Source organism: Curcuma longa, chromosome 4 (genome assembly GCF_044706935.1).
Source record: "Curcuma longa cultivar G26 ecotype Majalengka, Jawa Barat chromosome 4, ITB_CL_G26_1.1, whole genome shotgun sequence".
Classification (NCBI taxonomy): Eukaryota; Viridiplantae; Streptophyta; class Magnoliopsida; order Zingiberales; family Zingiberaceae; genus Curcuma; species Curcuma longa.
Window position 1 is genome coordinate 5,030,854 of NC_133864.1, and position 72,089 is coordinate 5,102,942.

Here is a 72,089-nt window from a genome sequence, read left to right on the forward strand (position 1 = left end):
ATGTAACCTCAACAAACTACACTTCCAACACATTTCAGAGAAGACGGCGCGAGCAATGGCTAAGCTAGAGGCTATTCAACAAAAAATACTAGCAGGGAGACCACACCGAACAAGTACAGCGGCCTACGAATCCAAGCAAATAGGCTAGCGGAGGCGGAACAATCCTTCTATCAACAAAAGGCCAAGTGTGGATACCTCAGGCAATCAGACAGGTGTAGTAAGTTCTTCCATGATATGGTCAAGAGAAACTGCAACAAGCGCAATGTGTTGGTAACCATCACCAAGAGGTTCGGGGAGCAAACCACGAGTATACTAGAAGTTGCGGAGGAGTTTGTCTCACATTTTGAGGGATGCTAGACATCATAGGGAGTTGTTCGCCACTAGACATAATGTTGCAGCTTGATGGACTAGCCCTTACAAAGGTGCAACAACACGGATTAGTTGCTCCTATCATTGCTCAGGACATACGGGGCGCTCTCTTCAACATCAACAGTGATCAGGCTCCAGGACTGGATGGATAGGACTCCAATTTCTTCAAGGTCGGCTGGAACATAGTGCACTCGGATCTCTATGTAGCAATGTAGGATTTTTTCGATACAGGACAACTCCTCTAGCAGTGGAACCACACTCTTAGGGGGCGTTTAGTTGAGAGTTATTGTTGATTTGGTTATATGTTCAAGATTATCAATGATAACCTTGTTTGATTTAGGTTATAATCGATTCTCAAGTAATACAACATCACCGCCATATCGGCAAATGAGTTATAACCTAAGAATGTGATTATCTTGACAACCAGGGGCGGAGCCAGGATTTTTATTGAGGGGGGCCATTTTTTAACATCACATTGTCACACTAATAAAATAAATTTTGAATTAACTAAGAAATAAGTTACATTGAACACAATCTAAGTTGCGCTCTTCACTTTTTCATAGTCTCAAATTCATCGAATTGATATCAAAACTGCGAGCAATATCCTTCTCAATATACATTATCAAAGAACTTGATAAGAAATCATCTTCCATTTTGTTCCACAACCTATTTTTCACAATTTTCATTGCAGAAAATGCACACTCTGATGTTGCAGTAGAAACTGGTAGAGTCAAAATAAGTCGAATCAATTTGTTAAGAAGATAATAACTTTCTGATTTTCCTATCTTCGATAAGACCTGATACAAAATTATGTGCATATTAGTTAGCAATGACTAACCTTCAATAAAAAAATATTATCAGTTGCTTTGAATTTTGTTTTCATAGAGGGACAATATCTCTTTCTGAATTGCAGGAGAAGTATAAGTTGTATTTTGAGGAGCATTTTCAAGAACAACAGAAGCAATATCATCATTCAAGGCAGCTGTATGCTTTATAATCTCCAAAAAGTTACCTCTATTATATGAATCAATACTCTCATCATGACCTCTGAATGCAATACCTTGAAATGCACATAATTTGACAACTTCAATTGAAACTTTAAGCCTTAATCGATTCTTCACAACTAACTCTTGAGATTGCCGATCCATATTCATGTATATATGTTGCAATGAATCCATCTTCGTTGAATCTAAGCAATCATGTGATGTTCGCTAAGGAATAAACTTGTAACACCGCAGTAGATCGACTCCAAGCTCAACACTTCACACTTGGGAGAAGAAAAAGAAAAAAAAATCCTACCAACTTAATTAACACCTCTAGATTGTGGAGCCTTACACGTGCCCCTTAAATGAAATCCAATGATTCGATGCCATTTCAGCATGAGAGAATCTTGTGCTGGAGAAGAGAAGATATAAGCTAGATCTCCGAGAGAGGAGCTGTCAGAGTTGCCTTCGCATGCCATGTTTAGAGGAAGTAAGCTTTCAAGGGCATTCATGGTTAAGCTATGCACGGATATCACTCACTTCTCTCAAGTGATTGCTTGATTACAATCGTGCAAGACCCATCTATTTATAGCTGAGGAGAGGCAAATTTATGGCATTGAAGACTCAAAAACACTGTTAATTAGTTAATGAAAAAAACAACATCCTTCCCAACTTGCACGGGATATATATATATATACACACACCGGAACGTTTTCCTGCCAACTCATCCACGTAATTTGGTGGACCACAAGCCATAATTGAGCTTAAATTTCCAAATACTTTATTCGTGGAAAAGTATGAACAATGGAATTTAAATTGCAGCGGATCCGCCAACTTAATTGTTAGTTACGCATCCCTATGATATTTTACACCTGACCGATAGATCTCGACCGTTCATTGTATTGACTCGCTGAGCTGCGAAATGGTGTGTGAATCTAGACAACAATTTTCGGATCGGCACGTGATCGAATTCGGATCAGGATTCAGGAAAATAAATTAATGGGACCCATAAATTTCTGCACGCGGCTGAAGTGGGGCAGGGGGGGGCGACCGCCCCCAGGCGCCCCCCCTGTAGCTCCGCCACTGTTGACAACCTAAAGTTTTCTATAATTTTAGAGGTTAACGATTTTTTTATGATTACTTTTCAATTTTAAAACTGAGTTAATTGAAATGTACAGTAAAACTTAATTGAAACTGAGTTTATTAATTAATTAAATTTTAATTTAAAACTTATTGATTTTAAAAAGATAATTTATTTTAAATTTTTAAAAATAAAAATAATAAATTATTTTATCAAAATAATTATTTTAATGAATTATTTTAATGAATTATTTTATTAAAATATATATACATTTATTTTAAATTTTAAAATATAAAATTAACGAATTATATTTATTAATTTAATAAATTATTTTATTAAAATAATTATTTCAATAAATTATTTTATTAAAATAAAATTAATGAATTATTTTTATTAATTTAATGAATTATTTAACTAAAATAATTATTTTATTAAATTATTTTATTAATATATAAATTTAAAAAATTAAATTAATGAATGATATTTATTAATTTAATGAATTATTTTATTAAAATAATTATTTTAATAAATAATTTTATTAAAAATATATAAAATTATTTTAAATATAAAAAATTATAAATAAATTATATTTATTTTTATATATTATCAATTTATTATCAGCATTAATAATATTATATTATTTTATTTTAAAAATAAATTGAATCAAGGGTTATATAATAATTGTTAAACGGTTATATTTTATTTCCTCCAAATATATAAGTTGAATCAAATAATATTAAGTTATATTTTATACCCCATAACCTTGGTTATGTGATAATTAGGTAATCACATAATCAAAGTTATGTATGATAACTTGAACCAAACACACCTTTATAGTGTTAGTACCAAAGTCGGATCACTCACCTAAAGATTGCGGACTATCGACTGCTGGCATGTTGCACTGTGGTTTATAATATCATCTTCAAAATCTTAGTAGGGTGGTTGTGCAAAGTGATGGACAACATACTAGATCTAGCATAGGCAGCTTATCGAGAACATTCATCTAGCGCAAGAGCTCTCGAAGAAATATGCACGAAAGAGGACCTCACAATTTTGTGTACTCAAGGTTGATCTCCAAAAGGCAGCTGACATCGTCGATTAGAGTTTTCTATTTGTCGCGCTTAGGAGGTTCGGATTTTTGAAAAAAAAAATGTTGCTTAGATAGAGGAGTGTGTAACCACGGTCACCTACTCGAATGGTTTGAGTCACTGCTACGAAGCCAGAGTTTCACTATCATCCTAGGTGCGCTGGAACCGATATCACCCACTTAGCGTATGTGGATGACTTACTCTTTGCCCGAGTGAATGAATCAACTATCAGCTTAATAGTGAACAATTTGAGGAAGTTTGGATAGCTTGTAGGGTTGCATCCTAACCTCACAAAGTCGAATATGCTGGGATTGATGACCGCACCGTGACTAGACTGCTGGACATCATCGATTTTCAGCAAGGCTCCTTTCCTTTCCGATACTTGGGTATCCCCTTGTAACGGAGAAGTTGAGGATGTGCAGTTATGGGCCTTTGACGGAGGCAATCTTGCGGAAACTTGCTTCGTGGCCTAAGCAAACCTTGTCATACGTTGACAATCTTGAATTGGTGAAGACGGTGCTTCAAGATATTGAATGCTTTTGGCTTTTCATCTTACTAATACCTTGTGTAGTAATTGATAAAATATACTCAATATACCACTCTTTTGTGTGGATTACTAAGCATCCACCCGTCTCTTGGGCCACTATGTACTTGGCAAAAGACGAAGGGGGATATGTGTTGCGTGACCTCAAATCATGGGGCTTGACATTGTTATCAAAGACCTTGTGGAACATCCATCAAAAGGACTCCCTTTGGGTGCATTGAGTTCATTATCAATACCTATAATGCACCAACATGTGGGAGTGACAAGCCAAGATATCCGATAGTCTACTCATTAAGAAACTCATCTAAATTCATCAAGTTGTCTAGTTGGGAACATACCCTGTCCAAGCTAGGGTGGGGCAGACAATGGTGACATCTAGTATTGCGATGGTGCACAGAGCAGAGACACCTAGTGCAGAGACAGCATAACCCAGGTTGGCATGGAGAGCAGACACACCCAGTGTCTTGACGGTGCGCAAAGCGGAGGCACCCAGTGTGGAGGCGGTGTGCACCAGACCGATGCGAAGAGCAAAGGCACCTAATGCCTTAATAACATACAGAGTGGAGGCACCTAGTACGGAGGTGATACGCATCAGGCTAGTGCGCAAAACAGAAGTACTCAGTGTCATGGTGGTGCACAAAGTGGAGGAACCCGATGTGGAGGCAAAACGTAGAGTGGAGGTCCCCAATGCCATAGTCAGAGACGGATCTAAACTTGGGCTATACTGGGCTGTAGCCCAGCCCTATTTCCTAGAAATTTTTTAGGGTTAATTTTTTTTTGTACGTTCCGAAGTGCAGCACAGCAGGAGCGGCGCGCAACATCAACCAGTAACCACGGCAACGCAGCATCACCACGGCGTGACGGCGACGAGGAATTCCACTGCTGCGAGTCAGGTAATTTTTTCGTTCTTCTCCTCTTCCCTTACCGCGTCGCCACGTCCGCCAGTGCGAATCGCACGGCCGTTGCTACTGCTGGTCTGCCGTCGTTCACGCGACCACTTCCGGCCTGCCGCCGCTCGCGCAGCCGCTGCCGGCCTGCTGCCGCTCGCGCTGCCTACCGGCCTGCCGCCGCTCGTGTAGCCGTTGCCGGTCTGCTGCTGCTTGCGCTGCCTGCCGGCCTGCCGCTGCTCTTGCAGCCGCTGCGTCTGCCGGCCTGCCGCTGCTCGCGCAACCACTGCCGCCTGCCGGCCTGCTGCCGCTCTGTGCTTCAGTGCTTATATTTCTTTCATTTTGCAGCAACGAAAAGGGCGATAAAGATCAGAGCCATTCCATATTTCCATATCTGATATCTGTAAAAGGTTTTGATAAATCACTTGGACTGGATCAGGTATTATTTGATTTTACATTGTAACCAGTAATTTTGTTGTATCATTTATTAATAGTAATACTCATACAGATTTTGTCATATCATTTTACTTGATTTGTGTGTAATATTCCATAGAAGTATTATATCATAGTATCTTTTACTTATGTTGAATTATCTCAATATTCTTCAATGCTTGTAATTGAAAAGAGTATTTGGTTCTCTAGTGTCCTTTTGTCTAGTTCATTTCTAATTTATGTCTATTAAAATTACTTGTTCATTTATATGACTATTGTTTTATTACTTATTTAGGGATATTACTTGAACTATTTAAAAATGGAACATCAATCTGCTACAAAGAAAGGAAAGATATCCTCTTTCTTTAAGAAGAGAGATCATCAAACCAGTGAAAACACTTCAATTTCTATCGTTCCGACAATGCAACATCAATCTAATGAAAGTCTTCCAATTTCAACCGTCCAAATTCCTACTATTTTCTCTCCTAGTAACGACCATCACTCATCTTCTACTTGTATTGAGCGAGATCCAGGAAAAAGAAAACAGATATGTGAATATCATGTCAATGTACGAGATGAGATAAGACGTTCATATCTAAAGATGGGGCCTTATCAACCAGATATGTTGGAGTATCCAGCTACAAAATTTGGAAGTCAAAATCGTCGATTTCAGAAAAAATGGTTCCAGAAATTTCATTGGTTGGAGTATTCACCTTCAGTGAATAAGGCATATTGCTTTTACTGTTTTCTTTTTTTGAATGAAGTTAATTCGTCTAATATTTCGGCATTGGTCAATGAAGGATTTGACAATTGGAAAAGGGTAAATCAAGGAAAAACATGTGCATTTCTTGCACATATTGGTTCTGCAGCCTCTTCCCCTCATACTATGTGCGAGAGAAGGGCTGAAAATTTGATGAAGCCCTCACAACATATTGATAATGTGATGCATGCTCAATCTCAAGAGGAAAAGGAGAAAAATCGTTTGCGTTTGAGGACCTCAATTGTAACTGTTCGCTGGTTAGCACTTCAAGCTTGTGCCTTTAGAGGTAATGATGAGTCTCTATCTTCATCTAATCGTGGAAATTTTCTTGAATTGATAAAGGCTTTTGCAAAAATGAATACAAAAATTGATGAAGTTGTACTTGAGAATGCTCCAAAAAATGCCCAATATACAGCTCCAGAAATTCAGAAAGAGATTTTACATATTATGGCCAATAGAGTACGAAAGATGGTTCGTGAAGAAGTTGGAGATAAATACTTTTGTATTCTTGTTGATGAAGCACGAGATATATCTAAACGAGAGCAAATGGCTATTATCCTGAGATTTGTGAATAATCATGGAATTTTGACAGAAAGATTTTTTGCCATCAAAAGTGTTAGTGATACTACTTCATTGAATTTGAAAAATGAAATATCGAATGTTCTTGTTCATCATAATCTCCAGGTGAAAAAAATTAGAGGCCAAGGATATGATGGTGCTAGTAATATGCGGGGTGCATGGAATGGACTTCAGGCATTATTTCTCAATGATTGTCCTTATGCATATTATGTCCATTGTTTTGCTCATCGATTACAATTAACATTGGTTTCTGCAGCTAAGGATGTCAGTGTTATTTGGGAATTCTTTTCTCATTTGGATAATATTATCAATATTGTCACTTCTTCTACTAAGCGCATTGCTGAGTTACATGCTGCACAAAGAAATGAAATTGAGTATATGTTGGCAATTGGAGAATGTGATTCTGGAAGTGGGGCCAATCAGATTGGTAATTTGCAACGAGCAGGAACTACTCGTTGGAGTTCTCACTATGACTCAGTAAAAAGCTTGATAGGTAAATACGCTGCAACTTGTAAAGTTTTTGAAGTTCTTAGTGATCATTCTCCAAATGGAAGAGCTAAGGCTGAAGTTCGTGGGATTTACAGAAATATGGCAAGTTTTGAATTTGTGTTCATTTTGCACTTAATGCATAAAATTCTGAGAACAACAGATACTCTTTGTCAGATTCTTCAAAGAAAATCTCAAGATATTTTGACTGCTATTACATTTGTCTCTACTACCAAAACTATCCTCCAAGATCTTAGAGAATGTGGATGGGAAGAATTTCTTAATGAAGTGAAAGTTTTTTGTTCAAGAAATGAAATTGATGTGCCCGACCTTAATTGTCCATATAAGATCGGTCGTTGCCGTCAGCAAATTACAGTTGAGCATCATTACCACTTTGATGTTTTTAATGCAGCAATAGATTTTATCTTGACTGAGTTAAATACTCGGTTCAATGAGTCATCAGTGGAACTTCTTTCTCTTAGTACAGCTTTAGATCCGAAAAATTTATTTGAATCATTTAACAGTGATGATATTTGCAAGCTTGCAATAAAATTTTATCCTGAAGATTTCACAGAGCAAGACATTGTTACTTTGGAGTATGAATTGGTTCATTATAAACTTGACGTGATGAAGAATTTGAAGGTTTCTACACTTGTTGAGTTGTGTCAGCAATTGACTGAGAGTGGGCGATCAAAGGTTTATGTTATGTTGACCAGATTGATTCATCTTGTATTGACGTTACCTGTTTCTACCGCCACTACTGAGCGAGCCTTTTCAGCAATGAAGCATGTGAAGACGTCACTTCGCAATAAAATGGAGGATGATTTTCTTGAAGATTGTTTGATACTTTATATTGAACGAGATTTAACTAAGGATATAGATGTAGATTCTATTATAGATGAATTTTATGTTTCAAAATCTCGTAGGGCACAACTTTATTGAATGGTATAATGTAAATGACTTTTCATTATATTAAGTCAAGCCCCCCCTAACTCTAATTTCTGGATCCGTCCCTGGCCATAGTCTACCCGGTGCGATGGCGGTGTGCACTAGGCTGATGTGTAGAGCGGAGGCACCCAGTGTTACAGTGGTGCGTAGAGCGAAAACACCCAGTGTGGAGAATCAGTATATGTATGCATCAGTATATTTAAACTAACAAAATGTATTCAAACGAATAAAAGAAATTGAAAAAATTTTCAAAACCAAAAGTAAAATAAGCATGTGATATATTTTCTTCCAGCAATTTGTAGTAAAAAGCAAGTGTATTTAGCCTAACCTACTTAACCCAATTAATCTAATTAACACTTGTTAATTACAACCAAACCTAACATTAACCCTAACTCTTTAGTTGATCAGTCCCAAAATACAACCTATCACAACATAAGTATAACAACACGTACACCCTACAAATAGATCATGCTTAATCCCACACCAACAGAGCATTATCAATTCAACAGTAAACCATACTCACCTCCAATTGTAGTAGATGCCCTAGATTTCAAGTTTCTGTTCAACTCCTTGCAGCCAAAACTCGAAAGATTTATCCGACCACAACGACAACAGTGCAAAGGAAAAGGACCGATCAAAGGAAATTTAACATCATCCAAAAACCCAAAACCCAAGACTCAATCAAAACCTAAATCAACTACCTTACCGATTGCCTCTTCTTCCTCAGTTTTCTTGCTCGTAATCAATCGGGGTCTCCCTCACGCGCACAACCAGCAAAGCTACTGCGCGATGCCCTGTAGAAGCAGGGAGGAGTGTCGGAGAGCAGAGAGAGCAGAGCAGCGGCGTCGGCTGAGCGAGGGAGGCGGCGTCCGGCGCTGATCTTCTCCACGCTGTGACGACAACGGCGCGATGGAAGGCGCGACAGCGTCTGGTCGCGAAAGGCAGGTGAGGACGACGACAGCGTCGCGGACGAGCGCAGCAAGGGCAGAGGTCTAATGCACATGTCCTCTCGGCGGCAGCAACGGCGGCAAACGGAAAGGGAGAGAGGGGGCGGCGCGGAGATTCCTGCCGAAGAGGAAGAGACGTCGTTTGTTGCTGGCGAAGGAGGAGGAGGAAGAGACGAGGGTTCTCGGCGCGGAGAGGAAGAGGGGAAAAATGTAGGAAACCACGCCGTCGTCGTCATCGGAGGGAGCGAAGATTTGGCGAAGGAGGGAAAGGGTTTCGGCGAAATCTGCGAGGGTTAGGGATTTTGGGGCTTCGGGAGCGGGAGGAGGTGAGAAATAGCAGGAAACACACGTGGCAATCCACGTGGCATGGTACACGTGGACTGCCACGTGTGTCATGCTAGGATTCATGCTACCGTTTCATGCTCTCTATCATTTCTGTTATAAATAATAGTTATGTTGTGCGACTGCCCATTCTTGTACGTCGTCTAAATTTTTTAACTTTTTTATTGATTTTTTAAATTTATAATTTAATTATTTAAAAATTTATTTTTAATATTTAAGAATTGGATTATAATATTAAGTATAAAAAATTTTAAAATAAAAAAATTTAAATGCTCGTGAGGTAGAATAAGAGGCCGATTATAATTAAAATTGATACGGTTCAATTCTATCCAATAATATAATTCAACCTAAACTATAATTAACATAAATAAAATTGAAATCCTTGTTCCTTATTATTGGATATTGGGATCTTAAAAAAAACCAATATAGTTTAGTGAAAAAAATAGTAGTGACATCAATTGATGAAAATCGAAATCTATATTTCGAGTAGATAGATCTATACTATTAATTTATTCTAAACCGATTAAGGATGAATGAGAAATTAATTATTTAAAGGCAGTCCAAATAACATTAATTGCTAATTAATGTTATATAAGAAAATGGATGGAGAATAGTCCCAAAAATTATTGATGGGTTTCCTTTCCTTATTAATGATATTGTATTAATGGAGTTAATACAAAAGCCCATGTGCTCTCTTCTCATGGGCGAGCAGGTGCTTGCACCTGTGAGTATGTGGCCCAACCGCCACTTGCATGTGCACTATGGGCGTTTTGTTGGCGCACTTTGTACTTGATCTGAAGAGTTGCACGCAATGAGCGTTGGACTCGTGCAGAGTCACGATCAAATCCAATGGATCATTGGATCCAGATTCGACGCCCCATGATAAATGGCTGATTTGAAGGGTCGCAACATGCTCGAAATTTCATCGAATTCATCAATTCTACTCATTCTTTGAGCATTAATCTCATCTTGTGCATTCAGTTTCCAAAAATCCTACGAGAAGGTTAACTGGTCTTGAAATTTAAAGTGCTACTATTCCGAGACATCGTCGTTGTATGTATCTTCGGAATGAATTGCTACTATCCGTAAGCACTTATAGCCGAATAATATCATTTACGGAGATAGTGTTGAACACTAACCTCGACGATTCATATCAGTTTGCATATTCTCTGGAAGCTACTATGAGTTTCACCGACAAACACTTATCACTGACTTCGACTAGCAAAATAAATTAGAGTAGGTTAGGAACTTGCTGAATTTAAATTTTACCAAAATATATATACTTTTAGAGGAGCAAGATCTTTTTTTAAAAAATTATAATAATTTGTTTCAAAATAAATTTTTAAATAAAATATCAATACTAAATTAATATTTTTTTAATTTTTATATACAAATGTAAGAATTACCTACAATAAGTTATATAGTTGTCCTTTGGATGTTGGAACAGAGGCACCTTTGTGGACTATTTTAAAAATAGATTGTGCACTTTTTGAGAACAGATCAAGGATACACAAGAGCATCTATTTTTCAAATGTCCATCTATTGAAGAGTTGTGGACGAGGATCAAAGGATGACTTTGTATGCATTAGGAGATTGCCCACCTATAGGCAGATGCTCTAAGTCTTCAAACATCATTGTCGAGGGATTAGGTCTTGACTAAAACTAGTCACCTAGCCATGAAATCTATGATACACCATGTGTGGATGACTAAGAATTGTAGTATTTTTGAAGAGGAATGGTGTGTGATTCCACAAGTCGATGCCATTAAGTAATAAATTATCGTCCTCTAGGACTATGATTTTGAGTACTAATTTACATGCATAGTAGGCTATATAAATGTGGATGTATGCCCACGTGGGGCATATGGGTGAGTACATGGGAGATCATGGGTTATTCCATGATCCCACTACTTACACCATGATCTCCACTCTTGATTCCTCCCCTCCCCTTATAAATACTTGTGAGAAGTATTGTAGAGGCATTGCATTGAGAATGCAGTGAAAAGAGGCTAGAGGGTTGCGACGTTGTGCAACCGCGGTGATAATTCGAGTTCTTGTGACTATCACTCCAATTGCGAGTTGTTGGAGTTCGCGTTCCATAATTTCCGGAATCAAACGACAAGAGATATACTTCTTTTAAAATTCTGCAAATACATATATGTTCGTTTGATTTCAACAATAAACGAACAGAATGAGAGAATTTGTTGTGAAAAGGAACAAAGAAAAACTAAGGAAGTTGAATAAAAGATGATAAAAAAAGAATCTTGAGACAATTTTAGGGTTTTAATTTTATCACGATGAATCATTAACAATTTGGTTGTGATTCTTTCTCTTACCTCAATGATAGATTTGCTCGAAGTGAGTTGTTCTAAGGTAATCGATGTGTCTATGGGAAGAAGAAAAGAACGAAAACAACTGATGTGTTTGTCCAAACATGACCCCTACGTTCGTAGTAGTCGTATTAGAGAGATCGCTTTCTCAAAGAGGTTTCTAGCTATCACGATGCTCCACGATCCCCTAGACTGTTATCCCTTACTTCATGAGGCTAAATCAGGTTAATCCTTTATGCTCTATAATATCACATGTAAACCTCAAGAGAGTTTAAATTACTTTTGCACTTAAACATTTAAGTTCAATATATAGACTTGAGATCAGAGTTCATTGTTAAGTTCTTTCCCTAATCTTTATCAAATACAACATATCTTAAATGTTAGATACGAGATCAAGGTTTGCCCCCGGTCATTCTTAGAGGAAACACTATCTTAAACTTTAATCATTCAAACAATACGTAAATACATTAAGAATACTAGATTGAATCAAGAATCTATGTCATAGATAAAAGAGAGAAATCATAATTATGAATTTAACATCGGATTACTCCCTAATCGTAAGATAAAACTACTTAGAAATATCAGTCATCGACATCATTGCTTCTTATCTTCAATACAACCTCCTCCTCGATCCTCTATCACAGGATTGGAAAACCCCCCAAAGCATCATATTCCTCTAAACCATCGTCCCTTGTCTCTTTTTATAGTTTTGGAACCTTTGACATATTCTTTAAAATCAAGGGGAGGCTAACAAATTTCTTAAAATCAAGGGGATACTAACAAATTATCCAAAATGAAAGGGAGACTAATACATTTTCCTAAAAATAAGGGAGAAGCCAATGTGAAATGCCACAGCTGTGGTAGACACCATGTCAGGGTTATGGTACACGCTGGAGTATCCTCATTGAATCCACATCATGGGACACACTTGTGACAAGTGACACGACTAGCTCATGTTGCATGTTGGACCTTCGATATGTTGCTCTGATGCTTGTTTTGCCTCTAAGATGGTACACAATCATGGCATGGGCCATGAGTAGGTGGTATATCATGTTACATCGTGTTATCCTTGAGTTTTTCATTTCTAATTATGCTCCAAATCAAATTCATCATTTCTTATCAATAATAAATAAATAAATAGTAATCATCCGAATTAAAAAGATGAAAAGAATATTAAACTTAGGAATTCATACAAATATGCTCATGTAATATAATAAATACATGGAAAATATAATTAAAAATATATATATGAATCACAGACATCAAGGGATAACTAAATATTTTGAGAGAATTTTCAAGAATGTGTAAGTTCGTATATCAATCTATTTGATGTTATATCAAATATAGTTAGATCAAGAAGACTAGCACTATACATTTAATTTCAATACATGATATATTCATTTTACTTATCTTTTTTTTGTTAATACATGTATCTAATTCTTACGATCCAATTAATTTTGAAGGTGGATGGTCTGATCCCATAGACTAATCACTAGGTAAATTTGAGAAGTGCAGTGAACCTTGACGTGGTGGCTGAACATCATGAATAATTCGAGCACCACGGTGTTTGATATGCCCTACTAGGGAATCAAACCATCATTGCATGATTATCCCGCTCAGTCAATATTTATCATCACATCATGCCTATTTTGATACATGATATATTTATTTTTCTTATTATACAAATAAATAGAAGTGTTGGGTTATGCCCGATAAGATAATTAAAAGGAGGAGAGAATAATTTAATATATCAATAAGGTAAAAATAAAATCAAAACACCTTTTAAAATAAAATAACTAATTTAAGATATTTTAGTTGAAATTCGGCCTCCTTCGAAGAATTGTTGAAATATATATAACATCCGTCGATAGATAGACATCTCCTATTTCTGGTATGGGTCTTTGGTGATAATGTGGATAGTTTGTAAATTAAGATGGGTTTAGAGAATTGTAGGGAGGTAGGGTGAACATATTCATTTTTTATAGATATATGTAAAAAATATCTCTGACCTCTTGCTCCGGTCTTGGCATGCTTCCTGCATCATGTGCCGAGCTCCTGCTCCGGTCTCGACATGCTTCCTGCATCAGGTGTCGACCTCCTACTTCGGTCTCGGCATGCTTCCTGCATCATGTGTTGACCTCCTGCTCAAGTATCGACATGCTTCTTGCATCGTGTGTCAACCTCCTACTCAGGTCTTGGCTTGCCTACACTACGCGTCGACCTCCTGCTCAGGTCTCGACATGTTGCCTACACTACACGCTGACCTCCTGCTCAGGTCTCGATATGCTTCCTGCGTCATGTGTGACCCTCCGCTCAGGGGCGGCTCAAGCCTCCGGGAGGTCCTAGGTGAATTTTTTTAAAAATAATAATTATTATTTTTAAAAAATTTCTTTCATCTATTTTTATTCGGATTTGAGATCGATAATGATGGGTTTAAAATTTTTTTAAAATAAATTAAAATATTAATTTTAAAAATAATTTTTTTATATAAAATTAAATTTTCTAGCTTTTTGATTTCTATATTCATTTCATTTATAATTTCTTTAGCAGAAATCATAGCAGATATGAATCCATTTTCTCTATACTCATTCAAAAAAGAAATAAAACCTTTTAATTGATCTAATACAATAGTAATGTTTATATCTTTATATTGTAAAAATTTGCTAACAGTATAATTGCGAATAAGATTACAAGTTTACAACAGGAATCATTGATAAGAAAATAAGAAATTAACAGAAGCATAAAAAAAGATTTGATAGGGAAATAAGGAAGACAATAACTTTAGGTTTTAAGATCATAGAAAAATATGTAACAAAAGATCTTAATTCTGATCATTCCTCTCCTTACACCCCTTGTGATGATTTCAAAAATGTCTTGAGGAGAAAAAATAAACTATCAAATAAATAAAATGTTTGAAGTTGAGCAAATTAGGTTATTAGATTAATAAAGAAGGAAGGAGAGGAATATAAAGAAACTAGTAAAATTAAAGTTTTAAGAATTGAGAAATATTAAATATATTGGAATGATGACAAAATCTTTATGAAATCCAATGATCATGCCAAATCTCTATAAAATCTAATGATCTAAAAATCTTTCCAAAATCTAATAAAAATATTTTAAAATTTTCTTATTATCTCAAAATAAATAAATAAATAAATATATATATAATGATTAATATTTAAAAAAAATGGGCCCCAATTTATTGGGGGCCTTAGGCGACCTTAGTGGCCTATGCCTAAAGCCGGCATTGCCTCCGCTTCGGTTTCGGCATGCCCCCTCATGTGGATATCAGTCCGAAGTTGCAGGCGACCTTAGCGCATGGGAGACAGGATCATCCTGATCAATCCCAGGATCCCAAAGCTATTTCTACCAAAGAAATATGAGCATATTTTCAAAATCTATAAGAACTAATCTTTCTAAATAAGAATAGGTATATCAGAATGATTTTTAAATGGATGCTAATATTTCAGAGATCAACTATTATAAAAAGGTAATCCATGTCCATGGGTATAGGTATGCACATATCAACCCTAATTTCTCTAGGTAATTAAACTCCTTCCTTATGCTAAACACTAACTTGAGCATCGGAGTGGCTTGTCGAAACCCATCCCTGGCACCATTCTAACCCTCTTTTTGAGTGCTTTGTAGGTCTCTTCTCCGCAACCTTATCTCAGAAGCGTGCACGTTGATAATCTTTGAACCGATGTTGGAACCATCCACGGTGTATTGCTCGGAACACATATATAGTCATTTTTTGATCCTCCTTCATAATGTCATCACAAGAGGGCACCAAAAGAATATGTGTTCTTGTGTCTCGGTATCTCCATCTCTCGCCTATAGAATACACCGTATCGATTCTTTAATTATTTCTTCTTGTCTCTAGTGGGAAGTATCTTTGAACTAGCAAACAGAGTGTAACTAGGGCTGAGTATTCGATTAAAATTAAATCGAATCGAATTAATTAAAACTAAACTGAATCAAATTTTTTTAAACTTATCGAATTGATCAAAATTTTAAATTATAAATCGAACAAATCGAATCGATAAAATATCAATTAATTTAGTTTTCGATCAAATTAATTGAAAAAATTAAAAATTTTAAATATTCTAAAAAATTTACCAATTAATTAAGAATTTATAAGTTTACTTATTTAGGAATTTATAATTTTTTATTTTGATTAATTTAGTTTATTTGATTTAATTGAATAAAAAATTTTAAAATTGAAACCGGACTGATTTAATTAATTGATTTTAAAAAAATAATCAAAATTCTAAAATAACTAAATTAAAATTTTATATTCAATCGGTTCAGTCAATTTATTTGATTTAATTGAATTGTTGCTAGCTGCATGGGTAGATTATATGTAAAACTTTCATGTCGTCCATATCTAGACTTTTTGTGACTTAGATAAGATTGGGACACCTAAAAAAGTTATATGCTATGACCACTCCTCTATCATGTTCGAACAAATCCCCAACCCTTACCTAGCACCTACGGTTGACCCAATAGATATATGCAAGGATGAAGTTCCAAATCTATAATACATATTTGATTAACTGAAAATCCAAGTACACTACTTTCTAATAGTTTTTTATTTTATAGAAAATTATAATAATTAACCTACTAATTTGTATTTTAGGATTTAGGGGTTTTCCATAAATATCAAGATTTCCTCTTAAATATCCAAAAATAATTTCAACTTAATCGCTAATTTGGATTGAAAATAATTTGCATAGATAAAGAAAATCAAATTTGTGCCAAAAAAATAAAGTTAAGGTACCAAGTGTCTGGGTGATAATCTGGATGTCCTATTGCAACACCATTGCCCCGAGAACAATGCCTCTATATATGCTTTATAACTCATGATATCATGTATCATTATCGATTTGAATTAAAGTTTAAACAATTTGAGTCGAACTTGAATTTAAATTTCATTTCAAATCATTATTTTTCAGATTCATTCAATGCGTATTGGCACTCTTGTGCTATAATTAAGCAATCTTATTCTACATGAGATTTCTTTTTTTCACGATTTGATCTAAGACCGTTAATTATTAAATTACACAGCAGTAATTCTTCGTCTAATTATATATACAAATAAAATTGATAATATTAAATATAATCCAATAATTACTTCAACATGGCTGAAGAGAATTAGAGTAGGCGAAGAACTTGCGGTAGGGAAGTCTTTTCTTCGTCTCCAACAGCCAAAACTGTCGCCTCTTGAAGGAGTAGGCATATGTTTGATAGTTGTCGCCGTTGAAAAATAGAAGCATTCCGTTCGTTATTCCACCGTCGCAGAGGTAGAAACCGTACAGTCTTTCCCCATATCGCTGGCGATCAGCCACCGCCTCGTCGAAGTTAACCCACATCGATCCCTTTAACCACCTCCACAGTGTGAATTTGCGGGAGCGCCTGTCGTAATGCACCAGGCACAGCCACGGCCTCTTCCCTGCCTCCTCCCAAACCGCCAACCTGGTCGGGTCGTCCGGCGCGACGGAGTCGGGCGCCGCCAAGAAGTCGACGAGCATCGTGGAGGTGTCGATGGCGACGACGCAAGATGTGGAGATGGAGGAGCCGAAGACGGAGTTCTCGAACACCACGAGATTGCTCAGCTTCAACTTGCACTGCGGCGCCAGGTCGACTTGCTTGTCCTCGACGATCCACTCTCCGGCCGCCGAGTCGTAGAAGCAGAACTGGTACACGTTGGAGCGATAATGTTTTTCCGTGAGCAGGCACACGAGTTGATACTTGCACTTGAGGTGGTCGTCGTCGTCGACGAACTTCACGGCCAACCCTCTCCAAGCCTTTTTGCACATTTGTCCGGCGGGGCAGGAATCATCCGCACTTCGTTGCAGGCGGGGTTCACGACGAAGAAGCCGCCGTCGTCTTTGTGATAACGGTAGAAGAGGAGGCCGCGGGAGGAAACGACGAGCTCGGCGAAATTGGGGACGGCGAGCTCGAGGAACGACAGCATGAACGGAGAAAATCCGGCCATGGGGTTTAGAAGGTTGAAGTCTGATTGGTGCTCCCAGCTTTTGTCGACGAAGACTCCGGAGGCGCCGACATTGCGTCGGGATTGCAGTAGGCGGAAGCAGAGGTCGGCGGCGAGGCGGCGGAAAGACTTGGATAGGAGCTGGAGTTGCACGATCTTCTTGGCCGGAAGGTAAGAGAAGATCTCGAGCAAGAGATCGTGGGGAAGAAGTTCACCTTCATATTTTCCCCTTTTTACAATATCGGTAGCCATAACCGGGGATGCATGGCGGCGGCGGCCAACCCTAAAATATATATAGATTCCTAACCATACTAAAGTTTTTTTTTTTTTTGTATAGTTTTTTGATTTGGAATTGATCGTATTTTTGTCAACCAATAAATTAAATTTTTAAAAATAATTTTGGATTAATATCAGAAAATAATTTCCAAACTAACTTTAATTTCTAAACTACAAAACAGATACAGAAAATAAAATAATACAAATTAAAAATTTTAATTTATATATAATAGTTATGTTGTGCGACTGCCCATTCTTGTACGTCGTCTAAATTTTTTAACTTTTTTTATTGATTTTTTAAATTTTATAATTTAATTATTTATAATTTTATTTTTAATATTTAAGAATTGGATTATAATATTAAGTATAAAAAATTTTAAAATAAAAATATTTAAATGCTCGTGAGGGAGAATAAGAGGCCGATTATAATTAAAATTGATACGGTTCAATTCTATCCAATAATATAATTCAACCTAAACTATAATTAACATAAATAAAATTTAAATCCTCGTTCCTTATTATTAGATATTGGGATCTTAAAAAAAACCAATATAGTTTTGTGAAAAAAACGTAGTGCTATCAATTGATGAAAATCGAAATCTATGTTTCGAGTAGATAGATCTACACTATTAATTTATTATAAACCGATTAAGGATGAGTGAGAAATTAATTATTTAAAATCAGCTCAAATAACATTATTTGCTAATTAATATTATATAAGAAAATGGATGGAAAATAGTCCAAAAAATTATTGATGAGTTTCATTTCCTTATTAATGATGTTGTATTAATGGAGTTAATACAAAAACTCATGCATGTGCTCTCTTCTCATGGGCGAGCAGGTGCTTGCACCTGTGAGTATGTGGCCCGACCGCCACTTGCACGTGCACTATGGGCATTTTGTTGGCGCACTTTGCACTTGATTTGAAGAGTCGCGCGCAATGAGCGTTGGACTCGTGCAGAGTCACGATCAAATCCAATGGATCATTGGATCCAGATTCGACACCCCATGATAAATGGGTGATTTGAAGGGTCACAACATGCTCGAAATTTCATCGAACTCATCAATTCTACTCATTCTTTGAGCATTAATCTCATCTTGTGCATTCAGTTTCCAAAAAGCCTACGAAAAAGTTCACTGGTCTCAAAATTTAAAGTGCTACTACTCCGAGACATCGTCGTTGTATCATGTTCGAACAAATCCCCAACCCTTACCTAGCACCTACCAACCTACGGTTGACCCAATAGATGCAAGGATGAAGTTCCAAATCTGTAATACATAATTGATTAACTGAAAATCCAAGTGCACTACTTTCTAATAGTTTTTTATTTTATAGAAAATTATAATAATTAACCTACTAATTTGTATTTTAGGATTTAGGGGTTTTTCATAAATATCAAGATTTCGTCTTAAATATCCAAAAATAATTTCAACTTAATCGCTAATTTGGATTGAAAATAATTTGCATAGATAAAGAAAATCAAATTTGTGTCGAAAAAAAAATAAAGTTAAGGTACCAAAACAAATATAGGAAAATAAAACAACAAAAATTAAATTGTTTAATAATGTAAACTAGATAAAGAATAGTTGCATGAAGTTAATTCACATTACTATGCAATGAGGTGATGGAAAGATTATGCGAAACTGAGTCACTGTTCTCTTCCGTCGTAATTAATTATAATTTTTTGATTTACTTTTTCATAAATAATTATAGAACCGATCGTATGAGACCGCTGGGATGACAGATTCCCATCTTTTATTAAAGAAGAGATGATGAAAGAATTTATTATATGTTACCTTATTCTTTTTATGATTTGAATTCATAATTATAAGGTGTGTTTGGTTTCAGTTATCATATATAATTTTGATTATATTATCAGGTATAAAATATAATATAATATTATTTAGTTCAATTTATGTACGTGGAGAGACTAAAATATAAATAATTTAATATTTATTATATTATTCTCAATTTAATTTATTTTTAAAATAAATTAATAATATTAATGATGATAATAAATTGATAATATATAAAAAATAAATATAATTTATTTATAATTTTTTAAATTTTAAAATAAATTTATATTTTTTTAATAAAATAATTAATTTTTATCTAAAAAAAATAATTTATTAAAATAATTATTTTTATAAAATAATTTATTGAAATTAATAAATATAATTTTTTTTTAATTTTTCAATTTTTCATTGATACAAATAAAATTACCCCTTAGATTATATAGTAATAATTTTATCATTGACACAAATAAAATTGATAATATTAGCTCCAGATGCATGGTAAAATGCGTAAGTGAATAAATAAGAGAATTCAAATTCAAATTCAAATTCAGACTAATATGGAGAGATTTGTGAAATAAAAAAGCTCGTGGATATGAGATTTGTGAAATAAAAAAAAAGTTAAATAAAGGGACACCTAAATTGTTATTAATTATTAATAATATTATTAAATACAATGCAATATAATTACTTCAGCATGGCCGAAGAGAATTAGAGTAGGCCAAGAACCGGCGGCAGAAAATTCCTGTCTTCGTCTCTAACTTGATAAACTGCTGCAAATTGAAGGAGTAGCGATATGCTTGATTGCCGTTAGTGTTTAAAAATAGAAGCAATCCGTTCATCGTTCCACCGTCGCAGAGGGTGAAATCGTCCTCTTCGTTTCCACATCGCAGGCCATCGACTACCACCTCGCTGAACTTAACCCATATCGATCCCTTCAACCACCTCCACAGTGTGAATTTACCGGAGAGGTTGTTGTAATACACAAGGCACAACCATGATCTCTCTCCGGAGGCCTCGTCACAAACCGCCATGTTGATCAGCCCGTCTCCCTGCGAGACGGAGTCAGGCACCTGCAAGAAGTCGACGAGCTTCGTGGAGGTGTCGATGGCGGCGACACGAGATGACAAGTTCGAGGCGACGAAGACGGAGCCCTTAAACACCACGAGATTTCTCAAATTTAGGAAGGGCGATCCCAAGTCGACCTGCCAGTCGTCGACGATCCATTCTCCAACGGCCGAGTCGTAGAGGCAGAGCTGGTACAGGCTGGACCATGCATTCGTGGTCCGTAGGTACACGAGTTGATATTTGCACTTGAGGTGGTCGTCGTCGTCGAGGAACTTCACGGCCAAGCCTTTGTACGGCATATCGCTGCATCCTTCTGGCGGGGCAGGGATCATCCTCACATCGTTGCAGGCGGGGTTCACGACCAAGAAATTATCGCCGCCGCGGTGACGGTAAAAGAGGAGGCCGCGAGAGGAAACGATGAGGAGAGCATCGTTGAAGACGACCTGGAGGAACCGGACCAAGAACTGGGGAAGGGGAAAGCCCGCTGCATGGTTTAGTAGGAAGAGATCTAATCTCCCATCGAAGGGGTCGTAGATGAAGACGCCGGAGGCGGCGAGGTTGCGTTGAGATTGCAGTAGGCGGAAGCGGGGGTCAGCGGCGAGGCGGCGGAAAGACTTGGAGAGGAGCTGGAGTTGCAGGATCTTCTTGGCCGGGAGGTAAGAGAAGATCTCGAGCAAGAGATCGTGGGGAAGAAGTTCACCTTCATATTTTTCCCCTTTGTCCGGCGACAATATCGGTAGCCATAACCGGCGATGCAGGGCGGCGGCGACCAATCCTAATATATATAGATTCCTAAACATACTAAATTAGTTTTTTTTTTGTAATTTTTTTCTCAACGGATCAAAATTTATTTTTGATTTGGAATTGATCGTATTTTTCTCAACGGAAAAATTAAATTTTCAAAGATAATTTTGGATTAACATCAGAAAATAATTTTCAAACTAAATTTAATTTCTAAACTAGGTTGAATGCATGCGCGGGGGATTGTCCATTCTTGTACGTCTAAATTTTTTTAATTTTTTATTGATTTTTTAAAATTTATGATTCAATTATTTAAAATTTTATTTTTAATATTTAACAATTAGATTATAATATTAAATATAAAAAAAATTTAAATCCTCGTGAGGTAGAATAATAGGCATATTATAATTCAACCTAAACTATAATTAACATAGATAAAACTGAAATCCTCGTTCCTTATCAAGGACTTCCACTAGCAAAATAAATTAGGGTAGGTTAAGACCTTGCTGAATTTAAATTTTACCAAAATATATTTACTTTTAGATGAGCAAGATCTTTTTTAAAAAATTATAATAATTTGTTTCAAAAAATTTTTTTAAATAAAATATCAATATTCTACTTAATTTTTTTTATAATTTATGATAAATTAATATATTTTTTTTAATTTTCATATACAAATGTATGAATTACTTACAACAAGTTATATAGTTGTCCTTTGGATGTTGGAACAGAGGCAACTTCCCATGAGCTATTAGTCAGACTATTTTGAAGATAAATTGTAAACTTTTGTGGATAGATCGAGGATATACAAGAGCATGTATTTTTTAAATGTCCATCTATTGAGGAGCTGTGGAGGAGGATCAAAGGATGACTAAAACATTATCGAGGGAGATTGTCCACCTATAGGTAGATTTTCTAAGTCTTTGAACATCATTATCAAGGGATTAGGGTCTTGACTAAAACTAATCACCTAGTCATGATATCTACGATACACCATGTGTGGATGACTAAGAATCATAGTATTTTAGAGAGGGATGGTGTTCGATTCCGCAAGTCGATTGATGTCATCAAGTAATAAATTATCATCCTCTAGGACTATGATTTTGAGTACTAGTTTACAAACAAAGTAGACTATATAAACGAATAGAATGAGAGAATTTGTTGTGAAAAAGAATAAAGTAAAACTAAGAAAACTGAATAAAAGATGAAAAAAATGAATCTTGAGACAATTCTAGGATTTTTATTTTATTACGATAAATCACTAACAATTTGGTTGTGATTCTTTCTCTTGCCTCAATGATAGATTTGCTCGAAGAGAGTTGTTCTAAGCAGAGACGGATCATAAGCAAGGTTGTCTTGGGCTCTAGCCCAACCCAATTTTTATTACCTAGGTAAGTTTTTTACTTAGTCCACTAAAGCTCACCCCTTCGACACTCAAAGTCCAGCCCACCTCCTTAAGTTCAACTGTTCAAGTCACCCAACTCTAATTCCTAGATCCATCCATGAATGGACTTCTCTATAAAGTGGCGGATATAACAACACACAATAGGATATGAGAGAGAATGAAAACACCTGAGGGTGCGTTTGGTTCAAGTTATGATATATAATCTTGGTTATATGATTACTAGGTAATCACATAACCAAGGTTATGGGGCATAAAACATAACCTAATGTTGTTTGGTTTACTTTATTTATTTGGAGGGAATAAAACATAACCAGTTTTATATTTACTATATTACCCTTCATTTAATTATATTTTAATATAATTTATTAAATTAATAAGTATAATTTGTTAATTTTATTTTAATAAAATAATTCATTAAAAATAATTATTTTAATAAAAAAATTATTAAAATAATAAATATAATTTGTTAATTGTATTTTTTTAATTTTAAAATAAATTTATATATTAATAAAATAATTTATTAAAATAATTATTTTAATAAAATAATTCATTACGTTAATAAATATAATTCCTTAATTTTATATTTTTAAATTTAAAATAAATTTATATTTCTTTTAATAAAATAATTTATTAAAATGATTATTTTAATAAAATAATTTATTAAATTAATAAAGATAATATGATAATTTTATTTTAATAAAATAATTCATTATAAATAATTATTTTAATAAAATAATTTATTAAATTAATAAATATAATTTGTTAATTTTATTTTTTTAATTTAAAAAAATATATTTTTAATAAAATAATTTATTAAAACAATTATTTTAATAAAATAATTCATTAAATTAATAAATATAATTCATTAAATTAATAAATATAATTCATTAATTTTATTTTTTAAAATTTAAAATAAAATTTTTTAAAATTTATAAATATTTAAATTAAAATTTATTGAATTAAATAATTTGATTTTATTTATATTTTATAGTACCTTTTAATTAACTTAGTTTTAAAATCGGAGGGTAATCATGGAAAAAATTTCGTTAACCTCAGGAATCGTAAAAAACCTTAGGCTGCCAAGGTAATCACATTAACGGATTATAACTCATTTGCTGATGTGGCGGTAATGTTGTATTACTTGAGAATCAATCATATCCTGAACCAAACAAGGTTATCAACGATAACCTTGGACAGATAACCAAGGTTATCAATGATAACCCCCAACCAAACACCCCCTGAGGGTTGTAGTAGAAAGATGATAACACATCTCAGCGTAATACGTTGTTGGACGTAACAAAATGAGAACAAGACATTTTCATTGGGCATGAATAGCATATATAGTTTGATCTTTTGTTGGACAAAAAACGAGAACTAGACATTTTCTTTGCCCAGATCATCATTTAAGATGAATAATTGGATAAAAGTACACATGAAAGAAACACAAGGAGAGGAATTGGACGACAAACAACCAAGGATTCCCTTCGTGATGTGACCCAATGAAGAAGACTTGTGAGGTTGTGAAGAAGACCAAAAGTAAATGGCAAAAGGACTTGGATTAAAAGGGGAAAGATGGTGGATTTGGATCACATGCACAGACTAGGAAGCACCATAAGGATATGGTGTTACAGAATTATGACCAACTTTGAATTTGTGTTCATTTTTGACTTAGTACATAAAATTCTGAGAAAGGGTGATCAAAGGTTTATGTTATGTTGACCAGATTGATTCATTTTGTGTTGACGTTATTTGTTTCTACCACCACTACTGAGCGAGTGTTTTCAGCAATGAAACATGTGAAGATGTTACTTCGCAATAAAATGGAGGATGATTTTCTTGAAGATTGTTTGACACTCTATATTGAATGAGATTTAACCAAAGATATAGATGTAGATTCTATATATTATAAATGAATTTTATATTTCAAAATCTCGTAGGGCACAACTTTGTTGAATGGTATAGTGTAAATGGCTTATTATTATTATTATATATATATATGGATAATAATATATAATTCAGTATATTAAGTCAAACCCTACCTACTCTAATTTCTAGATTCGTCCTTGGTTCTAAGGTAATCGATGTGTCTATGGGAACAAGAAAAGAAAGAAAACCATAGATGTATTTGTCCAAACATGACCCCTACTTTCTTGTAGTCATATTAGCGAGATTGCTTTATCAAGGAGGTTTCTATCACGATGATGCTCCACCATCCCTTGGACTGTTATCCCTTACTTCATGAGACCGAATCAGGTTAATCCTTTACGCTCTATGACATCCCATGTAAATCTCAAGAGAGTTTAAATTACTTTCGCACTTAAACCTTTAAGTGCAATATATAGATCTGAGATTTGAGTTCATTGTTAAGTTCTTCCCCTAATCTTTATCAAATACAACATATCTTAAATGCTAGATATGAGCTAGATCAAGGTTTGCCCCCGGTCATTCTTAAAGGAAGCACTATCTTAAACTTTAATCATGCAAACAATACGCAAATACATGAAGAATACTAGATTGAATCAAGAATCTATATCATAGATAAAAGAGAGAAATCATAATTATCAATTTAACATCACATTACTCCCTAATCCTATAATAAAGAAAACTACTTAGAAATATCGATCATTGACATCGTAGCTTCTTGTCCTCAATGCAATCCCCTCCTCGATCCTCTGTCACAGGATTGGGAAAATCCCCAAATCATCATATGCCTCTAAATTGTCGTCTCTTGTCTCCTTTTATAGTTTTGGAACCTTTGACATATTCTTTAAAATCAAGGGGAGGCTAACAAATTTCTTAAAATCAAGGGGATACTAACAAATTATCTAAAATCAAAGAGAGACTAATACATTTTCCTAAAAATAAGGGAGAAGCCAACGTGAAACGCCACAACTATGGTAGACACCATGGCAAGGTCATGGTACATGCTAGAGTGTCCTCATTGAATCCATATCATGGGACACACCCGTGACAAGTGACACGGCTAGCTCATGTGCCATGTTTGACCTTTGATATGTTGCTCTGATGCTCATTCTGCCTCTAAGATGGTACACAATCATGGCATGGGCCATGAGTAGGTTGTATATCATGTTGCATCATGTTGCCCTTGATCTTTTCATTTATAATTATGCTCCAAATCAAATTTTCAATTCCTATCAATAAAAAGTACAAATAGCAATCATCCAAATTAAAAAGATGAAAAGAATATAAAAATTAGAAATTCATACAAATATGCTCATGTAATATAGTAAATGCATATAAAATAGAATTATATATATATATATATATATATATATATATATAAGGACAACTGAATATTTTGAGAGAATTTTAATGAATGTGTAAGTTTGTATATCAATCTATCTGATATTATATCAAATATAGTTTAATCAAGAAGACTACAACTATACATTTCAATACATGATCGATATATTTATTTTACCTATCTTTTTTGTTAATACAGGTATCTAATTCTTACGATCTGATTAATTCTGGAGGTGGATGGTCTGATCCCATATACTAACCACTAGATAAATCTTAGAAGTGCAGTGAGCCTTGACGTGGTGGCCCAACATCATGAATAGTTCGAGCACCGCGGTGTTTAATATGTTCTAGGAAATCAAACCCTCATTGCATGATTATCCCACTCAGTCATTTATCATCTCATCATGCCCATTTTGATACATGATATATTTATTTTTCTTATTATACAAATAAATAGAGGTGCAGTTATTATGTTCCAAAATAATTGAAATGCCTACTCTGCCCAAAAACTATTAAATTAGGACAGTATCACTGGACTCAAATTAGGTTGGGCTAGTGCTGATTCAATTTAAGTTAATTACAATCAAACTATACTTGAGCCAGGGGCAATTGGGTTATGCCCGATAAGATAATTAATAGGAGGAGAGAATAATTTATTATATCAATAAAGTAAAAAATAGATCAAAACACCTTTTTAAATAAAATAATTAATTTAAGATATTTTAGTCAAAATTTGACCTCCTACGAAGAATTGCCGAAAAATACATAACATTCGTCAATAGATAGATATCTCCTATTTCATATATAGTCATTCTCTAATCCTCCTGTCCTCGAGGTAATGGTGTTGCGGTGGTAGGATATCTAGGTTGTCACCCAGACACCTGCGGTTCGATCTCAACTACGGCGTATTTGCAGGAATTTTCTTCCAAATCTAGAACACAATCAAAAGATGTTGAGCGTCTAGGTTGGTCGTTACGTGCGCTTCCTGATTTACGCTGGTGGTCGATGAAAATTTTCTATGAAACCGGACCGATCACCATCAGTGTCATGTTCGCCCTTGTAACTATGACAATTTTCCTGAATACATGTATATAAAAAGCCAACAAGCAAACACACAGATCCATCACAAACAAGATATAAGGCCTACACGGCCACAACTACTCAACTAATACATGAATTGATAAGTCTGCAACATATAAAAAATATTTGAAGCAGAAACATCGGAAATCTGAACAAAACACACAACCACAACTATAAGTCCATGTCCACGAATAAAATTCATAACCGTAGGTACACGAGTTGATATTTGCACTTGAGGTCCCATCGAAGGGGTCAAAGATGATCGCTGGAGGCGGAGAGGTTGCGTGTTGCGTTGAGATTGCAGCAGGCGGAAGCTGCAGTCAGCGGCGAGGTGGCGGAAAGGCCTAGAGAGTAGTTGGAGTTGCATGATCATCTTGGCCGGAAGGTAAGAGAAGATCTCGAGCAAGAGATCGTACGGAGTTGATCACTTTCATCTTTTATTATATATATATATATATAATAATAATAATCATAATCATAATAATTCAATCCGATTAAATTTTTTTTGGATTTTAAATGAAAATTTTATTCTAAAAACATTGATAGACCATGTCTTTTTCCATGCATCCTTCGAAGGAACCAAACTCCCAATCAAAATTTTTATGAGGTAGTACAATTCTTTAATAATTGTTATATATATATTTTTTAAAAAAAGAATGATCCATAATGCAAACTGGGAATAATGTGATTAAATCATAGAAATAGAAGGAGATTAACTAACCTATATATGCTAAGACTTGCATTGTGAGCTGCTGTTATAACTTCAGGTTTCCTTGTTATTCTATATATTCTCAGTTGAAGACTGGTTATGATATCACAATGGAATGGATTTCTTATAAACTAGAGCATGATTCAGATTGATAAAAGAGAATAAATCCTTTGTACGTAATTGCAAATAACACAATGGTGGAAGGTGGGTAATGTTGTTGTCTGATATATACATATTAACTAGATGCTAAATTCTCCTCCTTTTGCCATCCACTAATGTCTAAGTTCCTAATTATGTGTGTCATTTTGGTTGCTAAGATTTTTTATTTTCTTTTCTGCTCTTGCTTCCTTTTTCTGATTTTTCATTCATATGCATCTCTGCTGTTCTATGGGTTTGAAAATTTTGTACATATTGAAGGGCAAGTGAAAAACATAGTTAACCCTTTGGCTGTGTTTAAAGTTATCCTATAATTTTCTCAGCATGATTTAATTCCTTATCCTCCTTGGCTTGAGAAATTCTATTGTAGCCTTTTGAAAGTAACACAATCATCATCTTTTATTCTATTAGGAAGAAAAAAGAGCTGAGCAAAAATGTAGATCCATCTGATGAGAATCATGATACAAACCCTAAGCTCCATCTCGAGTCTTGCAGTAAGAAAGCAATTGAACATAAATGAAGATCCAGCATTCAACAATCCTCGAGTGCTCGAAGATAAAGTAACAGAAGGTGAGGCAACTCAATCTCTTCAAATCTCATTTAATGATGCTTCAATTGAGGAGCTGACAAGGTACAGTTTCATGTTGTTGCTTCTCTGTGAAGTTGTTGTGGTTGTTGTTTATTATTGTTTTATTTTGCTAGAGATTTTTTATTTAATCTTTTCATTTCAAAAATTATTCCTGTTATAATTTTATGTATGAAAAAATTTATCTTTCAATAAAAATTAATTTTTTATCATTTAAATATTGGTTATATATAATAAATTTGTGATATGCATTTTAAATGTGGATGGATGAGAAAGAACTTTGATATTGATTGTATATAAATATAATCAAGAGATATTGATAAATTTTTTATATTAACGACGGTGTTAGCGATCGAATTCATAATCGGTCGTTAAATTTAATGATTGATTTTCAAATTTCATCATTAATTTTAGTGACTGAATACATAATCAGTTGTTAATATTAAAGACGGAACGTAAAATCGGTCGCTAATTTGCAACCCTTTTAACAACTTTTTTAACATTCAATCGCTAATTAGCAAACGAATTAAAAATTAGTCAATAATTTTAATGATCGAATCTGATTTCAATCGCTAATTTTAGCGATCAAATCCAAAATCAGTCGCTAAGTCTAGCGATCGAATTTGATTTAAAGATTTCGATTGCTAATTTTAACGACCGAATTCAAAGTCGATCACTAAATCTATATCAACCGAATTCAAAATATAGCGATCGAATTTAAATTCGATCGTTAATTAGCGACCGAATTTAATTTTAAATGTTAAATCGAATTACGACGAAATTTTTTATGATTTTTTTTTTTGTTGTTAATCGGATTTAACGATCGAAAATTTGGTGGTTAAATATGATTATTTTTGCAGTGTTCAAAAACCTTCGAAAACCCATTTTTCCATAAAGAATAGTTGCATGAAGTTCACTTATTATATGCTATTTTATTCTGTATTATAATATTTTATTTTTATGATTTTAATCCATAATTATTAGGGGTACATTAGATTTAAGTTATTATACATAATTTTAATTATATAATTATTAGATATAAAATATAATCTAATATTATTTTATTCAATTTATTCATGTAGAGGAAATAAAACATAATCAATTTAATATTTATAATATTATCCTCAATTTAATTTATTTTTAGAATAAATTAAATTAAAATAATAGTATTATTGATGATAATAAATTAATAACATATATATAATAAATATAATTTATTTTATAATTTTTTAAATTTAAAATAAATATTAATAAAATAATTTATTAAATTAATAAATATAATTCTTTAATTTTATTTTAATATATAAAAGAATTAGTTAAAACAATTATTTAATAAAATAATTCATTAAATTAATAAATATAATTAGTTAATTTTATTTTTTTAATTTTAAATAAATTTTTGTATAATTTAATAAAATAATTTATTAAATTAATAAATATAATTTATTAATTTTATTTTTTAAAATTTTAAGTAAATTTTTATATATTTTAATAAAATAGTTCATTAAAATAATTTATTAAATTAATAAATATAATTCATTAATTTTATTTTTTTTAAATTTAAAATAAATTATCTCTTTTAAATTTATAAGTTTTTAAATTAAAACTTATTAAATTAATTAATTTATTTATAATAAGATTGATACATTTTAATTAATTCAATTTTAAAATCGAAGATTAATCCTGATAAAAAATTTCATTAACCTTTAAAATAAGAGATCATATTTTCAGATTATAACTCATTTACTGATGTAATGATGAAATCGATCATAAATAAATTAAATAAAATTATAGTTGATAATCTTAATAAATAATCAAGATTATCAATGATAATTATGAGCCAAATGGCCCTTTAGATCATATAGTAATAATTTTATGATTGATACAAATAAAATTGATAATATTAGCTCCAGATGCAGGTAAAATAGTGAATAAATAAGAGAATTTAAATAAGATTTTTGGAGAGATTTGTGAAATAAAAAAGTTAAATAAAAATAAAGCTCGTGGATATGAGATTTATGAGGTTTTAGATTACAAAAACTCATTTAGGATCTCTAGAAGGGACACCTAAATTGTTATTATTAATAATATTATTAAATACAATGCAATAATTACTTCAGCATGGCTGAAGAGAATTAGAGTAGGCCAAGAACCGGAGACAGTAAATTCCTGTCTTCGTCTCCAACTCGGTAAACTGCTGCAATTTGAAGGAGTAGGAATATGCTTGATTGGTGTTGTCGAAAATTAGGAGCATTCCGTTCATCGTTCCACCGTCGCAGAGGGTGAAACCGTACATTTTGTTTCCACATCGCCGGCCGACTACCACCTCGCTGAACTTAACCCATATCGATCCCTTCAACCACCTCCACAGTGTGAATTTGCCGGAACGGTTGTTGTAATGCACCAGGCACAACCATGATCTCTCTCCGGAGGCCTCGTCCCAAACCGCCACCTTGATCCTGTCTCCCGGCGAGACGGAGTCAGGCATCTGCAAGAAGTCGACGAGCCTCGTGGAGGTGTCGATGGCGGCGACGCGAGATGAGAAGCTGGAGGCGATGAAGATGGAGCCCTTAAACACCACGAGATTGCTCATTTTTAGGTAGGGCGTTCCCAAGTCGACCTGCCGGTCGTCGACGATCCATTCTCCGACGGCCGAGTCGTAGAGGCAGAGCTGGTACAGGCTGGACGATGCACTCGTGGTCCGTAGGTGCACGAGTTGATATTTGCACTTGAGGTGGTCGTCGTCGTCGAGGAACTTCACGGCCAAGCCTTTGTACAGCATCGGGCAGAATCCTTCCGGCGGGGCAGGGATCATCCTCGTATCGTTGCAGGCGGGGTTCACGACCAAGAAGTTATTGCCGACGCGATGACGGTAAAAGAGGAGGCCGCGAGAGGAAACGAGGAGGTGAGCAACGTCGAGGACAACCTCGAGGAACGGGACCAAGAACGGGGGAAAGCCCGCTGCGTGGTTTAGTAGAAACAAATCTAATTTCCCATCGAAGGGGTCGAAGATGATGACGCCGGAGGCGGCGAGGTTGCGTTGAGATTGCAGCAGGCGGAAGTTGCGGTCCGCGGCGAGGCGGCGGAAAGGCCTGGAGAGGAGTTGGAGTTGCAGGATCATCTTGGCCGGAAGGTAAGAGAAGATCTCGAGCAAGAGATCGTAGGGAAGGAGTTGATCACCTTTATCTTCCTCCCTCCCGCCGGCAACGATATCGGTATCCATACGAAGATCAGCCATGGCTAGAGATGAATGGCGGCGGCCAATTAATTCTCTCTCTCTATATATATAATAATAATAATACCATGTCTTTTTCATGCCTTCGAAAACCCTTTTTCCCATAAATGTAAAATTTTCATTTTTTTTCCATATGCCCTTTCTAAATTTATTTTTTTAAAAAAATTTGGAATAACCTCCAAAAATTATATAAAGCAAATTAAATTAATGATTATAGATTATATTTTAAGGTACATAACAAATTAATACAGAAAAAATAAACTAATACAAATTAAATTTTTAATAAGTAAAATGCATATAAAATTTAAATCGATGATATTAAATGCAATGAGATAATATATAATTCAACCTAAATTATAATTAACTTAAACAGAATGATTGACATGTCAACCTAAATATAATAATTAACATACTAATTTTTATATTTTTTTAAAAATGCAGTGGTTTAATTTGGATTTTACCAATTTGTATATGTTCAAATTGAAACTCAATAGCGAAATAAAATTGTTAATTTAATTTTAATTTATTTTGCTTGATTTGTTTTACTAACCATAATAACAGGAAAAAGGAAAATATATTTTCATATTTAATTATCAATGAGAACTTAATCCAAATCGATCCCTTTGATCACTTTCGATTCGAAAACACTTCCTTGTCCAAAGGTATATATGTTTGCGACTCTTTCATAAGAAAGACAGTTGGTTCAATGGCCATAACCTTTTCCTTTTTTCCAAACAAAGATACGATCGAACAAGAATCACATTCGAAAAAGAGATGTGCAAAAGTTTCTTGTTGGGGGGCATATGGATTTGAATTCGAAAACTTCGGTATCTAATGTAGAAACGGTCGCGATCATCTCCGTTAAAATTTCTAGCATCTCATAGATCTTTTCGACTTGAGGGTGCGACCTATCTTCCGCATTGAAACAATGCACCTGATTCATGATCTCTACCCAACTCCAACCTGGGACTTTACTCAACCCTCTACTCCTCATCGTTCTCTGCATTGTAGTCCTGTCATTCCACATCCCGGCCCCTGAATACATGTGCGATAGGAGCACATACGTCGAGTGATGTTTAGGCTCCGACACAAGCAAATGCCCAGCCACATGGCTAGCCAATTTCAAATCCCCGCGGACTCTACACGCGCCTAGCAGTGTCAACCAAACCATCTCATCGGGCTCAAATGGCATTGACTCGACCAACTTCATTGCTTCATCAAGCTGCCCGGCTCGTCCAAAGAGATCAACCCCACACGCATAGTGCTCCATCCTTAGCGCGACTCCAAACACGGGTTGCATCGACTGCAAGAACTCGGTTCCTTCTTCGACTAGACCACTGTGGCTGCATGCGGTGAGCAAGCCGACGAACGTGATATGGTCGGGCTCGACCCCTGACTCGTGCATCTTCGAAAACAAGCTGAGTGCGACGCGGCCTTGCCCGTGTTGCGCGTACCCGAAGATCATGGAGTTCCATGCCACGGGGCTGCTGTTGAGCGTTTCATCGAACGCCTTGTGGGCATCGTCGAGGATGCCGCACTTGGCGTACATGAAGATTAAGGCACTTCCGGCGAACTCATTGGCCGCGAAGCCCCGCCGCAGGACGTGTCTATGAATCTGCTGGCCCAATTGGAGGACCGCCAAATCGGCGCAGGATCTCAACGCGGCCGAGAATGCATAGTGATCGATCTCCATGGTCTCCGATTTCATCATGAGAGCGAACAGCCTCAAGCTCTCCTCGCTGCGCCCATTCTGAGAAAGCCCGGTGAGAAGCGTGTTCCATGAGATTGAGTCCTTCAGCTCCATGAACTCGAAGGCCTTCCAGGCGTCCTCCATCGTGTCGCCTGCCCCGGGCTTCCCATACATTGCGATGAGGGCGTTCGAGACGTTCACGGTGGCGTCGAAGCCCCGCTTGATCACCAGCGCGTGCAACGCCCGCCCCTCGCCGGAGTTCCCCTGTTCGAAGCAAGCGCTGATGGCGCTGGTGAATGTGTACATGTCTTGCTCGATTCCCACCTTCTGCATCGTGACGAAGAGATCCATTGCGTCCTTGGCCAAGCCGTGGCAAGCATAGGCTGCAAGCAGAGAGTTCCACGACACCAAATCCTTGGGATTCTCCATCTTGTCGAAGATCTTCCTCGAGTCTTCCACAGCACCGCACTGCGAGTACGCTGTGATGGCGGCATTGTAGGCGTTGATGCCCATGGCTTCCCCGAATTTTACTATCTTGGCGTGCACTTGGCGCGCGGATTCGTGATAAGATGGCGCGTCGAGGGACGTCAAGAGCCCGGCGAACGTGGCCTCCTCGAGCTTGAAGCCGGCTCTCTCCATCTGCCGCAAGGCTCTGAGGGCTGCATCGGCGTCTCCAACCCTCGCGTGGCCGGCGATCACCGCGCTCCACGTCACGGCGTTCGGCTCTGGCATTTGCTCGAACACCATAACAGCATCTCGCATCCTGAGGCACTTGGCGTACACGTCGAGCAGGGCGCTGCCAACGAAGACGTCGCGGTCGAAGCCCGACTTGGTAGTCGAGGCATGAAGCTGGCGGCCGAGCTCGATCTCGGCGGCGCGGGCGGCGGACTTGAGGAGGCTCGAGAGGGTGTACTGGTTGAAGCGGAGGCCGGCGGAGAGCATGCTCTGGAACACAGCCCACGCTTGGCGGTGCGATCCGGAGGCGACATGGGCAGCGACGAGGGCGTTCCACGAGACAACGTCGCGTTGGGGCATTTCGTCGAACAGCTTGCGGGCGTCCGGCGGGCCGCTGCCTGCGGCGGAGTACGCCGTCAGGATTTTGTTCCAGCCGACGACGTCGGCATTGTTGCCAGATTTGAGGAGACGCGCGTGAGTCTTTGCCGCCACAGAGCGGACAGCGCTGGCTGGGCGCAGAGATGAACATGACATGGCGCCCGTCTTCTCCAGCGCCGCCGGACGCCAGCGCCCGACTTGTTTAAATTGTCACTCTGAAATTAATATCCATTTTATTTAGAATTTAAACTTGTAATAATTTCATCACAATATTATTTTTTTAATAATTTTAAATAGCAACCTCAAACTTTGCCCCTAGTAGGCTTTGTCAACCGTCACGGGACTAAAAAGTATTGTATAATTCCTCATTTCTTACAAATAAAAAGATAGATAAAATGGAGATTTTCCAATGCAAAATACAACCAACCTAAATGAAAAGGTGAAGCATTTGCCCTGTACCAGCTAGGTAGTTATATACTTCATGGTGCTAGGAGAGAGCATGTTTCCTATCCTACGGTCTCCATGTTGTTCTTGATCCTCAGAAATGAAGTGATCACCTTCTCTGAAAGTTGAGCATCTTTATCGAAAATCCAAAGAGGAATGCAAAAAACACAGGAAATACGACGATCACCAAAGCTACAACCCCCAGGAAGCTGCGGTGGAACCCGAAGTAACTCCTGACAAACTCTGCCACAGTCGGACCATCTTCGAGTTTCTCTTCTACGTCTCCGAACTGGGACGTGACCAATCCATACAGTGTCCAAGCAATGGGACATAGCCAGTAATACCATCTCCACCACACTGGAATTTGCTGTGAAAAAAAAGGAAGCAATGTGATTGAGTCGATGCCCTCCAGTTCGAAATATGCAAAGGACTGATCAATTGAAGTTCAGAACTTACAGTGCGAGGAATGATGAATCCAGAGAAGAGATTCCATATTCCATAGAAGGCAGAAGATACAATGGACGCAATGTTGTTGTTGGGAGTCAAGCCCACAGCCATCATTCCATAAAAAGTGAAGTAAAGGAATGTGAAGTACATGAAGAACAAGTACCAGAAGAATTTAGCAACAGTCCACTCGAATCCGATCATCGCATACACTATTACACCATATATCAAAGCTTGAACCAAAACATAAGGAACTTCAATTGCAACCTATGAAGGAAAACATAAAATTAGAGAACAAATGCAGTTTGTTGCCTGGAATTTTAGTCAAATTCATTTGACAACACTTACTTGTCCGAAGGCATATGGCAAAGCCGAATACATCCCTGCAGCTCTTTCCCTGTAAAAGACTGTTCGTTCAATGGCCACAACTGGCTGAACAGATGAAGCATTCTGTACCCCTATAAATATAACTGCGGCATACATTGAACCCATCGCGTTAAACAAATCTTGTTGCCTAGACCTGAAATTTTAAGTTTTGTCAAAGCTAATGACCATTATGTCAGAGAATAAGCAAGTTTGTGGGTGTTCTACCAGAATTCCTCAAAGGATATATACCTTCTGGTGCCAAGGTCCCAGAATATAGTTCCGAACATCAAGGCTATCACTGTTGTGAAGAAAATCCTCACTGCAGTGTATGGAGGATTCCTCCAATACGATAAGTGTTGTTTCCATAGGCACGCTATGCACTGCACAATGAAAGACTGAGAGAACTGCGTCGGAAAAAAGAGATCACTTGAACCAGGGAGAGGTTTGCTTAGCTCCTTTATCAGACTCCTGTTTCTCCTATATATCATATTGCAAAATGAATTTACAGAAGATGAACTAAGAATAAGAAATTGAGAACATAATAAGAAGCAGGGAACTCACTGATACAACTCTGAGTTCTTGTACAATTCACTGAAATTAACACCCAATATATTTTCTTGGGCTTGTGTGGTCACTTCCAACATCCAAGTTGCAGGATTATAACCATCCTTTATCTTGCTAACACCATCAATTCCCTTGGAAGGAATCAGAAAACAATTGTTAGATGTTTCAACAAAGAGAATCTCTATCAAAATAAGTATGCCTATTACCTCAAAGTAACTTATCAGATGGCACGAATGGCGACCAAGCGGACCGACATATATTTCTTCACCACCTCGCTTCAATAGGAAGAGCTGCAATAAGGTAGAAAGCACACATATACATTAGCACAGAAATGTGCAAAAGTTAAAAAATTAATTTTATTAAAGAAATTTCTCACCTCATCAAAGGCTTCAAATATGTCAATGCTAGGCTGGTGAATAGTACACACCACAGTCCTTCCAGTATCCACAGTGTTCCTTACAGTTCTCATAACAATAGCTGCAGCTCTTGCATCGAGCCCAGAAGTTGGTTCGTCCACGAATATAATTGATGGGTTGGCAACAAGTTCCACAGCAATAGTGAGCCGCTTTCGTTGCTCAGTCGACAATCCATCAACTCCTGGCAATCCGACAAGTGCATTTCTCAGCGATGCCAGTTCTACAAGGTCCATCACCTCTTCCACAAACATCTGCAAGAATCCACATTCAGTTAGCCTTTAAGTGGAACAAGTACAGAAAAAAAAGATAAAAACATCTGTAAGATCAAGCATCTGGAGTTTGGTCTGTTTAGTCTAGGACTAACCGTCCTTGTTGCAGAATCAACATCATTAGACAACCGAAGCCACGCGGAGTAGACAAGAGACTCATAAACCGTCACATGGGGAGAGTGAATGTCATTCTGCTCACAGTATCCTGATATACGAGCAAAAGTTTCCTGCTTTTTTGGGAATCCATTTATGCTAATGCTTCCTTCGATACATCCGCCAGTTTTTCTCCCAGCCAATACATCCATGAGTGTTGTTTTGCCAGCTCCACTTACACCCATTAGAGCTGTAAGAACTCCTGGCCTGAATGATCCACATACTCCCTTTAGGAGTACCAAACGGTCTTCTACTACACCTTGAGCTTTCATTTCCTAAGGTTTTAACAAATATGTCAAGGCTTGTCCAACACAATAGAGTTTTCAAACTACTGTCAGAGTAAATATACCTGTGGCATGTCCACAGAATATTGTATATTATCGAAGGCAATAGAAAGTGGAGTGAATGGGAGGACCATTCCCCTCTTGTTCTGTTGAAGAGCTGCAATTCGGGAACCTAGACATCAAATTTCCTCTTGCGAAGATTGTCAAGAAAATTACCAAGCAAGCTTAGAATGTGTCTAGAAACTTACTCTTCAAAGAAGATTGGCCAATAGATTTTTTTCTTCCTTGGGATGATTGTTCTGACACTTGTCCAGTTAGGTTGGCAGTTTTTTCCCTTAACAATTCTTCAGAAAGAGGTGGCTGAGACTTCCCAAATGCTGACAATGAAAGATGGTTGATCAAAATTCATCTCTTAGTTCAGGCCTTTTACTAACACTTGTGAACAGTTGAGGGAAACTCACGTTTTAGATAAGTGAGAGCCATGGTAAAAAGAAAATTAAATAGAATTACATAACCAACTAAGGCTGCAAAGCCGATCCAATACCATCTTGCTTCAGAAAATACTCCATGTGACTTTAATACAATAACTCCTAGTGGCTCTGTCCTTTGAGGGAGTATCTGCCATAAAACATAGATCATATCAGTTAAACTAAATGTTCTCAGGAAAATAAGGCTTTCATGTATACAAAAGAAGTGTCCTCACCTGACTCCAGCTCTGCCCTAAGAATTCATTTGTTGATATTGCATTTTGCGAGTACATTATGGGCGAGATCCAATAACCCCAAATCCACCATTTTTTAACTTGCTCTGTAAAATAGGCTTTTTTTCAGTTCTCTCATCTATATGACATAACCAATTGATTTTACATTTCTATACGCCATGAAGGCAATGTACAAGCGTAGTTATATGTCTCATAATAGGTAGATCAAGGTTTCATCACTCACCTCGTGAAAGTATGAAACCACCCATCACAAGAAGGATGAGCATTGCAAAGGATCCAAAGGTATTTGCAACAATCATATTCCTACCTGCTGCACCAACGAAACGGAAGAGTCCAGATGCCATTTGGCTTACTGCTAGTAACAGAAGATATTGCTTGAACAGTCTAATCAGAGACATTTTAGATACATTAATTTGATAAGTCTACAATGGATTTACTCATAAGAGAATCTCTTTGAAGTGCTTCTTACCTTTCAACCTTCGGATCAAATCCAATGACGTAGTAAGACGTGAAAACCCACACTGCAACTTCAATAAATGCAATGGGAATCTTAAGAATCCATGTTGGTATTGTATATGACCATGTTGGAAAAAATAGGAGATCTCTTTGTTTAAAGAAAACAGGAATCTTTAAAATGGTCATGGCGAGTTCAGAGAACCCATTAAAAACGATCACGAGTACTGTAAAGTAAAGTGCTCCCATGTATATATTACCGCCTTCTACAGAATCATGGGGCATTTTGGTGCGTAGGAAAACTGTCATTGTAATCATTGCCATGATGGTAAGCTGTAGACAAATAAAGGTGGTAAATAAAGAAATAATGATCATCAAACTGAAGCAAAGCAAACTCACTTGAATCACTCTGAAGATGTAGACAAATGAGTTTCTCTTCATTAGCAACAATTCTCTGTCAATATTAGCTAGTAACAATTCCTTGTTGCTGACCCCGTATCTTGTAGTTGTAAGAGCAGCAGGGTGGCTCTTACTCCTATCAAATGGGACAAGAAGTTCCTCCACAATAGCCCGACCAACATGAAATGACTGGAATGCCTCAGAAAATCCTCTTACTGGAACATATGTATAAGGTTCATCATGGCTTGCCCAATACTGTTGCTGATCCTTCCTTGACGTTACCTACGACCCAAATAAAGAATCACTATCATACACTAGATATAAGTATAAATAATCAAGTGAACTAAACCATTTTATGGTAAACCTACTTCTTGTAGGAAGTCCGCAACACCCTTCCTCTCTGGGCATTTAAAGCCCATAGATTCAAAGAATTCGAGCACATTTTCTCGAGGGCCTTGATACACAACTTGCCCATCAGATAGAAGAATGATGTCGTCAAAAAGGTCATATGTCTCTGGTGCTGGCTGCAGCAGAGATATAACAGCAGTTCCTCCAAGAAGGTGGATTGACTGCCTGAGGCAGTTTACTATCTGGAAGGTTGTTGAACTATCCAGACCAGTTGATATCTCATCCATGAATAAAGCTCTTGCAGGTCCAACAAGCATTTCACCTGAGTCAATCAATATTGGAGTTCTCAAGCAGAACATAAAGAAACTTATGACATACACAGGAGGCACCAAACATATTCAGCCAACAATGACAGCTATACTTTGTTCTACCTGTAGTGACACGCTTCCTTTGCCCACCAGAAATGCCTCGCAACATTTCATCTCCCACCAGGGTATCAGCGCAAACCTCCAAACCCAGTATCTAACAAGTTTGAAGAGCAAACAAACACAAACATGTTTAAGTAATTGTTCATCAATAGATTTTATTAGTTGATGTAAACAGAAATATCTTAACACATTTCCGAATGTGTAGTATTTACCTTCAGTACATAATCAGTGATCACGTTAGTTTCTTGTCCTTTCATTGCAACTGCCTGCCAATTAAACAACAGAGTTAGATGTCATCTGCAAGCAATTATAAGTTCAATGAATATAGAGTAGGGTTTGTACCGATTTATATCTGAATTACAATAACATAGGTGTTTGCGAAAATATGCATGGAAAGATCACAAGTCTAACCTTCATGAAAACATCCAGGTCCGGATCTGGCTTAATGTTTGCAGCTTTCTCTCTCCTTGCCAACTCAGTTAACATCTCTGAGAATTATTCACAACAATGTTAACATCTCTGAGTTATTCACAACAAAAAATCATTTACCATTACTTCATACTATAGTAATTAGCAGTGGACAATGATAAGAACCTTTAGTAATGGATCTACCAATCCCTACCATAACGAGTACCGACTCCTTGGCATCTAGCAGAAAAAGCCAATGTTTCGCGAACAGTCATCTCTCCGATATGGAGATCATACTGGCTGATGTATGCAGCTGTTCGCTGAGGGACAAATTCATGCATTTCATGGCCATTGTAGGTCACTTTTCCAGAGCTCTGCAATTTTTTTGGTAGTGAACTCACTTAAAGCCAACAAAGGATATCCTGAATTGGGTGACTAAAAGTCCACATACAAACATGAAATTGAATACAAACTCATATATACATATATAAGCCAACAAAAGAGATCCTGAGTTGGGTGAACAAAGGTCCACGTACAAATATGAAATTGAGAGAAACTCATTTATACATATATAACCTCCTTTTACCTTGAGTTCAGAACTAAGTTTTCCAGCCAATGCAAGCAACAGTGTGGTTTTTCCCGACCCTGGAGGGCCCAAGAGTAAAGTCATCCTGTTGAAAAAGTTCAAGGCAATCATTTTATGTTAGAAAGAGATTTTCTTTGCTGATTCTTTCTCAATAGTATACAGAGCAGATCAAGTTGAGTCGTCGACAAAAAAAAAAAGCACCTGCGTGGTTTGATGATTCCACTAACATCATGAAGGATTGACAAAGGTCTCTTTCTACTTGGAAGTACCCGCAAAACATTCGCAAAATCCTTTTTATGCGTTGAAATGAAGAAGAACCATGATCAGAATATTCTAATATAAAGCGTCCAACCTCCCTTCTCCTCTGAAATTGAATTCGATTGTTTTCTACAATATTTCTTTTATTTTATACCTCGAACACATCGATGGCAGAGTTGAGAATGGTTGGCAGGCCTCTGTCGCCCACATGAGTCTTCGCCTCGACGCTCAGGTGCTCGTACCGCACCTCGATAGTGGGGAAATCAAGCCCAACCCTAACATTGAAGGGGAAAAAAAAGGAAAAATCAGAAAACAGAAAGCAAGAGAAGGAGGAGCTGCCGCAGTGGCACCTGTCGATGCGGTCCCTGAGCTTGAGCAAGAACCGCTCGTTATCCTCCTCCGCGACGCGGACGAGGCGCTCGACGAGGGCCCTCCGCTCCCTGAACCCCAACTTCTCGACTTCAACCTGCTGCAGCCTCCCGCTGCCGCCGCCGTCGCTGCCGTCGCCCTCGTCGACGGAGATCCCCAGGATGCCGAAGCGCACGCGGTCGAAGGTGGGGAGCTTCTCCAGCGCCGCCCACTCGAGCGCCTCCTCGTCATCGCCGTCCTCCCACCCGTCCCTTGACGACCGGGAGAAGACCACGTCGTCGCCCCTCCACACGGAGCTGCTCCGCCGCATGCTCCCCAGCCAGCCGATCTCGCTGGGCTCCATGGCTTCGAAGGAGGCTTACACTTCATAAAAACCGGACCTCGGAAACCGAATCAAGCTGAGGATGGAGGCGAAGGAAGAGCGGAGTTATTCGTTTCTGCAACTCGAGAACGGAGCGGAAGGGGAAGGATGGCGACGGCAGCGTGGTCGCCATGGACGACGGAACGGAGTTCGTAGCTTGCTTGCCGTCAATGGAAGCGAAGCAAGTGGCGGTTAAATAAGAGAGTCGCGAAGTGAAATTTGAATCGGCAGAAAAAACATGGAAGACGGTGCCGTGGTTCATTCTTCAGCTCTTCTAGATAAACATTTCCTTTTTTTTCTTATAATTTTATTAAAAGTAAGAGAGTGAATAATTTTTATCAACTTTGTAATAATTTATTTATGTTAAAGTGAAAGAGTAAAAACAATTTAGATGATTGAGAGTGAGAGAGAGAGAGGAGGTTTTCTTATTTTTTTAATGATTGAGTTTATTTGATATTTTTTACCAATAGTTATTATTTAATATTTATTATTTTTTAAACTCTATAAATAAATAATTTATTTCATCATTTTCACATCATCTTCTCTATTCTTATTTTTTAATTTTGAAATCTCGATCGCTTTCAATTTCAATTCTCTAATTATAAGTGTGTGAACTTTAATTTTCCTATATCCTAAGAGGATAGGTAACTTAAAAACTTTTTTTTATGAATTTATAATTTTAATTTTGTTAATATAATAATAGTGGTGAACCGTGACAAACCATAAATCAACGATCGTAACCGTCTTAGACAGTTAAGGTTAAGAGTCGACCTGCTAGGAATCGTTGAATCGACAGTTCTGAACTAAGATCAGATTTATCCTAGAGAGACCTTTCAAATTCAAAAGCAGTGAGGACGTGTCCTATGTGGGACAAATCACTTAGGCAATGGTCCAACTTAAAAATCAATTTGGAGTTCTAAGTCAAGATCAGTTAATTTAACTGTCAAAATAATTCATATATATATATATATATATATATATATATACTATCATTATTATTACTATTGTGTTAACTTTATTTTATAGAAAATAAAGTTAGGGTTCGATCGACTGAACAAGGAAGTTCAGTCAACCAATTAGGAGAAGACAAGCACGATCAGATCACGATCCAAGTCCAAAAGGAAACAATAGATCGGTCGACCGATCAAGAGGATTAGTCTATCGAGCCTATATGGAAACATAAGATCAGATAAGATGAGATTGAGTTGCGAAGGAAATTTTGAGGATAAGTCAATCGATTAGAAGGATCGGTTGATCGATCAAGTGATTTGCGCGGAGTTTGATCTGTTCGGATGAGAGAAAGCAAGGAAAGATCGATTTCAGTAGATCGATCTGATGGTTCAATCGACTAGAAAACCTATAAATTAAGCACCGACTTAACGAAATGTGATGATCAGTCAATTGAACATGATGATCAGTCGACCAAACGAATGTGATAAAAGAGACTCGATACCCGAAGCTCAGTAATCAATTCTCAATTCTTCATATACAACTCTTTCGTCTATTCGAGCCAGCTTTGCACATCTACTGCGTTGGAATGATCTCCGACAACCTACTCCAAATCTACTCATTTGTTGTTAGTAAATTTTATTATTGCATTTCATTCTATTAGGGGATTAGCAAAGTTGTTACTATCCTTTAAGTCTTATAAAGTTTCTCTCATTGTCGAGCTGAAAGTTTTTTGAAAGGAGAATTTTAATGTATTGCCTAATTGAAACGGATCCAAGGAATCATAAACCTTAAAGTAGCAGTCGTTAGACTATGAACCAAGTAACCGTTCGAGTTCTTTTATTTTTATTTTCCGTTGTGTTTCCAATTTTCAAAGGTTTTGACAAGTAAATATTATTTTTAAAAGCACGATATTCATCCCACTCAATCGTCTTCTCAAACCTACAATTGGTATCAGAGTTTAGAAGCTCTGAATTGATTTTACCACCTTCAAACCTTTTTTATTTTTTTTTGTTCTTTTCTTTTAAATTTTTAGTATTTTATTTATATTGCATCACTTACCCAAGACCCAAAAAATCTTGAAATTTTTAGTCATATCTTTTCAAGACATTATAGCCCATCAAAAAAGGTTGTAGTACCGCTGACCTACCACTGTTTAACAGAAATGACTTCATCTATTAGAAGGGATGAATACAGTGATTCTTGAAAACGAAGATCGACACTACTTGGATCATCATCAAAAAGGGTTTCATGATGCCAATCATCGAATCCGGAGAACTTCTTGAAATAGAAAGTTGAACTCCTAACATAAAAAATAAGCTTAAGTCAATGCTCGAACTGCATATATTCTTCAATGTGATCTAATAAAAGAAGAACTAAAACAAGTTGGATATCCTTCAATAATGTTAAAGAGCTTTGGGACAAGTTGACTCAACTCCATGAGTCATCATCTAAATCAAACTCGGAAGAACCACACCAGACCAACTTCATGGCACTAACGGCTAATGAAGAGATAATTGGATCTGAATCCGAGCCAGAATCAAAGTCTAAGCTAGAATCAGATTCAGACCAACAAAACTTGGATGATGAGATAACTTCACCTTTAGTAGATAAATTATAAGGAATAATTACATGCTTGACAAATAAGTTAGCTAAATCTGATGATGAAGGGGTTAGATCCCTTCTAAAAAAGGTTTAAAAAATTAAGAAGGAAATCAACCTAAATTCTTCAACCAACCAAATTCAAGAATGAACTCCAACTCAAGTCTAACTTGAGGGAGAAAATTCCCCTCTTAAAAAGTCAAGTTAAAGAATTTAAGGTAGCATTGAAAAAGTCCACTTCGAGTTCCAAGTACCTAAATATATAATACTTGGAACTCAAATGATTGTGTACAACAAATCCAAACTCGGGTTCAAGTCTAACACTCAATATAGAATTTACATGTCTTTAGTGAATAGATATATAAGTAAAAATGTTCAAGCATGAGTTCCAAAATCATACTTAATCAACAAGATAGGAAATAAAAAATTTTAGATTTTTAAAGATTTTGTTTACTATATAAATAAACTATCAAAGTTGTGATCCAAGGGAGGGAATAGTAAACTTGTTTCATTAATCTAGGGAGCATATTTTTGTTTTTTCTTTTTGTCTCACTTGCATGTTTACTTTATGCTTTAAATTTCATGTTTACTTTATTGCTTAGAATGGATAGGACAAATATAGAAAAAATGAGTTTTATCTTAATCAACGGTATCAGAGAGGATTGAGATGATAGTAGGTTAAGGAAACTCTATCGATGCATGTCTGAGTTGAATCATGCGTATTCTGTTAGATTATAATCAAAGTCTCATATTCAAAATATATGAAAAAATCATAGATTTATAAGATAGAAGATATATTTATTAGAATGATGCCTTTTAGATAAAGTTTAAAAATAAAATCATAAGGGGTTAGGCTCAAAGTAGATGAGCCACGTGAGAAATCTCAAAAAAAAATGAAGGAGGTAACATTCATGATGAAGCGCGAGGTAGGTAAGTCTTAGTAGGTCAATTGAACTGAATATTAGGCAGTCTCGACAGATCAAAGAGAATCAGACATCAAGGCAAGGAGGATCTGGTGGGTCAAGAGATCGAACGTTAAAATGATCTCGATTGGAGTATGGTGGTCCTTCATGAGGGGAGGATTGTTGAAATTACAATCAAAGTCCCATATTAAAAATATACGAAGAAGATCATAGGTTTATAAGATGGAAGATATCTCCATTAGAATGAGACTTTAATTTTGGGTAAAGTCCAAAAATAAAATCTTGAGGGTTTAGGCCCAAAATAGATAATATCATACCATTGTGAAAATATGTTAATTTCATCAGTTGATAAAACTAACTAATTAGACAAATCATTAATCAAATAAAATTAAGCATCTCACAACACTCTAAGGTGGTGTTTGAAAATTTTGAGTTAGTGATATGCAAATATAATATAAAAGATAATTTGTATTTATAGAATCTTATAAACTAGTTTCACATAACTTATGTGTAGAACATAAAAGTTTAAATCAATGGATGTTGGATAACTAATGGGTGCTTTAGATATATAACTGGAGATCATTTTATCATTTGTAATGTCTTGTTGAAAATTTTAATTTCAATTTACTTAGTATTAATCAATTATGTGATATTAGATATATAATAGAAAGGAAATGATACTTAGCATGAAAAATCCAATATGAATGGAGCATGACACTCACTATCAATGTGAGTGTCATGCTCCATTCATATTAGGATTTTTCATGCTAAGTATCATTTCCCATAATAGAATTTCACTTTATGAATATTTAATTAAAGACTTTAATATAATTCTACAAGGAATTAGATAAAATAACATTTATAACATTAATTTACCTAGTTCCTCACTTAAGTTTCTTTTAACACAGCAAGAGAAAATTTGATCATGATATAGGAGACTAGCTCACACTCATTTTAGAAATATATCAAGGGTAAGTAAAAGTGGACTAGTTAAAGGATTACTCAAACTAAGTACTTTAGAAAATAAAATTTATAATACTTATCAATAAGGAAAATAAAATAAATATACACATAAATTAACTAATCAATGTCTCATAAACTTGATTATGGAATTATTATATCTAGATCTTTTTGATACACATGGAACCAAATCCATTAGTTGTAATCAATTTTGCTTAGTAATAATTGATGACTTCTTTAGGTTTATTTGGGTAAAATTTTTAAAATATAAAAATGAAACATTTGAACAATTATTAGTTTCTATAAATTAATAGAAAATTTAAAAAATTAAAATTAAAAGAAAAAGAAGTGATGAGGAGAGTTTGAAAATCATAAGTTTAATGAATTTTGTTTAAAAAAATGGATACTATCATAAGTTTTCAAGTTTTAAAACTCTCCAACAAAAAAGAATTGTAGAAAGAAAAAAATAGAACATTACAAGAAATGATAAAAACTATGATAAATGAATATGAACTACCTAAATATTTTTGGACTGAAGTAATAAGTACATCATGTTATATACAAAATAGAATTACAATTAATAAAACCCAAAATTAAATACCATATGAAGTTTATTATAATAAAAATGTCATCATTAAAATATTTAAGAGTTTTTAAATGTAAAATATATATATTAAACACTAAAAATTATCTAGAAAAATTTATAGCTAAATCAACCAAGAGTATTTTTCTTTGATATTCAAGAAATAATAGAGCATATAGATATATAATAAAAAGACACTAAAAAAATTAAGGAAACAACAAATGTGATTTTTGATGAAAATAATGATACTAAAAAATCTGAATTAAATCAAAATTAAAAAAAATTGATGAACCAAGCAATGATTTAGGGGGAGACTTAGAAGAAACTAGAAACATTTTAGATGAAGAAACACCAAGACAAAATGAACAAGATGAAGAAGACACTAATCAAACTATAAAAATACCAAGTCACCTAACCGATCAGATTTTGGACGACCTAAATCAAATAGTTAGAATAAGATCATCTTATAAGAACACAAGTCAAATTACACTAATATCAACACTTGAACCTAAAATTATAGATGAAGCATTGCTAGATCCTAAATTGATGATAGCAATGCAAGAGAAAATAGCTCAATTTGAACGAAATCAAGTCTTGAACCTAATACCTCTACCAAAAGATAAAACTAATAGATATTAAATAGGTTTTCCGAAACAAACTAAATGATAAAGGAAATGTCATAATAAATAAAGTTTGTTTAGTAGCTAGAGATTTTAGTCAAGTAAAAGACCTGAATTATAATTAAACATATGCACCAGTAGCTAAACTTGAATATATTAGAATGTTGCTAACTTATGTAGCACATAAAAGATTCAAGTTATATTAAATGGATGTTAAGTCCGTATTCTTAAATGGTTCATCAAAGAAGAAGTATATATAAATCAAGCACCCGAATTTGAACAATTAGAGTATCTAAATCATATATTGATTGATTGATTCTACATTATATATCAAACCATATGAAAATAATATAATTATAGCTCAAGTATATGTAGATGATATAATATTTAGATCAACTAATTCAGGATTTATAAAAGAATTCATAAGTCTAATGTAAAAAGAGTTTGAAATAAACTTAGTAGGGAAATAAATATTCTTCTAGGTTTACATATAAAACAAAGTAAAGAAGGAAATTATGTACATCAAAACAAATATACCAAAGAATTAATCAAAATATTTAGATTGAAAAATGCTAAAGAAATAAATAAACATATATGACAACAAATATTATATTAGCTAATAACCCAGAAGGAAAGTATGTAGGACTAAAGTACTATAGAAGTGCAATAGGAAATTTATTTTACCTAACTGCTAGCAGACCTAATATATTATTCACAGTAGTTAAAAGAATAATTAGATATCGTAAAGAAACATTAAATATAGGAATATGGTATCCTACGATATAATAGTTTTGAACTAATAGATTTTTTTGGCTCAGACTATGTCAGCTATGAATTAGATAGAAAAAGTACAAGTGATGACTGTCAATTTTTAGAGCCATCATTAGTCTGCTGGTTTAGTAGAAAGTAATACTGTGTTGCATGACCAACAATATTACAATATAAACAGAATATATTACAATAGGAGAATGTGTAGCACAATTTTTATGGATGATGTATACTTTAAAAAGACTTTGAATTAAACTATAAAAATGTCAAAACATTTATTGATAACATAAGTTCAATAAACTTAACCAAGAATCATGTGCAACATTCAAGAACAAAATACAACGAAGTTAAATATCATTTTGTTAAGGATCATGTAGTCAAAGGAAATATTATACTCGACTATGTTGACCCCAAATCAAACTTGACTGACATGTTCACTAAACTTTTATCTGAAACTGAATTTAGCACTCTAAGAAGACAATAAGAAATGTGTTTAGTAGAATATGATTTTTACTCTTACTTATATGCAAAATGGAAATAACATAGACTCTAATTTAGAATTCATGAACTCATGATCTAGGCAAACCTTTTTATTTTACAAACATCTGGGTTTAACTATTTGTGTATTGAGCCACGAAGATAAGCGTGAGATGTTAGGATTTTACTACTGGTTTAGATGTAGACAAATGTATCGATATGAACCAAGAGATATAAATCAAACAAAATTAATCACTTCGAGGATTAACTCTAAATTAAACTTGATGATTATCCAATATCATTTGATTTAAGGAAAAAGGAGTTGGACATTTTGATTAAGGGTAATTTTTATTATTATTTTGAAATACAATATTTTGAAAATATTTTTGAAAATTCCTTAGAAAATATTTTGAAATATGCCTTTTCAAAAACATTGAAAATAGTTTTTCATTGTTGAAAATTATTTAAAAGTTTTCTTTAAAAAATTATTGCAATGATCCCTATTTTGATGAGTTAGGTTGAAAGTTGAGTTGAGAGAAAATTGAACATTGGAAATGGAACTTAAACTTAGATTGGCGCTAAGTTTAAGTTGGTTTTTTCAAGATTGTTAGACTTTCAACTTAAACTTGAACTTATTACTCGCTATTTTTGCTATAGTTTTAATTGAAAAAGTTATCAAGTCTTGAGCTAGTTTAACTTAAACTTTAACACTATAATCTAATTTTAAGTTAGTTAAACTTTTCCGATTCAAGATTTGAACTATAAAAATTTCTAAGTTTTTATCTAAGTTTAACTACTTTAAGTTTAAGTTTTTTAAAAAAGCATGTTAAACTTTATTAGAGAAGATATATTTTCTCTAACTTTAAACTATGTTGTCGAATATCAAAAAGGAAGAGATTGTTAGTACAGACAATACCAATAATTGAACTTGTATTTTGAGTTTGGCAAAAGATTTAAAGTTAGACATTATGTATTTGACTTGAGTGGTAAGTGTGCAAGATACTTACTATATAAAGTCTTAGTAGGTCAGGAGAACTTCTTCTCTTAATCAATTTCGAGTTTGTGAGATTGATCACTCCTAAATGCAACCATGATCTTCTATTATACGCGAGAAATCGCCATCTCGTAGCACCACAGCCTGGGAAACCTCTTATCCTCTACCTTACCTCGACAAAAAAGATATTGGTGGATTATTGTCTCAGGAGGTAGATGGAGTGGAATAGGGCTACTCCACCTGACTCACGGTCGCTCCACGGGAAACCACCACTAGGAGACGAAGCAAGCCGAGGGAGGCAGATATCGCCATGACACGGTAGTAGGGAAATCGGTCCTTGTAAGCAACACTAGAGAGGGGATAGTTAGATGGATCTAGCAGAATAAACTTGATAGGTCAAGTGAATCGGACATCAAGTAAGAAAAATCCTGATGGGTTGATTGAACATTAAGCAGAAGAAGTCTAAATATGTCAGTTGGATTGGATGTTTGACAAGCAAATAAGGTAAGTTCTGGAAAGACCTTTTAGATTGAAAGGCAATGAGAATGTGTCCCATGAGTGACAAATCACTTAGGCGGTGGTCTGACTTAGACTAAAAAATCAACTCAGAGTTCTAAATCAAGATCAGACAGTCTATGTGTCTGTGTGTGTTTCTAATTGTGTTTTACAGGACTATCATTATTATTACTATTGCGCTATTTTGTTTTGGAGAAAATAAAATCTTCGAAGTTTGACCGACCGAACAAGGAGGTTCAGTTGACCAATTAGAAGAAGATAAGCGTGACCAAATCGCGATCCAAGTTCAAATGGAAACAATGGATCGGTTGACCGATCAAGGGGATCAGTCTATTGGACCTACATGGAAACAGAGGATCAGATAAGATGAGATCGAGGTACGAAGGAAATTCTGAGGATCAATCGATTGATCAGGAGGATCTATTGACTGATCAAGCGGATTGCGTGGGGTTTGATCTGATCAGATCAATGAAAGTAAGGAAAGATCAGATTCAGTCAACCGATTTAGAGGTTCAGTAGATCGAAAAACTAAGAAGTCAAATATTGATTTGACGAGATTGGATCAGGATCAGTCAACCGAATGAAGGCTATAAAAGAGACTCGAGACCCAAAGGCTCAATAATCAATTCTGAATTCTTCATGCACAACTCCTTCATCTATTCGAGCAAGCTTTGCATGTCTACTATATCGAAATGATCTCCGACAACCTACTCCGAAATCTACTCATTTGTTATCGATAAATTTTATTATTGCATTTCATTCTATTAAGGGATCAGTAAAGTTGTTACTATCCTCTAAGTCTTGTAGAGGTTTCTCTCCTTGCCGAGTTGAACGTTTTTTGAAAGGAAAATTTTAGTGTATTGCCTAATAGAAAATGATCCAAGGGATTATAGACTTTGGTCTAACAATCGTTTGTAAATCAAGTAACCATCTGAGTTCAAGATTTTAAAAAATAAAGATTATTTTTAAAAGCATGATATTCACCCCTCTATCATCTTTCTGGACTACAATATCCACTTGTAGGAGAATACTTAGCTTCGAATCTTCAAGCAACATTATCAAAGGATCAAGGCCTTGATTAAGACTAGATACCAAGCTATGACATCAGATACATCATGTGTGGATCACACATGGCTAGGAATCATAGTGTTTTTGGAGAAGGACAAGTTAGACAGTGAGAGAATTTTCAAGAATACGTAAATGCATGTATATTAGTCTTTGCACATCTATTCTGATATGATACATTAGACATAGATAGGTCTCGAAGACTAACATCGTACACGGTAACATATGATATATTTACTTTACTTATTTAAAAAATTAAACAAGAATTTATATATATATATATATATATATATATATATATATATATATATATATAAAATTAAAAGATGAATTCTTATGTTTATTATCTAAATTTCATTTGTGTATTATTGAATATTTTATTATAGAATATAATAATATAACTTTATCATTACAGTAAAAGATTAAATCCATGATTATATGTGAGGAAGTAAATCGGTAAGTTATAGTTGGTCACTGCGGGTGAGTATTGCTTCAGTTTTATAGAGATTCGACCCTTACTCACTATAATAAATCTATCCCGTAGTAACTGTTGGGTTGCAAGGGTGCAAACATAGTCTCATATCTAAAACACATGGAAAAGATCATGAGTTTAAAAAGGATGGAAGATATCTCCATTGATATGAGATCTTTTGAGGAAAAGCTCAAAAATAAAACTATGAGGGCTTAGGTCCAAAGTGGACAATATCATATATTTTAATTTCATCGGTACTAATATAAACCAATTCTACCATGCCACGAGAGTGTTTATCATTGATCTACCTAAAGTTATGTCAATTTAATGTCTTAATTAAGTTCAAGAGTGACTTATGATCTAATAACTTATATTTTAACAAGTTTTAGTATGAAAATCAAGTCTTAAACATTAACTCCTTATGCCACCACCCATGCCTTTCAATTATTGAATAGAAATTGATTATTGAAATATGATTTTTTTTTATCAATAGAAATAATATAATTTATTTATGACACTTTTACCAAGATGTCATCCACATTATGATACAAATTTCTAAACCACACATCTAAAAGTTAGATATTCCGATCAAATTACCTTTCTTATTTTACTTAATTATTTTATCATTTTTAATCACCGCTCAAGTGATTGAATTAATTAATGGGAGTTGATTGGCATTGATCTTTATCATAAATCTATCATTTACATAGGAAGTTGAATAATTATTCATATATATAATGATCAATTTATTTTTATAGATATACTATATTAGTCAAAATTTAAATGTAAAACATATATGAATTTATAGAGCCTCTAATACCCACCCTGTTTACTTGGAAGGATGAATTAAGAATTAAAAAGTTTTCCACGTGAAATTTTTTTTAGTTATTTTATAAAAAAGAATGAATTACTTATGTTTTTCATTATTTATTTATTATAAAATAATAGATGAATAAATTTACAAAGTTATTGATAGATCAATTTTTTTTTTTGGAGGGAATGCGACTTTCTTTTCTTGGTCACATCTCTATCCTCAATCGCTCGAGCTACGGACGGCCCTGCACAATCGCCTCAGGGGGACCTCACCCGTTGAAGTAAACAAAGCCTTAAAATGACGGTCTTAACTTTACACTTTATAAATCTTAAGCAAGTTAAAATAATTATTTCACAACTATAATTCACTCCATTAAAATAAATTTTAAGTACGTTCTTATATTTATATTAGCATTTTAAACCGAGTTTTACTTCGATGAACTTTTATATATATATAAAAAATGATAAATTCCAGTTAGCCTCGTCGAAGATCCCTGGGGTGACCGATTCAATTCCACATAAGTTTTTTTCGGTCACCAAGGTCGGTTACCAGGATAGACGCACAGCATCCTTTGATTGCGCTCCCCATTTGAAAGAAAATTTCTGCAAATATGTCGTAGTTGAAGATCAAATCGTAGATACCTGGGTGACACCGTAACAACCTGAATGTCCTACTACGATACCATTATCTCCAGGACAACCTTTATATATCAAAGCATACGTGTAATCCATAAAATCTACATCAATTAGGTTCAATTAATTGATGGGTCAATTTAATTAATTAGATCGCACTAGTTCATGCATGTTAATCCAATTGGCTTGTCCCCGGGGCAACGGTGCAACGGTAGGACATCCGAGTTGTGACTTAGGGACCCGGGGTTCGATCCCCAGCTACGACGTATTTGTAAGAATTTTCTTTCAAATAGAGAACGCAATTAAAGGATGTTAGGCATCTGGATTAGCCGCTGTATGCGCTTCTCGATTTACCCTGATGGTCAGTGAAAAACTTCCGTGGGACCAGATCGGCCACCCTTAGGGATTGAATCATAAGACTGACTGAGATTTATTATTATTTTTAATCCAATTGGCTTTTAAAGTGCGTGTGTTGTTGCACGTCAACATATTAAATTAAATATTGATTTGACAATTTTAATTTAATTTATCGATTTATTATTTATGTAATGAAAATATTAAATTAATCATTCATTATGACATGAGAAAGGAAGTAGAGTAAAAATGATGTGTATCACGAGGAGACAACCCAACTTCCAAAAATAGTGTTTTTTTTTGGCAATTTCAATTCCAAAGTCAAAGGAATTTATTGATGAATCTTCGATAATATCGATAGGAACGTGGAAAGATTACTGTTTAAGGAAAAAAGTCAAATGATGATCCTACAAATTAAATGTTGTATATCAAAAATAAGATTATGCCATATTAGAAGATGATAAAGATCTTGGATATCATCGAAACCATTATTCATATTATGGTAGAAGCAAAAGGCAAATTAACTTCAATATTACTCTTAAAGAACAATGGATTTTTCAAAGATATAAAAATTATTATAGCAAAAGATGAAAATTCATCATTCCAGTGGCTCCACACGATCGACTTTACAATCATATGTGAAAAAATAAATTATAAAATTGTAGTTGACCACCGTTAAAAAGATATAAAAATCATTAAAGTTTCAAATAATCTTCGAACCACGTGAGAAACTTTCATTATTATCCATTTCATATATCTAACTTTCATAATTTCAAAAACATGTATCACATGTTCATTATACCGCTCCATTCTTTCGATAGTAGCGGTCTCTTTGAAATATGAGATTAAGTAAATTCTATTAATTATTTTTGGCCGAATTAAATTGACCGGCAACACTTTAAGTGATTGATGTAAAGGTTTGAGCTAAATTTATAAATGATTTTTTTTTTATAATTCAGATGTCTCTATTGAGCACAACTCACTCATCTATTTGTGTTCTTTAATCACTCGTGGTATTGCATTAAGGATAAACCTCTCGATCTTAAGTAACTAAAGCAAATTGAATTATTCATAACAATAATAATGATTTATTTTCATAAATCTTTCAACCATAACAAATAGTAATAAAAATTATGATGTATTTAGAAACATGTAAACGAAGAAATTTAGTAGCTATCTAGTTTACCTTTTCTTTTCTAGTTGTTGGAGCAACAACTTTGAAAAAATAGTATGCAAGGCTCATTTGATATACGATGACGATGATAATCAAGCCTAAGTCTTATCCCAATAGGATCGATTATATGAATTATTTTACGTCATTGAACTCTATCCTTTATTATATTATTATTTATATTTAAATAAATTTTATTTTATTATTGTTGATCAAGTTTTTTTAAAATATTTTTTACTACATGGAGCTCTATCCCCTTTCTATGAGGGGATGATTTTCTATCATAAGTGTATGAGATAAAAGCAAAATTACGATGAAATGATTATTTTTCAATTCCAAAGTCAAACTCATTGAAGAATTTGCATTGGAAGGGTAATAATAGATTACACAAAGTCAAACTTATTCATGTAATCTCATATTAATTGTGTAACAAATAGCTCACATTGCCATACTTCATCTAAAATTAGATGCATCTTTTTGATTAATTAGCTTCATAATAATCTTACAATGCGAGACAACTCCTGACTTGAAAATTTCAAATGAAAAAAACAAAAAGCCCTCCCAAACAAATGAAAACTACAATAACTACTTCAGCTTGGACTTGGCAGAGCTCTTGAGCGGCTTAGCAGTGGGTGCAACCTGAGCTCTCTTTACTGCCTTACTCGCGTTTGTCTTGATCGATGAGAAAGCGCAAACGAGCGCTATCAGAATCGTAGGGTAGACATAAACAGCTTGTGCTGGATCAGTATTTGCTGGCTTTCCAAGGACCCCTTCCTTGACGAGGCCCCAAACGACCAGTAGTGTCCCGAACAGGGTCATCCTTCCAGGGCTTATGAGACCAACGAATGCCCCAGCAACGGAGAAGTAGCTACCCGCAAGAACCTATGAGAGTTCAGCTATTAGTTTTAGGGAAATCAAATGGAGAGACGTATCGTCAACAATTTGTGCGGTTGAATGAACCTCTAGACGCTGGAGATCAACGACTGGCGAGGCGTTTTTCGCTTCTGTCAGGTTGTAAGTGTCGAGCAAACTGCTCCAGTTTGGCAAGGCCTTGTTGGCCGCAAGGCTGCGCGCGACGGCCCCGGGATAGAGGAGGGCCTTCACCACAGGTGTAGGGAATATTTCATTTGCAATCAGTTGTGAAGATGTCACCTGGATGGGTGTTGTACAGAGCCCTGACCTGCATGGGATTCTAACAAAAACAAAAGAAACAAAAACCAAATTTAAATTGAAACAAGGGAAATTATAAATATTTCTTTCCTTTTTACAATTTCATTTCAACAGCATACAATTGTATCATCTTTTCTATGAGAATTAACGGTCAAATACTTCTTTAAGCTATATAACAGCCCTAAAAGCAAGCCTAAGTGTGTGTACAGACAGACACATATATGGCTTCTTGTCTCATCTACGGTGAGAATATCTGTTTAAATTCCAACTTTGATATAGCAATTTATTTTCTATAGAAGATTTATACAGTTGACTTTAAATAGTTTGGATAAACATGACTTGATGATCATGACAAGGAGTAATAAGCTTCCCATGTGATTATGCTCCAAATCAGTCTAAGTGATTAACATCTTTCTTCATAGCTCCTATAAGAAGAAATAGTTGACCAGTCTATTAGATAAAAGTTTCAATTATTGATTCATTGCCACTTACTGTAGGAGAGGGCTTACAGTTAAGTTATGGAAATTGAGAGGAGAATAGAGAAAAGAGAAGAGGAAGAAAGATAAGATAAGAATAAACATAAAGAAGAGAGGGTCAAAGAGATGGAGAGAAGATAAATAGAAGCAGAGAAAAATGATCCAAAAAAAGGGTTTAAAGTTAGTTATTAAATAATCAAGAAAGAAAAACTACCATATAAAAGGATCTTGCTTAGGATGGTTTCATACTGGTCATATCACAGATATGTTGTCAGAGTTCAATGCAAATATGCCAGGTCTTCAGTGGCACAATCCCACTGTATTGTATATTACTATTTCCTAACGCTATAATAACATCCAAAGTAATGAACATAGTGACATCAACAAATGAAATGCATGTGTAGCTTCTTTTCACGGTTAAGAAAATTGGTAGAATTTTTTTTTCATTTTTTCCCTTAAACAGAGAAAGCGTATAATATTGTAGTATTAGTATTGACATTGGATCAGGTTCAAATATTGATCAATTTGCTATCAGTATCTTGTAACAAATGTTTAAGGGAAAATAACGGAGAGAACATCAACACATAACGCTGTTCAGTAGTCATACATGACAGAGAGAGTTAAAGATGCCAAAAATAAATAAGGGATTGAAATCCAAGAAAATATAAATTGAGAATTATCACATCAGAAGAGAAAAAAGGGGAAAAAAACTAATGTATTAGTTTACAAAATATTCCATGGAAGTTGCTAACATATTTAACCAGTACAAGATGAACAAATGAATGAAAATAATTTCTACATGAAAATAAGGGGATGAGATAAATCAAAGAATGACAGAAGAAAAACCTTAAATGCTTGTCCAGATACGTCAACCAAATGTTCAGCTTAGCAGAGTTCGAAACAATCTAGTTATGATCTACATATTCCAGAGAATTTATTATATGTTCTATCGACCCATTTTCATACTAATGCTCCAACTTTTTTAACCAAACTACCAAATAATTTGGAGGTTTCTTCTTATGAAGGCATGCAATCTGAATGCAAGGGAATCATCATATCTTTGACAATAAATTTATGACTGCTACCAAACAGCTTGTCTGATTCGATGCATCATACATAAGCATGATATGGATTTTTCACTGTAATACCAAAACCTTACAACCAGCTTTGGATACCAATTGACAATGCCACAATTTCTATAAGCTTGAAGAGTTTATGGATCATGTGGAAGTGAAGGGCAGCCTTAATTATTCTCAGGATAACCTTGCCAAAACTTTGCATATAGTGATCAGGAGGAAGATGCTCATATTTGTTAATTCTATCTCCTGCTGTTTAGCAATGACAATGCTATTACATAAATTGGGATTGAATGTATATATGATTGCAAAATATCTTATTGTTTATAACTGGTGTACAGCACCATATGCCGAAACATAATTACTAGTTGAACAAGCCGAAGACAGGAAAAAAAAAGTGGACTTGCTACCATCAACAAACCAAACCCATACTTCTGCTGATCGAGTTTAGTAGTACGAGAATAACGCAGACGGCAACAGAATTAGAGTAGATCCGTATCTAGATTCCATAAAATTAAATGAAATCAGCTGATTCCAACAGTCAAATCAGATCTTCTGTCACGCAGATCCAAAATCATAGGATGAGCTCAGAACCGAAGGAAGGTCAAGCTAGCTCAACAAACACAGACAACATGGTTCATTTGGGAGCGAATCCACTACATAATCTCAGATCGGGAAGTGAAAGCGCCATGAAAGCAATAGGAAAACTCAAATTTGACATCGGACGCTTGAAAAAAAAAAAAAGCATTCCATGCCGCTTTGTGGGGCAAAATTGGTTACCTGAAAAGGGGGATTTGGAAGATGATGAGGACGAAGTAGACGCGGGAGGCGATCCGTGAGACGTTGCCGCCGATCCATCGGTTCTTCGACGGCTGCGACGAAGAGGAGGAAACCATGAGGGAGAGGGGAAGAGCCTGGTCCGAGAGAAAGGCGATCGATCGGTTCGCCTCTTGGAAATGAAAGCTTTTACAAACAACTTCTTATAATTTGTGAATAAACAAACTTGACCACTAATCAAAGCGTAGCTTCTTTAAGTATGATAATTGAAATTCTCTCGGGGTTTAATCGAAAAAGAATATATTGCGAAGAGCAAAAAAATGACAATTATTTTTTATTTTATTTATTAAAAAAATAGCGGATAAATAAAAATAAAAGAGGGCCGTTGGCTCTTATTTTGAAAAAAATATATTAAAAGGAATTTTTTTATTTTGGTTTTTTATAATCTAATTATTTAAAATTTTGCCCAATTAATTATGAAATAGACTACCTTACTACCTAATTTATCTATAGGATAAATCTAAAATATATCTTATACATATTTAAAAATTGATCTTTAAAATATCCATATCTGTTGAAATTTAAACTTTGACCTCATATCCTCCTTTTCTAACATACTATATAAGAATTATGACCACAACTATTATATTTTATAGCAATTTAATTAAAATTAATTACCACACAGTATAATAGTTATTATTGTAATTATTATAATAAAGATAAAATAAAATATTTTTACGTTTCTTTTCTTTTCTTTTCTTTTTCTTTTTTCCCCCTTTTAGATAGTTTTCATTTAACCGTTTAAAATTAATTAAAGTAGAAAAAACGGGGGATCGTATCGAAATTAGTTAGTTAGTTACGATCGGCTAACTCAAGTTAGTTAGTTGGTTAGTTAGTGTAGACGGGCGGGGGCAGGGCAAAATTGCCACGGTGATTTCCTCTATAAAACAAAGCAACGAACGCACTCGTCTTCCTCGTCGGCGGTGTCGGTGATGGTGGATCCTGGCCGTGCCGAAGCGAGATCATCGGCGGGAGAGACACCGTCTCGGTTCATTTCCTCCGCCGCGATCCTCCTCCTCCTGAGCCTCGATGCGCAACTCCGCATCGATGCCCGCCCCGACTCGCCGTCGCCGATGCAGCTCCCTCGATCGGATCATCGCGATAGGAAAGTCGCGATCTCGCTGAATGAATTCGGAGCTAAGGGCGAAACGGATTGGACGATGACACCCCGGTACGCGCTTTCCCTTTTGGTGATGTGTGGGATCGGATCGGCCCAATTAGTTCAATGCTTCACTGTTGTTCAATCTTTTTTTTTTTCTTGAATCGAGATATCAGGGGAAAGATCACAAAAAGGATTTGATGATGAACAATATTGACCATTTAACAGATTAATGGATTCTGACATTTTGCACACTGTAGCAATGGCCTGCTTCATCTAATTAGCATCCTGGACTAATACAACTGATAGATGTCATATTTTGAAGAACATATTAGTTCTTAATAATCTCATATCTTGACTGGCTCCACAACTACTGATTGATACCAAACGCCATTGTGCCACCATTTGGTTCATTTCACATTCCAATGGCACATGTTTGAGTTTAGTAAATGCTTCATCATTCGGAAATGTTGATTGAAAGAATGTTGGAAGAAAAAAGTTTGGTGGAGTTTGTCAATGATGAGTTTCTCTAGAAAGAATTTATTGAGGATTACTGCATTTTGCTAAAATCATTTTTTAGATGGGAAATTTTAAAATTCTCCTGTATAAAGCAAGCAACAAGAAATTCTAAGATTAGTGATTAGTGTTCTGTAAAACTATGCAAACTTGTTCTTCTACTACCTTCAATTGTTTTTGTGCCAACCTCACATATTAAAAATTTGACAGCACTTCAAATAAATTGTCCTTTCTGATATATAATCCATTTTCAGGCTTTCAAAAGTGCATGGGACTATGCTTGCTCATCACCGAATAGAATGGACATAAACTTTCTAGCAAGAAATGTGTACTTGATTAATCCTATCTATATTGGTGGCCCTTGTATCTCTAAGATGATATTAACGGCAAGTATATGAATGTAGGAACTGATATTACAACTATCACTCTATTTTTTGGTTGGCTCACTTAACTCAATGGAGGCCTGTGTTGTAGCAGATATCGGGAACCATAATTGCTCCTACGGATCCTGAAATTTGGGATGGGCATGATCCTAGAAAATGGATTTACTTTCATGGGGTCAATGATATAGTTGTGCGTGGCGGTGGAACTGTAAACGGCATGGGACATAAATGGTGGTCAAGGTCCTGCAAAAGAAACACAACTAATGTATTGTTTGCATATATCCTTCCATAAGCTATTTTTATAAATATAAACAAATAAGTCTCTAAATGTGGCTAGCTTAATATATGTCTTCATTTATTGTTTCGATATTCAATTTGCAGCCTTGCAGTCATGCTCCAACGGTAAGCTCCCCCTTCAATTCCATTATGGTTGGCATCCCTTGTTGTGATTTATGTTCCTTATAGATGAATCAAATACATGGCCATGCAGGCAATTACTTTTCATAGGAGCAAGCATGTCATCCTCCAAGATTTGAATGTATTCAATAGCCAACAGATGCATGTTGCATTCACCTCTTGCTCTCATGTTCGTGTGTCTCGATTGAAGGTGATCGCACCTGCTGAGAGCCCTAATACTGATGGAATCCATATAAGTGAATCTCATTCCATTGTGGTTGAAAATAACAGTATTAGCACAGGTGTGTGCCGGCAGAACTTCTGTGCAATATCTCATCATTACTTCACTTCTCGTTGTTTATTCTCCTTCAACATACTTGCTTTTGTGATTGATTCTCAAAGGCTTGAATTTCTAAATTTTAAGATAGTTTATCATGAATAACTTGGAAAAATGTATATTGCCAAACATCTAAGTAATATGTTACCAATTTTCTTTTGGTCTTTGACCATGAGGTATTTTCCCGCCCCACAACGAATGTGAGATAAATCTATGCACCAGAAGGGGTCAAAAAGGTAAAGCTCCTCCTAGTATTCTGTTACTTGGAGTTGAATCCCCAATTTTAGGTGAAAAGTATTCTAAAGTTAGCTCACTTACCACTAAACCAAGCAATTGTTGTTGAAATATGTTACCACTTTGAACTTTACACAGTGTTCAGATGTTAACTCCAGTATCTAGTTTCCTATTTTTAGTTTCCTGAGATTTATTTCTTTCTGCTTGAGTGGAAACGAAATTCAAAGTACAACAGATAATTAGTTCTTCATGTTCTTTCTTCGACTGACCTCCCACTCTTAAATCTTAAAGTGATCTCCTGTATGCATTTCATTTCAGGGGATGACTGCATCTCTATTGTTGGCAATTCTTCCAATATCCAAGTCAAAGGTATCGTATGCGGACCTGGTCACGGTATAAGGTAAGATGAAAAAGGAATTAAACATGAACTTTGATTCATCAAAGATAGCACAGTCAGTGACCTTGATGGAATTTGTTGTTTTTTTACATATTTGTTCTAACAGCTACTAGTGATTTGCTGCAGTATCGGAAGCTTAGGCAAATCAAATTCATTTTCAGAGGTACATCATATACTAGTGGAGAAGAGTCTAATTATCAACACTGAAAATGGTGTAAGGATCAAAACCTGGCAGGTATCTTACTAGTACTGTTGCTTGAGTACCAATTGCAATTTGATCTTACATTCTTACTTCATGTGTTCTTTCTTCTAGGGTGGCAGTGGCTATGCGCGGAACATAATTTTTCGTAAAATCCGGATGAGCAATGTTTCGAATCCGATAATCATCAATCAGTATTACTGTGATTCCCTTAGTCCATGTGAAAACCAGGTATCATCAGTTTCGAACACTTTCTTGTCATCTTTCAAATAAACTATGTTGCATATTGATCTTAGCTTCGACGAACTTAGACATCTGCTGTGGAGGTGCATGACATTGCTTTCATCGGAATAAAAGGAACATCGGCAACGGAAAATGCAATAGCTTTTTCTTGCAGTGATAGTGTTCCCTGTGAGAAAATATTACTCCGAGACATTCAGTTATCACTAGAATCTGGAGGCAATGCAACTGCTTATTGTTGGAAGGCATCAGGTTCTAGTTCTGGTTTAATCACTCCACCTTCTTGTCTATCTAGCGGTCTCTTTAATCTCATCAAACAAAAGTCTAGTTCAATCCAAAGTTCCAGCTCACCAAGTCGATAAAGGCCAACATAGCAACTTAAAAAGTTGTTGCCAAGATCCAATGTACAACATTCACCTTCCCTGAAATGGGAGTTGATTTCGTGTATATATATATATATATAGAATAATTTGATCAATAATATTTAAAATATTGAATGTTTAATTTTAACTAAAAACCTTAGAACTTATGGTTTATTTTCATTTTTTTTGTTTTTTATTTATGGATTCCTATTGTTAGATATGTAAATTTGATTTATTAGGCATTTGATAATTAGATATTAATTATGAATAAATATATCTTTAACCAAGTTAAATTAATTAAAATCTCTTCTATTAATTAAGGTATGTGACTTTTAATGATTAACTGACGTAAGTTTACTTCATTGAAATTTCTCTATACAAGAAGGCTATTTATCCCACATTTTTAATCTTAGAATAATTTTGAAAATTCAAAATAGGTTTTTCATATCTGAAGAACATTTATGTCTGATTCCCCAATTAGTAGAGACAACATCTGTTCTATATGTCTCAATGTCGCTTCCATTTGTTTCAAACAATATTATCCAATATCGACAGTGCAAAATAGGCAAAAATTTTGATCTCAAACCCTGAAACTTATAGATACAGAGTCACGTAACACATCAAATTCCAACAAGAATCTGTTCTGGGTTTTTCAGTTTTGATAACCATTTGAAAGATGGTGCACCGGCAGGGAACGATCTAGTTGGTATGAGAAATGCGGCACACACTCGCATCGTAACATTTAAATTATCAAGATGGCAGAAGAAACACAGCTCCAGTCGCCTGTGTGATTGACTTATTTCACTTACTGAAAATGATTCGATTTACCACATCAACAGGCAAGGCATAGGCAGGATCTATGGGCTTTACTCCTGGGTATTCCATCAGGGACAAGCCTGTTCATCAAATAAATGAAGCTTCAGATGAAGATGCTAGAGTACAAAAGACTGTGACCACCGTATGCGTATTTTGCACTTCCGATTTGGGACCGGACCGACCAAGCTTGAGTCCATGAGACTGACTGGGATTTATTTTTTTTTTTTAAGTACAAAAGACTGGTATTTTGCAAAGATCACTCTTGCATTTGTGGTAGAGTAACAGTGACAAATAGGTAAAAGTATAATTATGCAACTTAGATTTGAGATCGGATACTGACATAGTTACGGTTGGAATAAATGAAGAGTCCAACGATAAAAAAAAAAAGAACTATAAAGAGTTTACCTGCTACCCCAAAGTAGGTATGATAAACATCTACTGCATTGTCTGGTCTATCTGAAATTCCTCCATTCTCTTTGTCCTGCATTTTAACAACAATTCAGCAAACGATTGGTAGAACAAGAACAAAATGGCTTCTCGATCCAAATAAAATCTTGAAAAGCAGCCAAAACAAGTATTGGATAAGTGGACCTGGCAGTTCAAGATGAACCTAGTGAGTTTTTCTTTATCGATCCAGTGGACTCTATCAATCATAACTAGACTAGATAATACCCACCAAGAATAGCAGACCTGCAGCCATTTCAATAAGGTTTATATAAAGTGAAGGAAAAGGAAATAAATTAAAGGGCTAAATATGAATTAAAAAAATTCTGATCCCACATCAGCAAGTTTCTCAGGGCGGCCATTCAATCCTCCATCTTTGCATTGCCGCTCACATAGCCACCAGCCGAGAAGGTCTCTGTCGACATGGTGCAGAGATCCCGTGATTGCAAGGGCACCCACACAACAAAAGACTACAAACAAAATGACGGTGGAAATTAAGCAAAGAAGCAACAAGGTTTCTCCGACCAGGATAGGATAGAAACACATTCTGTTTTAAACTAAAAACATTAAACAATCAGAAATCAGAATGGTAAAACACAAATTATTCTAGTGAGAATAGACTAAACTACAAGGAGATTACTCTGTCCAGCATGTGACTCTCCACCAGGTATAGAGCCAAATCCACCATCCAAGTTTTTACAACTTACAATGTAATTTACAGCACTCTCCACATTGATTTTACTTAGCTGACCCAACAGTGAGAGACAACATATCGCAATATAAGAGAACCTACACCGAGAACTTATATCAAATTCTACCATATGTCACAATGGGAAAAAAGAAAAATGTACCTAGTGTCAACTTCACCCCACATATCACCAGAGAAGGAGCCATCTTCATTCTGCAACCCAGCCACATCTAAATATAAACTTAAGTGTACCAAAAGATGCAGTTGAAGTATATTCTGAGGACTACATGTTCAAATATCACATCATACATTTTACAAAGTACTTTTGATAATTCATGATTAAAAACCATAAATATCTATTTAGCTAGAAAAGTAAAACGTTGTTGACAGAAGTTTTAACGATAACAATGATTTATAGTTGAGTGCTGTGCTCAATAAAAGTTTCATAGAATCAAGTTAATGAAACAACCTCACGAGCATACAGCAATAAATAATGTCACTTAAATTTTGTGATGTAAGAAATTGATTATGACACTAGACCTTGTGCATAAAGAAATAAGTGATTCAGCCAGAAAGGAAGGATACAATCCGAAACTTTATCAATGTCAAGAACATCTAGTCGGTTGAGAAGGGCTAAAACTTGCACGGCACTTAGTGTATATAGAAGATGTGGATCATGCCCTACATTTCCACCAAAGCCTCCTGCAATCACCCTCAAATTTCACCTGCAACCTTAAAAATATATAGATACCAAATACCTAATGCTAGGTCATGATCTTACCAGAACCTATGTCTTGACATTGCATAATCCACTGCACAATTTCATCTGGTTTCACTGCTTCAATCTCATTAAGCAAATCAAGTGTAGCAAGACCCCAGTATGCTCCATTCAGTCTCAAATGCTCTATCACCAGAGCCTCAAAACTGTCTTTCTTCTGATGTATGTATGGAAGTGTTCGAACTCCTCAGTTAATGCAAAGGAAATTGTCTTGCAAAGGAAAAGATCAATGATGAAGGCATACAAAACCTTTTCTACAGAAACGATATATTGCACATGCTTCTTTCCTTCCAATTCTCCCATTTCCTCTCCAAATTTAACTGGTTCTTCAGTTCTAGATTCATAAAATTGATATTTTCAGAAAAGCAAAAGCAGAAGGTGGAAGCATAGCAAGTAAAAAAGAAAAAAAGAAAAAAAAAGAATCTGGAAGCAGAGAAAGGCTAGGCCTAGGGTAATAGTCATGTTATCATATCAAACTAATAATTGACTCTGCAGATCCTCAACTTGACTGACTGCTAAATTACAATATATTAAAGATATAAAAATTATAGGAAAAAACATGAGAAAGTTTAAGAACATTTACATCGATTTCGTACTGATACTCTCTCAGAATCAAAGGTTGTGAGACTACCTTATGGAAGCGGCTTTGCCCCCAACAGACGGAGATCGCGAGGGAGATGTGTCCTACGTTGACAAGATTTAGAGAGAGGAGAGAGGACTGAGGGATCGGAGGTAGCGGAAAATGTTACCGACGATAGTGAAGGAAGAGAGCCGAGGAGAAAGCTCCGATCGTTGCTTCCGAGTTCCGGCGGAGAGGCGGCGGTGGAGGGTTGGATTGGGAAGGGAGTCGGTGAAAGCGAAATGGAAATGGAAATGGCGTGGGAAACGGGGATGAGTGGCTCGTGACAGAGCAAATGACTTTTATACCCTTTTGAATATATTATCCAGGGAGCGGTCTGAACCCAGTCGGTCTATTCTTTTTAGTACGCCGAGTTGGGTCTAACCCGGTCTATCATAGACATGTTGAGTTTATCATAGGCCCAATTTATAACTTCAAATTGATCGGTCGACATGAGCCTGAGCCCGGAGGAGTTGCGCTTGGATCAACTTAGGCTTGGGACTCACTTTAATTTTTTTTAAAATAATAATAATAAAGTATTTTTAAAAATCATATAAATATTTTTAAACAAGGAATAAATATTTTAAATAAGGAATTTTTTTAGATACCTTCTATATTTTTAAAAAATTATCTTATTTTATATATTTTAAAATGGTTAAGTATACATATGACCCAATATAATCCAGTATAACTCAAAAATGAGCCGCGCTTCAACCAATATGTAAGTCGAACTGTCCTCATTTGGCCTGACTTACTGACCAATTGGCACGTTGGGACCCGATCTTATAAGGTCTTGTTGAGTAGTATCCTAACTAGGCTAGGTTGGACAGGCTTGCGAGCCCAATTTGATTAACATATATAAACCCAATGATCCATACTTTATGCTCGGATCAAATATAGTTTAGTATCGTCATGATGGTGTTGTTTTTGCTTGCTCGGGCTTGTCCTCTCCCAAAAGCAAGTGCCCAAAGCTACACTCGCTTCCCAAAGGTCCGAGATATGGTGACCTGAGAATAAAAACATGTTAGGGTTAGTCTGCTCTACGAGCGCGCCCACTCCGATGTTCAAGTCAATCTCAAATAAAGGAATGGAAAACTTATAGAGATGTGAGAGAAAGAAAGCATATGAGAGAATTATGGTTTAGTGAAGAAGAGTCGCATTCGCGCGCTAGAAGAAAATCATCCTCCCTTTCATATACCTATGTATCATTATATAGTCGATGGAAGGAAATCTCTATGTAATATCTGACATAATCAAGTTATTAGGAGGCCAAGGGTGACAAATGTTAGACCGTATATTGATATTGTCGGATCGTTAGCAAGCAAGTTGTTGGACCATTGGGAGTTGTCAGAGGTTGAGATCAAATACCAAACTAATCGACCACATAGTTTTGTATCTCCTAAACCTAATTGGGTTATTGTTGGGTGGCCGTTAAGTGCTCAAGAAAGAAATCTTGAATGAGATGTTGTTGGATGCCCATAAAAGGCTCAGGGAAAGGGGCTGGAGGCACACATTCAATGTTCGGATCTATTGATCTAAAGAGACTTTAGTGATCGGGGGATGTCATTAGCATTCAAGGATGTCATATAGAAACAAGCATTTAATACTTAGGGATGTTAATTCTGAGTGCTTAAGGATGTCGATTTTGAATGCTCTGTAGGAAAATCGATGAGCCTCCAGAACTATTCCGGTGATACAGATTATCAATTCTCGATCCGATCAAAATATAGCGGAAGCGATTATATAATTTCATAAATTATTAATCAACACTTATGAATATAAATCAATGAAGAATTTAAATTTAGAAAAAGAAAATATTTTCTAGAAAACTAACCTCTTTGTAGTTTTCCTCTTTCGTAAATTCTGGGTGCGTAGAAACCACAGCCTTCCAGTGCGATCCTCCTATTGACGGTAGTGTGTGGGCATTCCAAAATACAAATCTTAGAAATCAATTATTTCTCTCTCTCACTTTTTTTTTCTTTTTTTCACGGTAAAAATTATGAAGATTTTCTTTTCAAAATCAAAAGGATCTACACTTACCTTTTTATAATATTTAATATATTCCAAATATATTAAAAATATTATTAATATCCTTTTTTGATATTACCATAATAATCCAAAATTTATAATTATTTCATAATTATAATTTTAATTAAATCTCATATTTAATTTATCTCCAAGCCCTTGAAATTATGGAAATAATTTTTCATCTTCACATTTGATTTCTAAATTGCATTTTAGCCCGTCATTAATAAAGAAGGCGTACTGGGGACCATGGACCTATAATAAGAAGCTCCAATAAATTGGATAAATAAATAAATTCTTTAATTAATTTATTCAATTTATTAATTTCATTATTACTCCACTAAAAATATGAAATTGCACTCTTCTTTATTATAGAATATCTTCCTCTATGAAAAGAGTCGTCCATTGATGTAATCATTACAAACGGATTAATCCTCCATAGACAATTCACAATTGGAGCTAGGAAATTTTTCGTTTACCTCTCCAATTATTTTTAAACCTCATTTACCATTAATCCACTAGTGAGTGGTTCAATTTATAATTTCATTATAAATCATTTGGGTCCAACACTCAGTTCCAGAATTAACAAAGGAGGGAATTATCTTTCTGCTTCTCGCAAGAAGGAATGGATTCCATATCTGTAAATTTATATTCCCAGCCATTCATTTCAAATGTAAATCTAAAATGCAAGTGTTGAGAATGTGTAATTGCAAACTTTAAACAAGCAAATTAAAAATCACATAGAAATAAATAGGAGTCTATAATTACTTCAGGTTTAAGATCTATCCATATATGATCATTTTTATGATTTAATTTGAATTTCATAATATAACGAAATTTATTATGAAATTTCTAATTAAATCGGTCCAAGTCATACATGATCTCATTATATATAAATGCCCCCATTTAGATGTCTTCACATCGACAGTCCGGATAAAACAAATACATTCAAAATGTTCATGGGCCGCATTAGTGATACTTTAATTAATTTTATCACAGACTTAATTTAAGTTTATTATACATAATTTAATCCTCTTGTATATATAACTCTTATATATACTAAATTATGACTACATCCAATAAACTAGGAATTTTGCTATGATATAAAAAATTTCATACAAATATGTTCAATGATAAATGTCGCTTTTATTAAAAAAAATATAGTCCAATTACTATGCTTTGAGGGCACTATCCCCAACAATCTCCCACTTGCCCTAAAGCATGTGGGACATGTCTCTAAGTCCAAGATTTAACATATGCTCCTCAAACACTTTTGCAGACAGCGTCTTGGTGAATGGATCAGCAAGGTTGTCAGCAGATGCAATCTTGAGAATTGAAGCGTCACCTCTCTGTACTATCTCTTGAATCAAGTGATACTTCCTTTCTATATGCTTCGATCTCTTGTGACTATGAGGTTCCTTTGAATTAGCCACTGCCCCACTATTGTCACACCATAGAGTGAGTGATTTATCCATATTTGGAACAACTTCCAATTCAGTTAGGAACTTTTTAAGCCATACAGCCTCTTTAGCAGCTTCGGAAGCAACTATGTATTCGGCCTCCATGGTTGAATCGGCCATGCTAGATTGCTTGATGCTTCTCCAAACTATAGCACCGCCTCCAAGAGTAAACACTGATCCAGATATCGATTTTCGAGTATCTTTGTCTAATTGAAAATCTGAATCAGTATATCCGTCTATTTTAAGATCTCCACCCGAATAGACAAGCATATAATCTCTCGTTCTCCGAAGATACTTGAGAATGTTCTTTACCGCTATCCAATGATCCATACCCGGATTTGACTGAAAACGACTGACTATCCCCACTGCATAACAAATGTCCGGCCTAGTGCACAACATTGCGTACATAAAGCTGCCTACTGCAGAGGCATAGGGAATACATCTCATATCCTCAACCTCTTGTGGTGTCTTTGGACACTGTTCCTTGGAGAGGATGACTCCATGTTAGGTTTGTAGGTAACCCTTCTTGGAGTCTTGCATTCTATAACGCAATAGCATCTTATCGATATAAGTAGCTTGAGACAGTGCCAACAACTTATTCTTGCGATCTCGAACGATTCAAATTCCAAGAATAGAATTTGCTTCTCCCAAATCTTTCATTTGGAATTGCTTGAGGGGAAAGAGTTACTGTCGAGATTGCGAAGGGCACACATCAAAGGTAACCTCGATTCTAGTAGGTAGAATCGTCAAACGAGTATAGTTTTCGCATGGATCTTCTGGAGGGATCCTATTTTCCACTGCGTATATACAATTAAAATTGTTTGATGACGCATATAGATCCCTACACAAGGATCACATCCACTCACCCTACCTCTTCAATTGGTATAAATAGAATCCTCCATATGCTGGAAATCTCATCAATCAATCATCAGATTCATCGATTACAACTCTCCTTGTGCATTCATCTCATCTTGCATTCAGAGTCCAAGAAGCCTACGAGAAGGTTCGTCGGTCTCGAAATTTGAAATGCTACTATTCTAAGACGTTCGTCGTTGTATCTTGGGAACGAGTTGCTGCTATCCGTAAGCACCGTAGCGGAGCAATATCGTTTACGGAGATAGTGTCGAACACTAGCCTCGACGATCCATATCAGTTTGCATCCTCCCGAAGCTACCGGAACCAACACTACTTACAATAGAAACTACCCTATAATATATTAATTAGACAACTGAAACTCCCAATTCAATCAGTCTTGCTTTTAATCTTCTTGCCGTCAAATAATCAAAAATTGAAATAGTTAAGTACAAGATATTTGAATTATAAGAAAAATTTTTCAATATGTTACTAAAACTAAATAAGAAAATCATAAGATAAAATGATGACTTTATCAATACCTCTTGAAAGGTGATAATGAAAGCAGTATCTAAGACAATTGAATTTCTTTAATCTCTTATTTTTCCTTTTACATAACATGAGAAAAAATTAGACATTGAGACATGAACAAAATAATATATAAAACATATAACAACAAGTAAATAACTAATTAAATAGAATATTTATGTACTCACTTTTGATTTTCTCTTAATTCGATAATGAGCACGCAACCAATCTGATGCACAAAGTAGTACTTGAACTGTGTCTGTTCCCAAAGAAGCAAGATGAGGATCAATTACTCTACCACCGACACTAAAAGTTGATTTAGAAGTCACTGTAGTTATCGGAATTGATAGTACATCACAAGCCATTTTTTATAAGATCCTAAACTTTAAGTTGTTAATTCTCCATCATGACAATGCATCAAAGTCAATTTCATCTTCACAAATAACACACCCTTCATCCAAGTACACATCTAGTTCAGATTTTACTTGCTCAACACTGTCAACATTCTTAATGTAATTAAAAAATTATGCCCTTACTTTACCTTTTTCTCTTCCATTTAAATTGCTCTGACCAATAGAACTTTCTCTTTGAGTTTCACCTTGAACATTACTACTACCAACACTAGCCTTATGAGCTTCAACATACTATTGTACAACATGTACAATGTCTCACAAATCATGGAAATGTGCTCAATTGCATCACTAAGAGAATATATCTCCGGAAAACATCATTCAATTAACTTCATTTTATTCCTTGGATCTAACACTGCTGCAATAGAGATCAATAAATTACTATCACTCCAATATTTATCAAATTTAGCTTTCATCTTGTTAGCCATTTCTGCCATGAAACTTCCTTCATTTGCACTTGCTTCATTTAACAACTTTTTTATAGTGTAAAGTTCAGTAAGGAACAAGTTAGAAGTAGGATATTCACTTCCTGAAATAAGATGAGTTACTTCATTAAATTCCTCAAGAAATAAACAAACAACAGTAACCTTCTTCCAATCCTTCTCACTTGGCAAAAAAGTATAAGTTGCATCAAGGTTGTCAAACTCGCGATTCCAATGTCGACTCGGTTAGGGGTGCACAAACTCGTATTGTAAATTCGTATCGTAAACTCGTACGAGTTTACAGATAATCCAAAAAAGAGTTATAAAA

The 72,089-nt window shown here is 35.3% G+C and overlaps 8 protein-coding genes and 2 pseudogenes across 15 annotated transcripts in view; 2 read left to right on the top strand and 8 right to left on the bottom strand.

Moving 5' to 3' along the window:
• The first annotated feature begins 6,498 nt into the window (after positions 1-6,498).
• Positions 6,499-8,151, top strand: LOC141826956 (uncharacterized). Its single transcript, XM_074714266.1, has one exon. It carries the CDS (start codon positions 6,499-6,501, stop codon positions 8,149-8,151), a length of 1,653 nt encoding a protein of 550 aa, XP_074570367.1.
• Positions 8,152-16,910: 8,759 nt separating this feature from the next.
• Positions 16,911-18,022, bottom strand: LOC141826957 (F-box protein At5g49610-like; annotated as a pseudogene).
• A 2,510-nt stretch (positions 18,023-20,532) lies between these two features.
• On the bottom strand, positions 20,533-21,708 carry LOC141826958 (uncharacterized). The gene has a single exon (XM_074714267.1). It carries the CDS (start codon positions 21,706-21,708, stop codon positions 20,533-20,535), a length of 1,176 nt encoding a protein of 391 aa, XP_074570368.1.
• A 9,257-nt stretch (positions 21,709-30,965) lies between these two features.
• On the bottom strand, positions 30,966-32,087 carry LOC141826959 (uncharacterized). The gene has a single exon (XM_074714268.1). The coding sequence runs from the start codon at positions 32,085-32,087 to the stop codon at positions 30,966-30,968; it is 1,122 nt and encodes a 373-aa protein (XP_074570369.1).
• A 710-nt stretch (positions 32,088-32,797) lies between these two features.
• Positions 32,798-34,998, bottom strand: LOC141828599 (putative pentatricopeptide repeat-containing protein At3g25970). Its single transcript, XM_074716052.1, has one exon. The coding sequence runs from the start codon at positions 34,981-34,983 to the stop codon at positions 32,842-32,844; it is 2,142 nt and encodes a 713-aa protein (XP_074572153.1). The 5' UTR covers positions 34,984-34,998; the 3' UTR covers positions 32,798-32,841.
• Positions 34,999-35,323: 325 nt separating this feature from the next.
• Positions 35,324-42,080, bottom strand: LOC141827487 (ABC transporter G family member 36-like). 2 transcript variants are annotated; one of them, XM_074714747.1, is made up of 24 exons: positions 41,719-42,080; positions 41,523-41,643; positions 41,312-41,400; positions 41,111-41,195; positions 40,739-40,898; positions 40,528-40,604; positions 40,329-40,382; positions 40,120-40,210; positions 39,709-40,010; positions 39,341-39,622; positions 38,958-39,274; positions 38,712-38,872; positions 38,471-38,574; positions 38,229-38,385; positions 38,016-38,144; positions 37,833-37,939; positions 37,426-37,758; positions 37,022-37,312; positions 36,852-36,935; positions 36,643-36,776; positions 36,331-36,558; positions 36,064-36,235; positions 35,728-35,982; positions 35,324-35,638 (listed from the first exon to the last, which is right to left on the bottom strand). In XM_074714747.1, the coding sequence occupies exons 1-24, from the start codon at positions 42,078-42,080 to the stop codon at positions 35,381-35,383; spliced, it is 4,353 nt and encodes a 1,450-aa protein (XP_074570848.1). In that variant the 3' UTR covers positions 35,324-35,380. The 2 variants fall into 2 exon arrangements, with proteins under 2 accessions (XP_074570848.1, XP_074570849.1); XM_074714748.1 differs by having other exon boundaries at positions 37,833-37,924; positions 38,229-38,371; positions 38,454-38,574.
• Positions 42,081-55,449: 13,369 nt separating this feature from the next.
• LOC141828037 (uncharacterized) lies at positions 55,450-58,678 on the bottom strand. Its single transcript, XM_074715385.1, has 3 exons — positions 58,500-58,678; positions 55,958-56,189; positions 55,450-55,879 (listed from the first exon to the last, which is right to left on the bottom strand). Exons 1-3 carry the CDS (start codon positions 58,613-58,615, stop codon positions 55,583-55,585), a joined length of 645 nt encoding a protein of 214 aa, XP_074571486.1. The 5' UTR covers positions 58,616-58,678; the 3' UTR covers positions 55,450-55,582.
• On the top strand, positions 58,614-62,766 carry LOC141826960 (putative polygalacturonase At1g80170). The gene is given in 11 exon segments (XM_074714269.1): positions 58,614-58,660; positions 59,398-59,701; positions 59,704-59,727; positions 60,426-60,557; positions 60,649-60,819; positions 60,936-60,956; positions 61,045-61,252; positions 61,840-61,921; positions 62,045-62,153; positions 62,232-62,348; positions 62,429-62,766. Coding segments are annotated over 11 exon segments (1,506 nt in total). The 3' UTR covers positions 62,720-62,766.
• A 517-nt stretch (positions 62,767-63,283) lies between these two features.
• LOC141826835 (geranylgeranyl transferase type-2 subunit beta 1-like) overlaps positions 63,284-72,089 on the bottom strand; it is a 12,123-nt gene continuing 3,317 nt past the window's right edge. For 2 of the 7 annotated variants that reach the window (XM_074714142.1, XM_074714140.1), the window contains exons 2-10: positions 65,695-65,779; positions 65,449-65,602; positions 65,253-65,369; positions 64,831-64,897; positions 64,620-64,768; positions 64,316-64,449; positions 64,127-64,225; positions 63,941-64,016; positions 63,284-63,615 (exon numbers count right to left, since the gene is read on the bottom strand). In XM_074714142.1, coding sequence (XP_074570243.1) covers positions 63,521-63,615; positions 63,941-64,016; positions 64,127-64,225; positions 64,316-64,449; positions 64,620-64,768; positions 64,831-64,897; positions 65,253-65,369; positions 65,449-65,602; positions 65,695-65,748 — 945 coding nt within the window. In that variant the 5' untranslated portion in view covers positions 65,749-65,779 and the 3' untranslated portion in view covers positions 63,284-63,520. Of the gene's footprint in view, positions 63,616-63,940; positions 64,017-64,126; positions 64,226-64,315; positions 64,450-64,619; positions 64,769-64,830; positions 64,898-65,252; positions 65,370-65,448; positions 65,603-65,689; positions 65,780-66,076; positions 66,330-72,089 lie in introns of those variants that run through there. The other 5 variants (XM_074714144.1, XM_074714143.1, XM_074714139.1 and 2 more) reach the window with 5 other exon arrangements.
• Positions 71,454-72,089, bottom strand: part of LOC141826961 (zinc finger BED domain-containing protein RICESLEEPER 1-like) — a 1,641-nt pseudogene continuing 1,005 nt past the window's right edge.

Coding starts and splice junctions, on each gene's coding strand:
- LOC141826956 (XM_074714266.1), top strand. CDS start 6,499: ATGAATACAAAAATTGATGAAGTTGTACTTGAGAATGCTCCAAAAAAT.
- LOC141826958 (XM_074714267.1), bottom strand. CDS start 21,708: ATGTTTAGGAATCTATATATATTAGGATTGGTCGCCGCCGCCCTGCAT.
- LOC141826959 (XM_074714268.1), bottom strand. CDS start 32,087: ATGGCTGATCTTCGTATGGATACCGATATCGTTGCCGGCGGGAGGGAG.
- LOC141828599 (XM_074716052.1), bottom strand. CDS start 34,983: ATGTCATGTTCATCTCTGCGCCCAGCCAGCGCTGTCCGCTCTGTGGCG.
- LOC141827487 (XM_074714747.1), bottom strand. CDS start 42,080: ATGGAGCCCAGCGAGATCGGCTGGCTGGGGAGCATGCGGCGGAGCAGC. Junction 41,196..41,311: donor GGAATCATCAAACCACGCAG/GTGCTTTTTTTT, acceptor CTTTTTCAACAG/GATGACTTTACTCTTGGGCC. Junction 38,873..38,957: donor TTTGATCCGAAGGTTGAAAG/GTAAGAAGCACT, acceptor GTCTCTGATTAG/ACTGTTCAAGCAATATCTTC.
- LOC141828037 (XM_074715385.1), bottom strand. CDS start 58,615: ATGGTTTCCTCCTCTTCGTCGCAGCCGTCGAAGAACCGATGGATCGGC. Junction 56,190..58,499: donor TTCCAAATCCCCCTTTTCAG/GTAACCAATTTT, acceptor TGTTTTTGTTAG/AATCCCATGCAGGTCAGGGC. Junction 55,880..55,957: donor TTGATCTCCAGCGTCTAGAG/GTTCATTCAACC, acceptor GAACTCTCATAG/GTTCTTGCGGGTAGCTACTT.